Source organism: Hevea brasiliensis, chromosome 2 (genome assembly GCF_030052815.1).
Source record: "Hevea brasiliensis isolate MT/VB/25A 57/8 chromosome 2, ASM3005281v1, whole genome shotgun sequence".
NCBI lineage: Eukaryota > Viridiplantae > Streptophyta > Magnoliopsida > Malpighiales > Euphorbiaceae > Hevea > Hevea brasiliensis.
In genome coordinates, this window is record NC_079494.1 from 100,329,079 (window position 1) to 100,392,895 (window position 63,817).

Here is a 63,817-nt window from a genome sequence, read left to right on the forward strand (position 1 = left end):
TACTAGGTTTTAGGTGAGAGGTTGTTAACTGGATGAAAATATGGAAACTTGAACTGATGTATTTCAATTCATCTTATGTACACATGCTCTCTATCGTAGTACATGATTATGTCTCTTTTGGTCTATTGACCAAAAAAGTAGGTGGTAGATAGCATTCCAAGTTCTTTCTCATTTCCTTCTGAAAAATTCACTGACTGCATAAATCTTTGATCTCTATTCCTTTTCTGTTCAAGCACAAATGCTCAAGTGGTAGAAGTTTATGACTTCATCACAGATGGGCAATGCATGCCTCGCTTTTTTTGTTCGCCTTTTCACATCTGCTTCACTACTTACCTATCCCTACCCCTTTTTTTGCTTCACTTGGGAGAGTACTCGACAGGCTTTCCAAATAGCGTCGAACTTTCAGAGGGACATGTACATTCCAAGCATGCATTCCTTGTAAGATTGAAAAGTGAAGAGCCCTGCAATTGTTGTGCTTCAGCTCTACCAGTGGTACACATATGTTAGACTAGATTATAAACCCTTTTTTCAATCCCTTGTATAGTTCCAGATGAAAGGAAGTGGCTCAACTTGTTAAACTCAAGTTTTAAAGTTTGTGGTTGTGCAGATTTTCTGAAGCATCAGTCATACCAAAATTACTATAGTAAAATTGTATGAAATATTAATTTTATGACTTTTAATGTTAATCATTATTTGCAGCTTGTTTGGTATAAAATGAAATTCATAAAATTTTATGAAATTCATTTACAAATCCATAACTATCATGATCGGTTTGAAAAAAATTCCTTTGCAATTGAACCGAAAAAACTCGTTAGAGTCTGCTTTACATGCAGTAAAGCAATGCCAATTGGCCAGTGGAGTCTGGTTATCAAAGTCTTACCACCACCAACAATCGACGTGATATCACTTTATGAGAAAGGTAGGTTTCAAACCCCACACTTCTCCCTCCACTTAATTTTAAGAACATGCTGGTGGCCAACTCAACTACCATTGGTTAGATGCAGCTTCTGATCCTCAGGTAGTCGGTGCTGCGATCAGGGATGAATAAGACAAATTATGGAAATGTCATCGCTTTACCACATTTACGTGCACCTGTGTTGTAGTTAAGGCCCAGATGAGGGAAGCCAGAAGACCCAAATGAGAGAATCAAATATTGCAAGAAAATGACCCAAGAAAAATGAAATCAGAACATCAAAAATAAAATTTTCCCATTTACTTGCAAACAGTGAAACCCAAGCCTCAAATGACAGATGACACCTGATTACGAGGACATGTGGGTGCTGTTAATCGAGGCCAAGGAGATTGTGTGAGAGGAGATTGCGATGAAGAAGAGGGAGATGGAGAGCACAGAGAAAAAAGCCAGAAGCAAAGAGAGCGGCAGACCGATAAGATGGAAGCATAGAGAAAGAGCCAAAGAGACAGCGCAGCATGCAAGGAGAGCTGGAGGCTGGAGGCTGGCGACTGGAGAGGTTAGAAGGTGAGAAGGGTAACAATGTTTTATGTAGAAAAAGTCCTCAGTTCAGTTAATTTGAATTTTTTTCATTGAATTAGCTGAATCGAATCTGAAATTCTTCAAAAATGATAATCGAAACCAAACTTATCAATTAAACAACAAACTACAATATCAAATTATATCGATTCAATTCAATTTGATTTTTCTATAAAAATTGATTTCTACTCAGCCTTGATTATTACAACAGCCATAAGGATAGCACAAGAAACAGAGAACAGATCAAAGAGAACATAAATTTGCAGTTAGAACAGTAAATTAGAAACTAAAATTATAAAGAAAATTCATCAGCATCATAACAATACGAGTATGCCAAGAGAGTAGGAATCCATTGTTCCTCTAATTGCCTCCAAGCATGTGTTTTTACTTTTGAAATCAAATCCAAATCGACCGTCCCTTCCCCTCCCACCATTTTGCAGTAGTAATCAAGGTGGTTAATGGATCTTATGTTGCCGTAATTGGATTAACATAAGCTCAGCACATACATGAAACTTAATTAAATGTTAAAGCCATATAATTTACTTGGAAACAAAAGTTTCTACCATGTAAAGGCTGGTAACACGAATGATGGATATGCATCATATTTGGATGCAAGAGCCTGTACAGAAGATAAATCTGCTACTTCTCCAAAACTGCTGACTCCAAGTTCAGTAGCATGAATCCCTCCAGTTATAAATGCTGAATGAATTCCAGCTTCATTTGCACCTTTAATGTCATGGTGAAGCGAGTCCCCCACAGCAATAGAATCCAAAGCATCCGCACCAGCCATGGCCATGGCCGATTTGTAAATAATCTGTTGAGAAATTTGAAATTTTCAGGTTGAAGTAAAAGGAGAACAAAAACAGAAGTAACCAAGAGTAGAACTGCAAAGATGAAAATAATGATAAGAGTAATGGTCGGTAAATTATTCTAATGGTCATTGCACTTTGCACTAATTTTTATTGATCACAAAACTTCAAGGTCGCAATTTTGTCACTGTTTTATTGCAATTATGGTAGTTCCACCTGATCTCGGCAAGATTCCAGTAAGAATCTCATTGCAAATCTAACATGACATACAAATTTACATCTCATTGAAAACCAAAATTTATGTGTCTTATTGGGGCCAAAAGCAAAACCCAGCTGCTGAACTTTTCATGAAACGTCAATTTGTCCTCTGACCTTGAGTTTGAACCAATTTGCCCCTTTAATTTAAAAAACTGGGGCAATTTAACACAAATTTGCCTAGTCAGCACACCGGCATGCATGATTCATCGAATCACAAGTTATTGAATAGAAATTTGCAAACGGGGAATTGAAAAAAAAAAAAAAAAAAGCAACGGTAACAATGGGGCCAAAAGCGTACCTTGCCCCCTAAACTTAAGTTTGAGCCACTTTGCCCCTTTAATTTAAAAAATTGAACCAATTTAATAAAAATTGAATTTAGTGCGAGTGTGTGTAATTTAACTAAACTAATGTAAAGTTACTTATGTAAAGGTGCACATGCACCTATTTTGTTTAGATGAATGAATGAATCTTATGATATATAAATGTACTTATTTTATAAAGTTGCTTATGTAAACTATTTTGGTTTGCTTGCTTGTACTTGAATGTGGTTTAGTTTGCCAGCAAAATGTGAAAATGCAAGTCTGACAGCCAAGCATGGAAATGCAAGCTGAGATATTTGACAGCAAATTGAGGCAATGGAAATGATAAAATTAAGCTATTTGATAGCAATTAATATAGTAATAAAAATCATTTTGACAATAATTGACTAGGCAAATGTTTGTTAAATTGGTGCATTTTTTTAAATCAAAAGGACAAATAGGTTCAAATTCAAGTTCATAGGGCAAAATGACTTTTCGTGAAAAGTTCAAAAGGCAGGATATGCTTTTGGCCATTTGATGTGATGATGTGGATAACACATCAGATGAGCTAAAAGCATATCCTGCTTTTGAACTTTTCACAAAAAGTCAATTTGCCTCTTGAACTTGAGTTTGAACCTATTTGCTCCTTTAATTTAAAAATTGTACCCATTTAACAAACATCTGCCCAGTCAATTGCTGTCAAAATGATTTTTTTTATCATATTAATTGTTATCAAATAACTCAATTTCATCATTGCCCCAATTTGCTGTCAAATATCTCAGCTTGCAACTTAAATTGCAAACTTGCATTTCCAAATTTTGTCGTCAAATTGAATTTCTAGACTCGTTGTCAAACTAAATTACATTCAGGCACAAGCAAGCAAACCAAAATAGTTTATTTAAGTAACTTTACAAAATAAGTACATTTGCATATCATAAGATTCTTTTATTCGTCTAAACAAAATAGATGTATCTGCATCTTTATATAAGTAACTTTACATTAGTTAAGTTCAATTACACACATTAACACTAAAGTCGATTTTTGTTAAATTGGTGCAATTTTTTAAATTAAAGGGGCAAATTGGTTCAAACTCAAGTTCAGGAGACAAATTGACTTTCATTACGAGAATTTTGCGCTCCAAAATACTAGGCGGTAATAGATGCTTTTTTTTTTTTCTTTTAATTAAAGGGGCATATTGGTTCAAACTCAAGTTCAAGGGGCAAATTGACTATTCATGAAAAGTTCAAGGGCGAGATATGTTTGCAGCCGTCTTATCGGATAAACAATTATAGTCATGTTATGATAGATTAACATATTATATCATGTTATAATGCTAGAAACAAATGGAAGTTCCCTAATTGCAACAAAATTAAAATTGAGTGACCAAATTCTAACAAATTGAAGTTTTGTGATCGCAATAAAAATTAGTGCTAAGTTCACTTACCATTAAGAAAAGGAAAAAGAAAAAAAAAATTAAGGTTTCTCTCTTTGATACTTAGAAGCATGTGGTTGAATTTTTGACAAAATAATACCATAAGCATTACTCCGTTAGTACTCCAAGGACAAATACTCTAATATCATTAATTTTACTAATGTTGCGATGCACAACAAATAGAATTTGTTAATTCAATTTTATAAAATTTCACATTATTAGGGGGACTGAAGACTTCTTTTGGGGAAAAAAAATATAAATTACAAATTAACCCCTAAGTTATGCCGAAAACTACAGGTCAATACCCGCATTTTTTATAAAAATAATTTAGTCCTTCAAGTTTTATTCTGTCAACACATTAGTCCTTCTGTTCAAATGTCAAAAACTATAAATCAGTCCCTATATTTTTCATAAAAAACAATTTAATCCTTTAGGTTTTATTCTTTCAACACATTAGTCTTGTTCAAATCACACTCAAATTGTCGTTAGTCAGCACAAGATCTAAGCAATCAATGAAATCCTAAAATTTAATGCCATAAATTCCCATAGAAAAGGCAGGAAACGCAGGGGAATGCACCAAACAACATAAAGAACATCAATGTTATACATCAAACTGCATCAACATTTAATTGAGAAAATACTGCAAATCAATTCTAAGACTTTGGGATTATAGAAAACAATTGACAATAGAATGCGGAACAATCAATCCAAACATGTGTGAAACCCTAAAGCCATAACAAATCAAAGGAACAAAAGATTCTAGGTATAAAGTGGGAGGTTTGAGAGGGAACAAGATGGTATAAAGAAGCCCAGAAAGCAGAAATCTAAAACCAAAAATGATAGAATGCCAACTATTGCTCCCAGACCCACCTATACCTGGGGTGGCAACTTTAGACATTACCTGTGAACTTGACATGAAAATATAATGTTTGGATTAGGTTTACTTGTGTTTGTGTCGAAATTGTGTTAACTTGTTATGATAGGCCAATAATCATTTCAAATCACAGGTATTAACCCAATTTGACACATTCATGTGTTGACCCGCTAATCAGTTTTGAACCGCTAACTCATTTTGACCATTAACTCGCAAATTATTTTATTAGAAAATAATAAATTAGTTAATATAAACTCAATTATTTATTATATTAGATCTTCATTATAGTTAATTTTTGTTTTCTTTATTAAAATTTATTTAATTTATGAATTTATATAACAAGTTAAAAATTATATTGTTTTACAAGTATTTGTTCTTTCATATTGAAATATTTATTGTTTGTTTAATGTTAGATTGCATATTTTTATATAGTATTAACTTTATGTATAATTAAAATTAATATGTAAATTTCACGTAATATGTTAATTTAAAAAGATTATAAGTATTGAATCATGTCAAAACGTGTCAAATTAGTTATATTGACTTGTGCCAAATCATGTTTAAATAAGTCATGTCTTATTAATTTAACCCAACATAATTTAATATTAATTGTGTCATGTCATGTCATGTAACCCACATAACAAAAAGGTTGTGCTTGTGTTTAAATTTTTGGCATGATTTATTAATTGTATCATATTCGTGTCGACCATTAATTGTGTTTGTTTCGTATTCGTGTCAACACGAACACAACCCATCAACCAGAATTGCCACCCCTACCTAACTTCCACCGCCACAACTAATTGATCCCTGTAACCCGTTACTGCTCTTAGGTGCAAACCTAAGGTTTTCAACATCAATTAGGTCTTGGTCCTCAAAAACAGCCAGGGTCACTAGAAGTGTAGCTAGGGTGTAGATTCCATTTGAGTCCACTGAGTATACTACTCTCTCTGTTGTCAGTGAGCCGAGTATACTACTCTCTCTACTGTCATTGAAGTATTGGAGTCAAAGTCGAGATTCCAATTGGAGCTAGTGGCAAAGTGGCCTTACGGATTGGGATTGTGAGCATCATCTATGGAGGATCTATGGCAAGATTAGAGATTGAATATGAGGTTAGAATAAATGAGCAACGAGAGTGAAAAACTAAAAAGAAGAGAGAGAAAGTTAGGGTTTTTGAAGATGACAAGCATTTCTCAAATGAATTTAAATCATAACTGTGTTCTTCCAAATGCTTGGCTTCTCAATTCCATAAGCAACAACTTTGTAATGGCAACAAATAAAATAGGGGGTAATAGGGCGATTTTACTTTCTTTAAGAACGGAAGGAGGGAGAACAATTTAGCATTCTCACAAACCTTCAAATGCTACAAACACTAGAATGCAAGAGAGAGAGAGAGAGAGAGAGAGAGAGAGAGAGAGAGATGTTAATTGAGAGAGAAAAACTAAAGGCGGAGCGATTCCTTTTATACTTTTTGATAATCTGAGGTTTTCTTTTAAAAAAAAAAAATTCTAATATAGCACTAAGGTTATTTTTGACATTTCACATTCATTAATAGCAATTTGAGTGAGATTTTAATAGAAAGACTAATTTGTTGACAAAATAATATCTCAAAGACTAAATTGTTTTTCATAAAAAAGGGTAAATTTCACCCATCATCCTTGAACTTAGGGCACTATAACAATATCGTCCATAAATTTCAATTTGTACCATAAAACCCCTCGACTTTAATTTGGGGAACAATAAACACCACACCATCTCCCCCTCCTACATGTCACTACCCCCCCTCTCTATTTGTCCTTCCCTTTTACATCCCCTCCTCTCTCGGCTTCACTTGATGGCACCTTCCTCTTCCACTCCCCATCCCCTTCTTTCATCTCCTCCCTCCATTAACAAATCCCCTTCCAATCATAGCCATAAAATAAACCTCCCTCATTCAGTTCATGCAAATGATCATCCTTGGTCGCACTTTCTCTAGCAAGCTCCTAAGAATTTCAAATCACCATTAAAAATTTATTTTGCATACAAACATTGCATGTAATTTGATTCTAATTTTCACATGCACTATCTTAAAACACTGAAAATCAACCAAAGGAAACAAGAATTACAAAAAGAAGATTTGTGAAAAGCAATCCAACGAAAAAGATAAGAAAAGAAAAAATAGAGGAATCAAAATTAATCAGGTTTGAAACTACATTCCATTTGTGTAATTCCTCCTCATTTCATCATACAACATCTCTTTCTCTTACTTTTTTGTGGAGACTAGCAACTCCATGCCCCAATGTCACAGGCTCACAATAACCTGCATTGCCTTCCGACGCATAAACATTTTTCCCCCTTCAATCTCCAAATAGCCCCTGAACTTTCTCTTGCATGGACTGCCTTCGTCCCTCTCAACTTCTGTGTGTAAATTTATTTACACCTTAATCAAAACCGGATTCTGCTTTTGGAAAAATCTAGCAGAATTTATTTACAAAGAAAAATAAAACCTTGACTAGTTAATGAGTACATACCCTTGTTAAAAAAAAAAAGTTATAGTGGTAATGGGTTCTAGGGTTCTCAGAATATGGTCTAAACCAAAGCGAGCATAGTTGACAAAAGAGATGTTGATGGTATGGATATCAAATGGACTGGAAACAAAGCATTGGGTTAGTTAGTTGGGGGTGTGACAACGAGGCTTCATGGCTTGCAAGGAATGGATGAAAAGTCATAAGTTTCAAGGAATTGAAGATGGGAAATGCAAGACCAATGGTTGTTAGCCCCATAATTATTTATAGAAAAGCAAAGGAATGCAGCGGAAGAGCCAAGCCATTTGCATACAGAGAAAGAAAATGCTGTAAAATATTAACACAATCACCACTGAGTTTCAGACCAGGTGGGGGACTGGTTTTAGCTTTTAAGTTACCCAATTCCTATTTATTTATTTATAGAAAAGCAAAGGAATGCAGCAGAAGAGCCAAGCCATTTGCATACAGAAAGAAAGAAAATGCTGTAAAATATTAACACAATCACCACTGAGTTTCAGACCAGGTGGGGGACTGGTTTTAGCTTTTAAGTTACCCAATTCCTATTTATTCTTCCATTGGCTTCCACCTAGCTCCCCTAATTCCTCAACTTGAACAGTAAAATTCATTTTTGCTCTTGAATCCTTTTGATAGCTGAAGAAATCTCTGGAACTAATAGATCTCTCTTTTAATTAATCAGACTTGCTATGCTGTCAATTGCAAGAAAAAATGAGGAAGATGACAATGCCAATTATGCAGAAGACAACGACGAAGAGGACAAAGACGGCGACATGGAGAAAGGAGTGGTCAGACGAGAGACAGAGCAAGGGAGAGGAGAGAAGGGGATCATGGGAAAGAAGATTGATTTTTATTTGAGGGTATTTAAATCATTTAAATTGTCCTCTTTTTTACGATGACATGTCATTATTACAACTGTAAAACTGGTTATAATAGGTAAGAGGGGGTTTATTATTTACTAAATTAAAGTTGAGGGTTTTATATTACAAATTGAAATTGTGGGACAGTGCTGTTACAACATTATAAGTTCAGGGACCACAACTGAAATTTAATCCATTAAAAAAAAAAGCAGAGACTAACCTGTGGCTTTTGATATACCTAAGGACTAACTTGTAATTTATCGAAAACAATATTATTTCAATAGACTCGCACTGTCACATCAGTAAAATTAACAGCATTTGAGCATTTGTCCTTAAAATACTAACGAAGTAAAGTTTAAGGTACCATTTTGTCAAAAATTGCACAATGGACCACTAAGTATCAAAGCGTGAAACTCATGGTATTTTTTTGTACTTTTCCCTTAAAATAACTTATCCGTTATCCACTAATAACCACCTAACCTATTGCACCATGTGGGAAAGAAGTAATAACAATATATCCCACAACAAAAATATAATTTTATGTTTGCAACTTAGAGAAAAAGATATGCTATATATAATATAATAACCAAATAAATAGGGAGAAAAAAAAAAAGAAGGGAAAACTAAATAACAGCTTCACCTTATCTGGCTTGCCCATCCATTTAACTTCACCCCCAAGCTTCTCATATTTTGCAGCCAATGTACCTAACAAGATCAATGCAACTCATATCACAGGAAAGTTAACCACCAGAAATCTGGAATTGCAACAACAAATTGGTTCAGGTCTGAGTTCTTGTTTCAGTAAAGTGTAAATCAACAACAACATGAAAGCCAACAAGCAAAAGAAACACAAACTCGAATTTGTGTTTCCTTTAAGATAAGGATAACTGCTTAGAAAGCATAAAAGTTTTGCATGCACGTTCAACCACATGGATACAGGCTCAAGTCGCAAAAGCAACAACATACAAAAATGCTGACGAGCAAAACTATTGCAATAGAAGCATATGTGTCATAAAATTACAGAAGTAACAAAGTTTTTTTATATATATAAAAGAGGAAACTCCATTGCGATTGATGATAAAAATGTGTACAAGAAAGAGGATAACACATCCTCCAATCATCAAAGTAAAATTAGAGAAAACATGCTTGCTTATCCAGCTGAATATCAGCTAAAGCAACTCTACTAAAGACCTACCCCCTAAAACGCACAAAAAGAAGCCAAAACAATCCTATTGCAAAACCAACTACGAATACAAGGAATAATCCTCAAACATTCTTACATCCCCTCCACCCCACCCTCCCCCAACCCAATCCATAGACACCTAACTGAAGAAATATACCCTCCAGAGGGTGTTCACCATTTTGCCCTCCCAAAACTAGTTGCAAGAAGCACTCTTAATTATACATATTTATCTTAATACTCCCTCAAGTTAGACGATAGATTTGAAAAGCAACTTTTTTACTCCAGTAAAAGCATTTTCCAATTGATAATAACTTTATATGGTGCAACATAATTTGCTTTGTTGCAGCCATATGTTGCAAAAAGTGACAAGGAACTTCAATTTGCTTGATTTGCTCACAGAACTACATATAATTGCAACTATTTATGGGCATTTTACCGCAAAAACTCATCTCTTCTAATATCCCATATCATTAAAGATGCAAGCAGGTCTAATTGAGTGAGGTCCAGGCACTTTTGGAACTGTACCAAACATGTTAGGTTCTTGAAAACTACATTAAAATCGAAGCGGTTCTATATATATTGAAACTGCGCCACAACAAACCAAATTATTTTTTATTGTGTCTGATTCCATTTTTGGCATTCCTGCTTTCCTCATATTCCCTAACCTGAAAGATTCTTCACGTTGCTCCCCCAAAAAAAAATGCCAAATGAAGTATTACGAACAATAGGTTCCTAAAACAGTGTCATTAGTAGGTAGTATCAATTCATTAGTAGGCTGTTAGTTGTCAGTTTCTTAGGTCAGCATTCTGTTGCTAGTATCTATGAGAATATTAGCTGCACAAAACAGTCCGTGAGATGTAATTTCATATCAGTATTGCAATTTGAAGAATTCCAGAAAGTTCTCACAATCTCTCATATTTTCTCTCTCCTTATTTTCCCGCATTTTCCTTTTGTTGTATTTGATTCTCATCCTCCACAAACAACTTAGGCCTGAAATTCCAGTACCTAACATGAAGTTGTCAAAAACATTGCAGAGTTAAATTAAACTAAAATGAAAGCCAAAACCTTGATATTAAAATACTTTCCCAATCCTTTGACATTCTTGTCGACAACAGATGAGAGAGAAATAAATGGAGACTCTTAAAGGAACAAAGATAAGATTGTTGCAAAATGCTTTGAATCATTAATCAAGATTACTCTAATTTTCTTGAGTGGGGAGAAAGGAGGTGGAGAGAGGCGAAGTAGATCTACCATGTTGTGAGAGAGAGATGATAATTAAGTAGAACTATTTTGCTTTATTACTTGGTGATTGGAGTTTGAAGTTGCCTATTGATTTTCAACAGCAGCATATCCACCTTATAGGAAGTAGGGTCCAAGACCCCACTTTCCCTAAAAAATATTAAGAAAATAATATAGTTCAAAACCGCTTTGATTTTCAATGAGAGCCCATTGTTCAGTTATTTCATTTATAAAACACATATGCCCCTACACACATACAAAGATGTACTAATAAAGAAAGAAAATTTTAAAAGGTTTGATGTTTTTGAAAACTTTTGTCTCCATATATAATTATTGGTTAAACTGTTAAAGAGTGATTTACAAAGCATAATCTTGGAAATTTGTCTCCATAAAGAAATATGTATTTGATAGTTTTAGTAATTATGCGATTATGTGTTATCTTCAGGAAATGAACATTTTTTAGGGCCAATTATTCACATTTTTCTTTTTTTTTTAAAATCATATAAAGTATCATATATTAATATTTATTTATTAGTTTTTTTGGGAGGAAAGGCAGAACGAACTGCACCACTTTAAACTATTATATTATCTGTTTTTAATATTATTATGACTTTAATATATATTATATGGACCCCACTTTGAAAATTTTCTGGATCCGCCATTGATTTTCAAAATGAGTTTTCACAACTGACGCACAAGCATTTTAGCCTTGTATGGTTAAGTTCCAGGACTTCCAAAAGTTGTAAACTATCTGCCACCCCATATCATAAGAAACAACATCCAGATGTTATTGCCTTGCAGTTTGCATAAACCAACTAATATTCCCAACAGCAAGTAATATCTTAGTTACAGTCAAATAAATAAACTTTTCCACAAGGCTTCTACAGCTCTCAAGATCCACAAATACTAATTTTTCATCTCTCTTGATAATCGGATCCATTAGGGCATCAATTGATTGGCACCCAACATAACTATCTCAACAATAAGATCACTAACATATTCTCTTTATCAGATAAGTGTTTGAATTTGCTACTCAATGCCAAAAAAATTCAATATCAATGTTGGAAATCCCGCATTAAAAAGATATGAAGTAAAAGGGTAATATATAAATGGTTGAGTTGCAATATTAAATTGACTAGTCATTTTGATGCATAAAGCAACCTAATCATTTATACAAGCCCAAATTAAAAATGAATTAAATTATAATTTGACTGACACTCTCTCCTAATTTAACATGGTATCAGAGCTCAGACTGGATTGTGAGTTTCAGGCGCCCATAAAGTTGTTTAATTGAGTCCATATTGGGTTAAACTGTTAACTAATTGTCAAGTGATAACTTTGTGATTACACTTGAGAGGAGAGTGTTGGGAATCCCGCGTTGAAAAGATATGAAGTAAAAGGATAATATATAAGTGATTGAGTTACAATATTAAATTGACTAGTCATTTTGATGTATAAAGCAACCTAATCATTTATATAAGCCCAAATTAAAAATGAATTAAATTGTAATTTGACTGACACTCTCTCCGAATTTAACAATCAATAAGGTCAATAACATACTCCCATTATGAAAAAGAATATCACACTTTTACTTTGCCACTAAAAATACTATAAGTTTCCTAAGTCCCACTCCCTAATTTGAAAATGCTAGCTCATTTGTCTTCATATCACTAAACCATCAACATCATTGCGACGAAGCACATTGTGAATACTACGGAAGGTCAGATGTCCACAACCTTTGCATCTCAAGTAGACTATTTCCATAGTTTGAACCCATGATCTCCAGCTTACAAAAAATTGGGAGGAAAGAGTAGACAAATGTCTATAGACATGAACTAGAAAGCAAGACTAACTTTTGGCATGCTAAAAGAAATGGCCATATCTGCTGCCACTCTGTTACTAATTGCATATAAAAATTGTTTGTTTCAGATTGTTTGCACTGAAGACCATTTCACGGTCCATGACAGGTAGCCTTAACCTTCAATATGAGCTGCATTATTGATGGTTTAACCAAAGGCCATTTCAGTCCCTTTCCTCCAAATACAAACACACACACTCAATTTCCCATGCATTCTTATGCGGGCATACATGATACATGAACTTACAACATCAGACTGCGTTAGTTTCTAATCCTAAAACAGAACTAATATTCCGATTAATGTTCAAACTAATTTATGTTTAAAATATAGATTTTTTACTCGAAAATAAGGTGACAAAATCTTTACCAGGCATAACTCGCAAGGCTCTAGCTTCAACAGTCACAAAGTCTGGATTGGCTACTACCATAGGAATTCTTTTAGCAGCACAACGCTCCAATATTTTCTCAAGCTCTTCAAGAGTCATAGGACAAACAGCACCAGAAGGGTGCCCCAAGGCTTCAGTACCATGGGCCAAAACAAACTCAGCTTCTTCAACATTTTCCACAATTTGTAAATCAAGGCCCTAGTAGAAAAGGAAATAATAAGCAAGATTATTATTTATAAATTTCATTACTCCCTTAAAATAGTTTTTCACGTCTTCAAACATAATTTTTCAGTCCTAATAGGGTCAATGAAATTTTCAACAGGTTGTACTGAAATTTTCTATACTGAACACTCATACATTCCAAAATTCTGTTAAGACTTTAGGTAAAACCAAACCACAGTTTTGGCATGATTTGAATACAAAATAGCAGAATACAGGTTGCAGTATGATCTTATGATTGATGCTTCTTAGTTTCATGAATCATTTGATTAACTTTATTTGCTTATTTAACAATCTGAGCATCACAAAGCTTTCCCAACAGGGAATCCCACTGGATGTATATACCCCCAAGGATAAATAGTTGCAAGCCTCGCATCAATGCATAAACATACACTGTGAATCATAAATTCTCAGCATACAGTGATTTGCATGAACAAGTTTGTTAAAAGTAACATTCCACCAATTTTTACATTCTCATGATAGGTTTTCTATGTTTACGAAATATGAAAAGAGCAAGGAAGAAGGAAGAGATATAAAGAGAAAGAAGTGAGACCATATAGCCAAGTACATCCAAAAAGTATAACTAGAGGAAGAAAAAGCAAAACGAGAAAATAGTCAGAAAAGAACTAGCATAAAGGGTGTACCTTAAGTGATATAGCACCCCGGTCACTCCAGGTCATGTGAATGCAAGATTTTCCTAATGCTGCAAACCAGTCATCATCTCTCCTATTTATAATGAAATCCAGAAAACAAATTTGAGAGATAAATTATAACTATGGAAGTACATAAATAATTTAAGAAAAGGAATAAGAAACATTGTGAATTCCAACAAAATAAAGTCAAAGGAAGAAGAAAATGTTCTTGTAATAAATGACTGCTACCTTCTATTAATGGCACGAAAAAACACAGCCTTTTATATCTACCCTAGTGGCAGGACCCACACAATTAGTAATGGAAAAATGCTGCAATAACTTGAAAATGTTTTTATTGCACTACGTGAGTACAATCAAAAGAAAAATTAAACAAATTCGGTCACGAGAAGCAAGCCATGGCTTCAAATAAATTGCAAGTGGGATGACTAAAATTCCAAATGACATTCTGCTATCCACAAATAAGAAAAAGACAAACACTTGGTGGAGAAAATGGGAAAAGGCAAGTTATTGCAGGAGTTTATGAAAAGCACAGTCCATAACAGAGCTGAATGCAAGAAAATTGGACAAACCAATCCCAACCACTTTTTTCAGGTTGGATTTGGCTTCAATTATGTCAAAGCAATCAAAACACTGCATCCAAATTAAGGACAAAGAATCACAAAATAGAAATTTAAACACTCAAACCTAACAATTAGAGCGGTCATGAAGCATAATAATAATAATAATAATAATAAATAAATAAATAAATAAATAAGCACACTGATTATCTAATGATTAACCTGATTCACCCATTACTACAAAACTTCAATGTACTGTAGAGATTTAGAAAAGCCTAAGTATACACATCATTAAACCAAAGCAATGAAGCATATACTGCAAGTCTGCAACTAACTTTTTTTTCCTGCAAAAGAATGCAATATGTCATTCAACCCCAGTAGAATTAAATAAGCACATTCTAACTAGAGTTGTTTCATCTAATAGAAGAACCCATAAAAGGTTATCCATTATAGATGCTCATATGATAAGTGATTGATATGGATAACAATGGATGCTAACCTCTGCAAGTATTGATGTGTTAACTCCCCACTGGTGATGGCTCCCACAAAAAGAGAGGGATCAAATCCAAGACTCTTCATTTTTTCCATTGTGGTCGATGCACGTCGTGAAGAATTGCTTATAATCACCATTCTGGCACCAGTACTTGCAAGCTTTTTTACTGTCACCCAAACAGAGAATAGAAAGCAGTTCCTCTATCACTCACTGGAAAGGAAAAGGGTAACAAAATAAGCTCAGAAAAAACCTTTCCCAAACATCAAAAGCTAACTGATAAAAATATACACGTTGAAATTGCACCCGGATAAGGCTGCTTCCCATCATGAAGCACTCCAAATTGATCCAACAACCATGCCTGAAATCCAAAACCCAAATTTCCAAAAAAATTTCAACCACAATTAATGATAACCCAATATCGAATAACCTTAGAAAACTAGCAGTATGATCAATATAGCATGAACTAATCATCAAATAAGAGTCATTTTCAGCGGAATAATTTCCGAAAACTAAAATGAAAAAGAGCAGAGTTTGAAAGCGCTTGTATAGACCTTGAAACGATGAGTCTCGGCGAGATGTTGAAGGCCATTCAAGGTCTGCAAGAGCTGTGCCTCGCTGGATTTGATGGAGCTCTGAGGCATCATTTTCGCTTCCCTTTTGTTTGTCTTTAGAAATCAAAAACCTGTTCTTTTTCAAAGTGTCCGTAAATCTAAATATTATTGAAAATCGGAAGAATTTTAATATTTAACGTGCAAAAATTAAAAATTTTATATTATATTTTTAAGTTTATAATAATTCCATAATAACTTTAAAATTCTAAAAAATTTCCAGAAGATTCAATTTATTGTGTTATTTATAAAGTAATTTGATTTTTATAAGATAAAATAATTAAATTAAATTATTTTAAAAATAAATTTATTTATTTATATTATTATTATAAAATGATTTAATATAGGAATAATGTGATAATTAAATCGAGCAATTCAACGTGTCTATGGAAGAAAATCTTCTAAACCTGTGATTTTTCGAGTGAGGGAAAAGTTTCCTTTTGCAAAAATATTTACTTCTCTTAATGGTAAAGGAGGAAATTATTTCTTTTGTGGGGAATGTTTTCTTTTATTTTGAATTTATTTATTTTACAAAAAATATTTTTTAAAAATATTTTATGTACGAAAAATATTTTTTATATATTATTTTACTATTTCAACTTACTTTTTAAATTATTTAGTATTCTATTTGAATTTTTTTTAATCTTAGATTTTATTTATTTTGTAAAAAATAATTTATATATATATAATGTTTTTTATAAAAATACTTTTTAAAAAATATTTTTTTGTTATTTAATTATAATATTAAATGAAATTTACTTATTTATATTTGTATATATAAATATTTTCATATTTAATAAGATTATCAAAATTTAAAATATAAAAAATAATTTTTTCCTTAAAAAAAAGTTATTTTTTATTAAAAATATTTAGTTTTTCATATGTAATTTATTTTTTCTTTGAATTAAAAAATATTTTTCATTAATTTATTCTCTTGAGTGCTCTAAATATTATATAATATAAAAAATATTTTTAAAATAAAATTATAAAACAAAAAGAGCCTTAATATATTAATTAGAAGTATATATATGTATAAGCTAAAGCATAAAAATGACCTCATAAAAATAAGTTATTTGTCAAACAATATTTCCTATAAATATTGATTAATTTAAAATTTATTTTATTTTATTTAAAATTTAAATCTTCATTTTCCTTTTCTTTTAAAGAGAAAGAAATAAAATATAAATCATAAATTAAGAAATTATTTGACATCTTATTATTATTATTATTATTATTATTATTATTATTATTATTATTATTATTATTATTATTATTATTATTTAAGATTTTATTTTTGAGTATATTTATTATTATAATTATTATGGACAAACTATTTCTAATAAATGCAATTCTATTGTAAAAATATTATATTGGTACATTTTTATGAAAAAAAATTTAGAGAAAAATAATTGATAATTATTTTGCAATTGAAAATTAAATTTAATTTTAATAGGAATATAATTATTCAAAATTTTAATAAAAAATTTAATTATATTTAATATAATTAACTAAAAATTTTAACATTGACAAAATTTTATAGTGTGATTTTGAAATATAAAATTTTATAAAAATAAATACTAAATTATATATTAAAATAAAAAATAAAGAAGTAGTGTAATGCGTAAGAAAATGACTAGTTAAATATGAAATTTAAGTTAAATATGATATGTTTTAGTTATAAAAACTTTAAGAAAATCTAAATAATTTTTTAAATTATTATTTTAATAATATTTAAAATAATATTTTTTAAAAAATATATATTAAAATTAGAGTAAATTTTACTATTGTTCCCTAAATTTAAGTTATTAAAACCACACTGTAATTAAATTTTAATTTGTAATATAAAACTTGCTAACATTAACAGTAAACATAAAAATTATTCTAACTTATTTTATTTTAAATATATATATATATATATAAATTAAATATAATTATATGAGAATTCAATTAATTTATTTTTTAAAAATGATTTATTGTTAGTTGAATTTTATTATTATCTTTGTTACATATCGCGAAAAGAAATAAAAATAAAATAAAAATTGATGAAATCTCTCAATGGAGTATTCTTTACTCTTTATTGGGATACAACATTTTCCCTTTTCCACTGAAGAAAATTTTTTAATCTCAAGGCTAAATTGAACAAAGTACAATTTCTTTATTGCTATTCAGATGGTTCATTTGTTTGCTTTCCTTTCTCTCTTTGCTTGGCCACAAATTCTTTCAAGGCTTCCTTCCTCTTCTTGCTGGCCAGGACTTTCGCTTGCAAACCACTTAAACTAGGGTCCTTTTTCTCCTCCGGCGGCGGAGGTGGCGGCCTTCTAGCTGCATTAGCACTCCGGTCACCAATGTTCAAGCCCACCAATGCACCTGCCAAACCCAAGCTCACAGTCCTGCACCATCAACTAACCTAACCCCCATCAACTTCACTTTTCTAGCTTATGTGCATACATGTTCTTTTTAGAAAGCTATTATTCATATATCCATTGATGTTTTTATTCTTGTAAGTACATATTTGCTGAATATTAATACAAAGTATGTATTAATAATTATATTTAATAAGCTTTTCTAAACATGGAGCAATGAAAAATAAAATTATTTATAGTAAATTATTTTCAAGTCCCTATATTTTATTAAAATTAATTATTTAATCTTTTAAAAAAAATTAAAATTTTTCTGTATTTTACAAAATCAAACTCTTTAGTACTTCTGTTAGATTTTTGTCAAAAATAAAGTTAATCAACTTGTATTAGCTTTATTCAGAGGAACTAAATAGTATGGACAATTAAAATTATAGAGACTAAACAATATGAATATTTTAAAATTAAACAAATTGATTAACGTGTTATTTGGCAGAAGATTTAAAAGTTTGATTTTATAAAATACGGAGACATTTTAGTTTTATTTTAAAAAAATAATGACTAAAAAGTTAATTCAGACAAATTACAAGAAACTGATAGTAATTTACCAAATTATTTACATTCACTACAACGGCATTGTAAAACTGTTGCCTGGAAAGAATGTTTGATAGCTAAGTAACACCATAAATCAAGAAATAGGCCTACATTGGAGACATATACAAAGTTTTGATGTTCCAAATAAATTTCAAAAAGAGTTAATTAGCCATTGTACATAGAAACGTACAGGACACTAACCTGCGATGGATGAGATTGCAATCAGAGACTGCAAGCTTAGAGTCTCTATGAAACCCTAGAGATGGAAGATGGGCAGTTGTCTTCTTCTTAGAATTGGCTGAGAAAGGAGGGTTTGCTGTGGCTGGTGTTGTGGTTAGGGAATGGGCCATTACTGAACTGTTACTTCACTTGGGGTTTTGTTTGAATTCAGGAAAATGGGATGACATTTTTATCAAGTCATCAATTGTGAAGTGGTGCAATTATAAGTGGATAGTGTTTTGAGCTCTACATGGAAAGGAAAGAAGGAATCCATTGGTTGGCTCTAGATAAGGTTTTATTGTTGTGGACCAATAGTCTGGTTCTTCGGCTACTTTGCTAATTCTTGTGCCCATTTGAATCTGTATCATCGCGTGGATGTGAATGCTTCTCCAACCAAGTTTTTATTTGTTAAAATGAAATTTATTTTTTAAATATTACAAAATAAATTTTTTTACTATTACTTATAATTATAAATACCACCAAATTTTAGACGCCAAGGGAGATCACTTCCTCCATTTCCATCCCATTAAAGATCAGGATCGAATAGAAAGAATTTCCCATCGAGGGGCAGGGTGGGCGGATTTCCCTGTGATCATATATTTTTTTTTCTTTATACGATAGAAATTTATTTATTAAAAAGATTAATTATAAGCTTTTCAGAAATTTTAAACATAATTTAATAATATACATATATATTTTAAATTTATAATATTTAAATATATAAAAATAAATTATTTTTTAAAAAATAATAACTTTTTTTTTATTTAAGCATGTTACATTCGCGCCAGAAGTGATAAAACCCTTCCAACGAAAACTCTAAAAACTAGAATTAATTCCATGCTATTGATCTAACCATGTATTATTATTATTTTTATTAAAACAAATTACAGAAATTCAAGGAAGAGAACTCCGAGTCCGACCCTACAAAATATCAAAGTAGGAAAGATCGAAAAAAATTGATCAGACGCAAGGCAGACTAAGTCGGATACGCAAACTATTACCACCCTTAAATTCTAAAACACAATGCTAGACCAGGCCGCAATGGGTTTTACAAATAACCCAAATAATAATGCCCCGCTTAACCACGATAAAGGACCAACTCAGCAACCACAAGACCACAGAGAGAAAAGGGGCCAGCACAGAAAAAAAAAAAAGAAGCAAATGTTCCATAATGACAAGTCAAAACTGAAGTTGCATTTCATACCAAACTAAAACATCCAATATCTCGTTATCTAAAAAGTGATAGTTGACAGCGCAATAACAAAAAAAAAAAAAAAAAAAAAAAAAAAAACGAAATAGTAGGTTCCAAATAAAACTTGGGCATGCGTGCCAAGGTATATTTGAGCTCAAATGCTGATAATATCCTTCTACTCATCATCCTCATCATCATCAGCAGCAGAGTTAAGTGCCTGCAATCGTTCAATCAACTTAGCTTTCCTTTCCTCGTAAGTCAACTTCCTCAAATTGTACCTGTGAAACACAGACAATAAGATTTCAATCAAAAGATTGTACAACACCCATAATGGTTGATGGAAAATGACATGGATTAACTAACGCAGCAAGTCAAACTTGTGTCATATGGAAGTGCAGAAGACCAGCTAAACAAGATGCAAACAGTATATAACACGATTTTTGGTGGTTTTCCGCAAAGGTAGCATGACTGCACACCAAAACCATGGCAAACCTATAAAAGATGCATCTAAAGACGACTATGAGAACCGAACAATATGTAATAAATTTAGATGAGATGCCAAGAACCAAACACATCTTATGAAATATTTCCCAATGTCAGATCTGATCACATGGTAGTTGAATTGTGATGTTTATTTGATCTAATCAGACAAACAATAAACTCAGACAAATGTCCATGTTTATTGACTAAATATCAACAAACCTCTTGTGTTCCTTAGGTGGTTGCTTTTCTGATTTCTTGCAAGTGGGATCAGCACGAATTGCTGCATGAACCTTCTTGTACAACTCCTCCATGCCATCTGCCTCAATTCCCCTCTTGATGTATTCACTAAAATGAAGCTGGTATTTCTCTGGCTCATCCTCCATCAAAGTCTGCAGAAAGAACACAGCGCAAGTCAATTAAAACAAGAATGTCCAATTACAACAGCAAAAACTTCAATTGATGCTACTAATAGTCATAAGACACAAATTCAGCCCGCCAGATTTACCCTCATATATGCAGCAACATGACCACCATAGATATACTTGCGGTGAACTTCTGCATCAAGTTGTTTGTCATCCTTTGAAAATCCAGCAAACCTCTTATCACTGTGAGGAATATCCAAACCACCATCTAGAGCTCCCTGTCACCAATGACACAATATAAAAAATTCTCATTATCATACAAACACAAAAATTGACACAGAAGCATGACAACAACAAAACCAGACACTAAAGAAATAAATTTAAGCTCTATCACAGGTACTCAAAATAACATGATAGATAAAATCTATAACATGAAGTTATGCACAAAAGTATCCTTATCAGGACATATAGTTAAAAGATGGGAACTCTGAATGTAAGGGGTGAAAGATTAACAACTACAATATATCACATCCGATTTGAGTGAGAGTACTTTTTTACAAGAAGCTAGTAAGAAGTCGAAACCACAATATATTTTAGATACCTTGAGAGCACCAAATACACGGTTTCCAGTTGTGGTCCTGACCAGCCCAACATCAAGTAAAGCACGGAAAGGCCTCCTGCTCTCAGCTGGTTCAACTGAGAAGTCCTCCCCAGTAGCCTGGTAAAACAAGTTATCAAAACTTCATATAATAGAACAGATTCTTTTTTTTTTTGGTTGGGAAGAAGAAGGGGGGGGTGTGTCCAGCGGGCGGGCGGGCGGGCGGCCGGGAGGAGAAAAGGAAGGAGGGTGAAGGAATGTTTTAATTGAAAATATACCTCTGCGTTCCCCTCGTATTCCTCATCCATTTCAAGCATTTTCAAAGTACGACGGGCCAACAGAAGTCCAGTGCAGTAGGCTGCTCAGTTTATTAAATCAAATATAACACGAAACACCAAAATGTCAGAAAAACAGGATAGATACAAATGAAGGGAAGAGAAAATAGCACAAGAAATACCCAAAATAAGATACCTGCTGCATAGTTTGTCAGACCCACTTCCAGTCCATATCGAGGAAGCTCATGAGAATAGGCAGCAGCAAGAACCATATCTCCAGCAATACTAGCTGATATTATTTGTGCGACAATGTCCTTATTGGACTATAAACAGTGTTAAGGATCAAAACACAAAACACCATTTGTTAAGCAGTTAACACAAGGAAGCAACACCACTAGCTGTTATCAGAAAAAGGAAAGAAGATAAAGGGAAAGTAAACGAGCAACTTGACCAATAGACAAATAAAACGAGAAATGAGCATTATAATAATGAATGAAAAAAATCGAAGGGATACAAATCGCACAACAAATCGGTACTTTGGAGTGTTGTACTTATTCTTGTCCTGATTGATCAGGCGAATCCTGGCTCTATAGTCGGTCTTCCCTTCTGCCAGATGTTTCCAAGAAACAGAAAAACAAAAGGTGACTAAACAATTAAAGAGAGAAACAAGTTTATGAACATACAATACTAAGGCAATACCTCTTCTTCTCTTAAATTTGACCTGAAACCGCTTAAAGTAAGCCTTGGTTTTCTGAGCCTTGACAAAGGCCTGCAATAACAAACAAAGTTGTTCCAATAACTAAGTATACCAAATAGGAAAACACTACATTTAGGATATCATCATGTCTACAACTTAGTTTCTGTACAAATATGTTGAATATATCAAAACTGAAATGCAATTTATTATAAAAAAAAATCATATTTATCCCATGTCCTCAACACCCCAAACTGATAATTTTTTTTAAAGAAAAGTTTGTTTTTTTTTTTTTTCTAATTACACCTAAAATAATTTATTTCCCACCCAGATAATTATTAGAAATAAACTAAAAACTAACATACCCAAATCAAAAATTAAACTCATGTATAGGACCACGAAAGCTATCTTAGAAGCCATAATTTTCCCAAAAAAATACTTTCAATCAATGTAAAAAGGATTGAATAAAATGATATTCCATCAATGTAAAAGAAAAAAATAAACACCTATAAAAGGCCAAGCTATATATTAGTTCCGATGAAATACCGCAAATGAAAACAAAGCCAGACTTTTACGACAATTAAAGGGAAACAGAAAAAACCAAAACACATAAATCAATGCCGTCGCATTCAGTTAAACTTTTTTCCTTTTTGTTTTCGTTCTATTCTCATTTGACACATTTTCTCGGGAACCAGACAGATTTACGCATCACTGAAATGAAAAAACATATATACGTATATAGCAGATATCACATTTCAAGAGATGTATTAAGAGCAAGGGCTTTGAGTCTCACCATTGCTGATCCTCGATCTGCTAGGAAGGGAGTAGAGAGAAGAGGAAAGTCGACGGCTATGGCCTTAAGAGGAGCCAGTGCAACATAGCTGAAAATATAAACCCTAAAGTGACCTGGACTCAAAAGATCAACGGCTGAGATCAATTGCTGGGTGGCTGCTAGCTAGGGTTTAGTTAATGGATAACTGAAAACTATGAGTTATTTATTTTTTATATAATTAATAATTTATTTTTAAAAGTTTAATTCCGTTATTAGGCTAGCACAGTCGATAATTAATCGTTAATTTCATTTCTATTTAAAATAATTTAATATTTAAATTTTATTTTATTAATAAAATATTCTCTACATTTAAATTTTATTTTTAAATAATTATATATTTTATAAAAATATTAAATACTTTTTAAATTATAATTATTTAAATATAAAAGATTAAAAATATTAATTAGATAAAAATATGATTTTCAAATAGTAATATTAAATAAAAACAATATGTTTTATTCAATTCTTAATTTTTTTTATATTAGGATCTATAATTTTGTAAAAAAATTATTTTATTTTAATATTACATAATTATATATAAATTGCTTAAAGTGGCAATCTATTAACAATTAATAAATATTCATTAAATTAAATTTTATTCAAATTAATTATTTCAAAATTTAAATAAATTTATTAAAATGAGATGTAATTTAAAGTACAATTTTTTTAAAATATAGTCTTTTGAGAAAATTTATAAATTATAATTTTAAATGATTTATGTACGATTATAAATGGGTAAAATAAACTATACTAGGTCATGTAAAAGTAAATTTTTTTTATAATGTTTTTTTCAAATCATGTTAAAAATTTTTTATAATTATTTATAAAAAAATATTAATATAAATAAAATAACTTTTAATAAAATTATAGATCGTAATACCAAAAATTTAAGAATTTAATAAAACATATTATTTGTTATTAATTATTTTTTTGCTATTTAAAAAAATATCTTGTTATCTAATTAATTTTTTATTTTATATTTAAATAGTTATAATTATAAAAAATTTTAATATTTTTATAAAATATATAATTATTTAAATATAAAATAAATAATTATTTAAATATACAATTTAAAATTAGGGACTGCATTGTTAATAAATTAAAATTTCAAGAACTAAATTATAAAATCAAATTTAACTTATTATATAATATTTATTATACTTATTTATTGTATAGAGTAAATAATATATATATATATATATATATATATATATATATATATATTTTAAATGTAAAGTTTTAAGCTAGTGACTATTTTATTAATAAATTAAAAGCTCATGGATTTAACTATTTTCAAATTGAAAATATAATAAAGGGTGTTTTGATTATTTTATTAAAATTGAAAATAATTTGGATGATTAGAAAGGACCAATTTAGAAATTAAATTATTTAATTTTAATAATATAAAAATTAAATTATAGATTTTCTCAAACTTAAAAATTATATTGTAATTTAAATTTTAACTTTTTTAAATTAAATTTTACTGTTTGACTATAATTGTACTCAATCTTAAAGGATGAACTTTATTATCTAAAATTAAAACATAATAATGTAAACGTAATTAGATTCACAAAAGAATAGAAATTGATTAGAAGATAAAACTCTCCTCATGGATCCTTTAATTTAATTTAAAACATAAAATTAAACTTAATATAATAATTATGCCCAAGTCCCAATTAATTTAAGTTATTAAAAATGCTACTTAATGTATTTGATACAATGCTTTTTGTCTTAAGCATTGCCAAATTACACTAGGCATCAACGAAATGTATGATCACGTACTCCTCCAGCCATGGAAAGGAGAAATCGATCATAATCGATTAAAATCTATCCGTAATAGGAGACAGAGTTAGAAAATTGAATTAGTAGAATTAAAAAATTTTACTTTATTAATTTAAAAGAAAAAATTATATATAATAATAAATTATCTATTAAAAAGAAAAAATATATTATATGAAAATTTTCAATATATAATAATAATAGAGTAAAAAAATTATAATAATAATAAATTATTATTATAATTTTAAATTTATAATTGTATATTATAATATATTAAATTTTTAATCACAATTAAAATTTGAAATTTGTTAACCAATTATAAGAAAAAAAATTTAATATCAAAAAAATAAATTTTAATAATTGACATTTTATAATTATTTTAATACATCCAAAATATTAAAATTATAATTGCACATTAAAAGTAACGATCATATAGAAGATATTCATTAAGAGCGCTTTATTTCTCAGTGAATCAATCCAACACGAACAAGATTAATTTTAATTCATTAGGCGAAATATAAAAAAAAAAATTAAAAATAAAATTCATAAATATATTATATTGTTACAAAATGTATGGATTTGAACTTTTTAACATATGTTAATTCAAAATATAAAACTGACTCTAATTTATTTTTTTATTAAATTCAATGAAATTAATTTATTAAAAATATTTTATATATTACATATTTTAAATTTGTTTACAAAATTGAGTGGGGTTAATTGAATCCCCTCATCTTAAGCTTGCTTTGTCCATGGCTGTACGTACAATAGTTACATGGATATGCCAATGAAAGGAGTAGGAAAAAATTGAGTAATTACACAAGTAAAATAGAGGGGAAGAAAGAACTGACGTACATCTTGTAAGTTTGAAATCTCAAAGCAAAATAATTGCTACGTTCTTTTACAAAATTTCTCTTGGAAGAAGAGATGTATTCTGATTTCCCAACACCAGTGATATTATTACAACAATGAATTTGAAACTTACATTTTTCCTAATATACGAAAAAAAAAAAAGCAATCACAACCAATGCTCAAAACCCTTTTTCTCAAGCATAAATGGCAATCAAATTGCAGAAAGACTAGCCCATTTTCCAAGTTCATAAGGATCAGCATAGTAATACAACTTAATCCTATTTGATAAAGACAGCCCTGCTGCTAAAGGCGCAGCTCGTAAGTCATAATCGTCCTGTTCTGCTGGGTCATCTGCGAATGCTGCAACATCACCCAGAAGCTTGAAGGAAACTCTGCGCGTTTGAATCTGTCTGGGAAAGTCAAAGTACATTGAGGTTCCGGCCCTAGCCTCTGGCAGTCGATACTCACCAATAATTACCATGCTGTGTGGTTCCTGTAATTTATTTATGTGATTTTTCAGTTTAGTTCCAATTACTTGATCAAACAAACCACTGGCCAACAAACTGGCGTCGTCCATGTTTAATGAGAGAGTGAAAATGGGAAAGGAAAAGGTAACTATAGATGATTTACTAAGCTTAGCCTTTTATCGTCATTTTAATAAATGGTTTAACCCCAATTTTCCCCCCTCTTTTTTCATGAGGATTTTCAACTGCTTTCTTACAACAAGCACAGGAGCAAGAATCACTAAAGGAACGGCAAAATTTGCAATCATAGGCTCCTAAAAATCTGTGGATGAGCAGACAGATAATCCATATGTATGTGTTGTAGAAGTGAGAAGCGTTCCTCACAATTCCTTTCCCTCCCATGCAAGTCCTACTGGAGATATCTAGTTGCACTTCCAACATGGCATCAATTATTTGGTTGCAAATGCTTACTAAAATTTAAAGTTGGTCTGATGATGATACCTGAAGTGCAGAAACTTGAATATGCAACACCGGAGGAGAAATGTGTCTATCTTCTAAAAATGTTACAGACGTATCCCATGTATCTACATCTGAAGATGGAGAATGGGTAACACGAGGCTTTATTGCAGTGAAGGCATCAAAACGAAATCCAGCAAGCAAAGGAGAAGAAGGTGGCAAATATTGCTCCAAGAAAAGATCATTGTCCATTAGCCTCTCAGCCTCAGTTGGAATCTGAGAAGTAAAAAATATATAAGTGTTAGAAGAAGAAGATTATCAGTGGTAGCGTCCACATACCATGACCAGATGTGATAGCAATTTGATACCTTGAATCTAGTCAACGGTGGAGCCCTCTCCAGCCAACTATTAAAATTCATCTGGTCAGATTCCTGTGATGTAAGCCCCATCTCTTTTTTCACTGGACTTCCAACTACCAAAATTCTTCTAGCATGAAGACATGGGTCATTTTCAACTGAGCCACCAAAAGAAGAACGTCTATTCACTTGCGCAAAAGGGTTCTCATCCAAGGATAAAAGATTAAAGTCTCTCTCAAAATTAACAGAACTTGATCCAGGTCGTGGAAGACGTACTGTTATCCAAATGATTCGGCATCTAACAGGATTCCTAAAGGAAAATTTCACATGCCTAGGTACTTCATCATCTCCACCTGACTTTTCTGGCCCATAAATTTCCGACGAAGATGGAACCAATGATTGAACATCCCATTTTCCCATGCATGACCTTTCTTCCTTCTGTATTTTATTGCTGGCCCAGATTTGAACCTGTGAACAACAATAAGACGGAACTCATCAAAGGTGAAAATATTGTAAAAAAAATGCAGATGAAATAATTGCAACAAGGAGCTAACTACCACGGGTATGGTAATAGCATGTAAGACTGAATGGAGAATTGAAGTTGATAAAATAACAGTAACAAAAATACAGCAAACCCATGGTACACAGCTAACATAGAACCAAGCAAGCAGAACAAGGAAACAAAAGAACTAATATTTGAAAACTCAATAGTCTTATTCAATCCTCAAAAATAAGGTAACAACATGAGTTGATTAGGATGCTCCATATGAGAACCAATAATTATTACAGAATAGAAAACCTTGGACTGAATACAAGTAGGAAAACTATGTTTACTAAATAAATTATGATATACTAAAGCATTAATATTGCCAACAGAAAATATCTGAACAAAACTTCTTAATAAAAATGTACGTGAAAAATCAAAATTTATTATTTAATAGAAATGATTACTAAATATTCTTTCCCTTTTCTTCACCAACAGCACAGTACAAAACAAACTGCGAAAGGAGAAGAGGAAAGAGATAAGAAAGGTCAGTGTAAAAAAATGAGAAGCTTGATTATTCCCTCAAGCCATTAGGGTATATATACTGTTACATATACACAGAAAAAGGAAGAAAACATATATACAGGCACTATCATTGCATGAAATCACTCTCTTAATCTAAGGCATAATTACGACACAATCTAAGGCACATTTATAGCAAGATTCTCAACACTCCCCCTCAAGCTAGAGCATACATGTCGTATGCACCTAGCTTGTTACAAATGTAGTCAATCTGATATCCTCCGCAAGATTTAGTTAGGATGTTTGCCAACTGGTCATTTGAATTCACAAAGCTAGTAGCAATACATCCTGATTCAACCTTGTGTTTGATAAAGTGACAATCTACCTCTATATGCTTTGTCAGTGATATCAATACCATGTAAACATGATGTCAATACCATGCTTTTGTTGCAAAGACAGACACAAGTATCAGAATTTAATGTGGAACTGAGTTAAGAATTATTGACACTGTTAAAAAGCTTTAAATGCAAGCCGAAAAGCTCAAGAGAAACATTAATTTCTAATGATCTAATGATGACGAAATCTCTGAAACTAGTCTTTCCAGCTAGTGGTATACTGAAAAATCTATACCCCTATATGCATGTGAGAACATACAACATGATTTTATTGTTAAGGTTAGAGCCTCCTTAACTCTTTGATGCCCAAGACCAAAAATATATTTCCCTGTCCAGCAATTTGTTTCCAGCATAAAAATTATTCTCATCAATAAAATTAGCATCTAATCATTTTTGCAAAGGTTTATTTCTATTGTAATTTAATAATTTACAATACCACTCCAGCACTCCTTGCCAATTCATCAATGTTAATAAACTCTTTGTTTGTAACATTCTTAGCAAATTGTTAAATTGCAAATTTGCTCCAATGTATGCTTTCTTGAGATAAATTCTATCCAGGCCTAGGAAAGGAAATAGGACTCTTTCTATGCTCAAACATTTGAAAGGATTTCTTTTGATCTCAAGCTAAATCTTTGTGGTATAAAACAGTAACCTAGAACTCATTTAAATTCCAATAATATTTGTGCTATAAAAACAGTAACCTAGAACTGAGATTATATTTCAATTGAACATAAATCTGACTATATGTGCATAGTCCATGTATTAGGCTAAATATAGGGCCTCATTATGGGTAACAACTAACTCAACTCAACTCAACTCAACTCAACTAAGCCTTTATCCCAAAAATTTGAGGTCAGCTATATAGATTCGCTTTCTCCACTCTAAACGAACATCAACAAAAATCTTATAAATAAGAAATGATATAAGGAAATGAAAGGGCAGGTGCACGTACATTAGGAGCATCAGCCACTGAATAGCCACAAGGACTAACAAGAAAGATAACTCCACTGACATCAGAAAGGGAACTAAGAACAATAACAAATTCGACAGAATTGGTAGTTGAAGGAGCTTTCCAATATGACTGTCGTGACCCAAATTTCAGTGGAGAAAGTAATGAGAAGAATGGTGCTGAATCTGTTGCCGTTTCAACCTACAATCACAAATACATTATCAAGCACCAAGTAGAAGTTCCAGATTGTAAAAACTTATGCAGCATGAAATCTTATAGCAAAATACTCACATCTAGCCATGCATTGGTCACCGGACCAAGACTACCATTTGTAATATTTGTTCAGTTACTACAAAAGCTTACTAACTCAGCCAAATATATATATATATATATATATATATATATATAAATAACTATTTAGGCTAGACCGTAGGGGTGATCGGTTCGGGGTTTGCCTAGGAACAGTAACTGAATTGAAATTTCGGTACGGTTCTGATTCGGTTCTTCATTGTTTTGATTCAAGTTCAGTACAGTTCTCGGTTCTTCGGTTCCGATTGGGATCGGTACTATTCCGGTTCGGTTTTCGGTTATTAAAACAATTTTATATAATTATTTCCTTAAAAAGTCATATTTGAATTAGTATTTAAGTTTTGAATTGAATTATTAGTACATAATATATCATATAATGTATCTTTTAGCTATACCTAAATTATATAATCTTTAACTTTAAGGTGCATATATAATTTATGATTAAATATATTATATAATATAATAGCATAAGTATATCATATAATATACATTTTAACTATTTATTAATCATATAATATTTAACTTTAAGATATAAATATAATTAAAAATTAATATATATATATATATATATATATATATATATAAGATAATAGTATATTTATAACTAAGAATGATAAGTTAATTTAATGTATTTATAATCAAAATTATTAAGAAAATATAAAAAAATGAAATATAATATTATGTTGTATTTAGTTCATAATTATATATACATACATAAGTATATATAATTATATTGAAAATAAATAATACATATAAAAAAAACATAGAAAAACATATATACAAATTCGATTCTCAGTTCGGTTCCAGTTCTGTTTCGGTACAATTCCAGTTCGGTTCTTAGTAAAAAACCAGAACCGAACCAAAATATCAAAATAAATTCGATTCGGTACAGTTCTTGTTCGTTCGGTATGGCTCTTCGGTTCGGTTCGGTTCCCCCAAGAACCGTGCATAGCCCTACTAAACCGTGTAGAGAGGCAAAGGAAGGGGAAGAAAAATGAGTGGTGGCACAGGACATAAAGAAACACATTTAAACCAACTTTATATTTACGTTATTTTAATAAGCAAAAATCTCCCCTCTTACAATCTTTTTTATTCTGTGTATAAGTAAAATAAGGCATGTATGTGGGTGAGCGCGTGTGTGCACGCCAATTTTTTACTTGATGTATACAGAAAAGTTACTTATTGTGATCAAAGTGCACTAAATTAAATCCTTCATAAAATAGAATCTACTAGCTATTATTTTCATATTCAAATTCTAGATCATTATTTATATATAAGCAATTAAGAAAAACTCTTACTATCTTTCATTTTTGTTAAGAACAAAATTGATTCGAATAAAATAATAATAAATAATTAAGCATGATAATAAGATTTTAAAACAACAAATAACAAATAATAACAAACTAATCAAATAAACATGTACAAGGAAATAGACTTATATATTAGTTTTACCAAGTTAACTGAACATGTACAAGGAAATAGACTTATATATTAGTTTTACCAACTTAAATGAAAATGAAATTCAGCTTTTCATTTTCTTACACCAACAAAACTAGGTGAAAAATTCAAATGGAAAAACCAAGTGGGATGTTATTTCCCACCATATAGCTCCTAATGCAAAGACAAATTACAATAAAAATTATTGTTTCATGATACTTAGATTTTGTTTGTTTTCTCCATATGTGGATCACTTTCAAGAGCAGTTTTGGCCTCTTTACAGGATGGAAATGAGGCACCATAAAACTTTTGAAGCAAAGAAACGATGTTTGTTGTGTGTGTGCGTATGCGTGGGTTTTTATTTTTTTTTGGGGGGGGGGGGGTTGCGGGGCAGGGGGGGTGTTGTAGTGTGATGAGGGGTAGCCCCTCACATTACAAAGTGGGACTGCACCCTGAATGCTGAAATCTAGTGAATATGACATTGACACCACTTGCATATATTGGCAGGACCGCAGGAGAGACATTGCTTACACCTTTTGTCTTAAAACTATATTTTATATGTCACAATTCTGGAGACCTTGCACTCTTTAGCTCAATATCACAAAACCTGGGCTCATCAACTAGACCAAGCTAGGAGTTCAGATTGAAAAGAAGACACAATGCGATATCTTGCCTCTCATTCCATCTAAGGCGATCCTATCTGATGAAAAATCACAACTGGGTTGGGTGGAAAACATTATCAATTTAATAAACCAATTGAGCAATTGATAAATTGAATCTACAGAATATATAATAAAAGTAAAAAGATCTCTGTAAATGCATAAAGATGGATATCTAACACCAGTCAATATCACAGCAATATTGGGCAACTGATTTTGGCAGATCCATCCAAATTTACTCATAGTCCAATATATAATAGCAAGGTTGTAATACAACAGGAAAAAGATAAATATCAAGTTCATAGACGGTAAGACCATACCGAGTGCAAGAAGCTAGCCAATGGAAATTCTGCAAGTGATTCTCCCCCAGAAAGCAGTTTTTGTAGGGCCTTGGCAGCTCGCTGACTGTCAGAAGACGGGCTTTTTTCATGAACACCACCCCTTAAGGGAGATCCTATAACCTCGTCCAAAGCTTTGTGAGCAGCACTGTCAGCACGATCCCTTCTTCGTAGACTAATCAAGACTCTCAAATAATCCAAGATCAATGCATCAAGGACAATGTCGCGGCAGCATTGTTTACAAATAACACTATCCAGTGGCACTGAACGACTTGTAGAACTGTCAATTTGGCTGCCATGGCTTGACCCACCCTGACTTGCTAGACCATTATAATTTGTAGCATCCTTCGAGTTACTACTCATAAGCCAAAGAGCTCCTCTCCCAGCACAACAAACTTTACAAACTTTTCTTTCGCATTCAGAGCATATCAAGATGGATTGTGAAGCTCCCACAGAGGACGTGACAGAGGATGCATGTGTTGGTGCCATTGTTTCAGCATGCACCTCACATATGGGACCAGAACAGCTATCCCCAATTCCAGAAACATTCCAAAAATCTATTACGTTATCATCAATATTACCCAGACCAATAGCAGCATTAAGTTTGTCCTCAAGCGAAGCTTGTCCAAGTAAAGCAAGGGTGTTTGCAACCCTGCACAATCTGCCCATGTATGATTCATCAATCAAAGCATTTGGATTTATTGTAGCAGGGTCAATACCAATGGACAACAAAGCTCTATCCCTTTCAGCAGCAGAAAGATTCAGACGGAGCCTTTCAATTTCAAGTTTCATTGCTTCAACAAAGTCAAACTTTCTTGTCTGCAAAATTAAACTAAATTAGTTCAATGAATTTTCTACTCTATCATGATAATAAATGAAAATTTGTCCACAGTCCTAATTTAAGCACTTCAATATATAAATATGCAATATAAATAATCACTTATACAAGCCCGTAGTAAAACCTAATAAAAATGTAATTTGTCCAACACTCTGTCCAAATTTAACAATCTATTTGAAAGAATTTTTAATCTCTTGAAGCAAGATGACTGGTGCTTAGAAGGTCCAGGATTGCAGTTGGATCCCATTTGGACCTGCTATGCAGGTTGCTTAAGCAACATCTTCAGCCCCAGTTTGTGAAAGCAACTACTTGTTAAAAGCCGGCCTACAGATCAATGCATGACCATACTTGATGTTGAGGCCTAAATGTGCATCATGCAAAAATCTACAGTGTGGCCTCAGCGCAGAGAAACTAAATATTAATATTTTTCTGGTCTTGATTTTAAGGCAATCAGAGTTGCTGCTTAATTAATCAGAATTAAACAGTTAATATGGTTAAATACATAAGAACGGCATGGTTGACAATGACAGGTTGTGGCCTCTGTTAAGCATGTTGAGAATCACCGGCCCAGGAGCGTAGATCATCAAACAGGCAAGCTTCCATGTTGTATTGGGTCGAAAATTTGGTTCTACACCACCAAAATGGCTAAATTCATGCTTGACAATTATAGATTGTGGCCTCTGTTGAGAATCATGGGCCCAGAAAGCATAGTAGGCTAAGCCCCAGGGAGCCAGACCTGCCCACCTGACTTCCCACCTTTTCTAGCTTACAAGTCAACCTAAAATAACCACTAAACTCTCATTTGCAGGTTGTCCTTCTCAATCATTTGGATGGTTTTATATTCTTTTGTAATGAATTCCAAAAAATATCAAGAACAAGTTTTTTGTTTTGATTATTTTTGGTTAATGAAACAAGATTTCTCGGTTATCTCAGGTTATCTTAGGAATGTTTGACCAGGTTTTTCACCTCACTCTCTATCTCCTTTAAGTTATTGAGCTCTTCTTTCCCCGTTGTTCTTATTTTTGCTTCTCTTCACCACACTTTTTCAACAAGTTCACAGCGACCCTTACAAATTGACTTATAAACACAAGATGTCCAAAGTTTCTTGATCAAAATGTACCAAACAACTTGGTACTTGGTAGGCAGATTTCTCTAATCTTTCTTGCTTCAATTCATTTGCTTTTTTTCTTGTTAAGAAATCGCACATCAGTTCAAGTTGGAGTTGTTTTCAATTGTCATTGGACCTCAGCGGCTCAGCCATGCATTAGCTTAATGGAAAATGAAGCAGTGAACAAATGATCGTGTTTGCTATTTTTTCAATTTTCCATTTGGAAATAGAAAATCAGAAAACTAAGAAACAGAAAAGAAAACTAGAATGAAAATGGAAATTTTTTTTAACAACTAAACAAGCCCTAGATATCTCAGCACTGAAAGACATCAGAGTGAGACCAAAGAATTTTTTTTTTTTTTGGGGAAGAAAGGAAATGTTAAGAACTATGCAAACATAACCTTACAAGGATAAAGCAAGCACCAATATTGCAACACAGAGAAAGAAGCAACAACATACCATTCGTGGCCCTGCAAGGTTCTTGAGACAATTAATGTACTTCTGCGCGCTACTTGCATCATGTGATGAAGAAAACTTACAATCAGTTACAGCACCATGATATTCAGTGGCAGCTTCGTCCAAGAAATCAAGCATGTCACTTCCCTCTTGGACATTATTTTGTGCTAGTGGATGAGAAACAGGTTCTGAAACCCCATCATCTCCAGTCAAAAGATCAAGCCAGTTTGCAGAAGTAGTTTTTTTCATTGATGGCATCACAGTTTCATTAGTTGAAGAAGTGTTAGAAAATGGATTGTTGTCTGCACTAGACAAGAATGGATTAGTTTTAGTTTCTTTAAGACCCTTTTTAACAACTTCAGCTATTCTTGCACCAGAGCCTTCATTATTAAATACACCGCTCCATGGAAGAGAAACTCCAAGGATCTCTATCTGTGACAAAATGCAATAAAGCATCAGTATACAGAAACAATTAAAGCAAACCTAGAATGCCAGAAAAACTTAATTCACAGAATAAATAAACGAAATAAAGGATAGAAAAGGTAAATCAACAACAATTTGATTTATTAAGCATGACAGACAGAAACACAAAATTCCCGTTTTTCTTTATTTATAGGAAAGTATAATCCCTCAAACAAAAGATATTGCCTGACCATCCAAACCTCCTCAGCATTCAACAAGGGAAGAAAATCATGCAAGAATGAACACAAATCTTGAAGTAGCAAAAACTGCTTCTGCATAACATTTGCCTTATCCAAGACCTCATGCAGTTTGGGGGAGGGGGGAAAGAAAATGGGGCTGTGGACCCACTCATCAAGAAATAAATTTGTGGATCCCACAGCCATTTTCTCTCCCCCTACCTTTTCCCCCCTTTCCCTCCCAAACACAAAATCAATGACACTGCCAAAAAATTGCTCAAGAAAAAATTAATCACAAATTTCACAAGTAACTACAAAACAAAAAGGGCATTAGCAAGTTTAAAAGTAGAGATTCAGCCAATATGTCATTGAACATTCAAGAAGAGATCTTAAAATTCCTCTAAATGAGAGCCCAAACTTAGAACTATATTTGTGAATATTTCCATCATCTCCAAGTCTGCCAGCTCAACAAAAATTGTACTTGAATTGTCACCAGAAAAGCTCTAATTCAGATTCCATCTCCAGACTCACTGGCCACACACCTTGGCTAATACCATTAACAAATTGAAAAAATCAACCTGTTCAGAGAAACAAGAGACACTCTCCCCAAACACCAAACAAAAAGTTATGTTCACATTGTTCTAGCCTTTGCATCTCATCTAATCAGTAGCAACAACTAATACAGTAGAGGACAAGAGACTTAAGAGATAGTATGTGACAAAGCATTAAGCCTTCCTTACAAGGTCAATCTTCTATTACTCAAAACAAGAGAGGATTAATGTATCCAAGAGTCCAAAACTACAAATGGAAAGGTCCACCATTAGGTTCCTTAGGCTGGAGGCAATTATAGTACTAGCCACCTACCAAACACCATAAGTTACAAAAGATTGCAGGATATGTAAAACTGAAAAGCTTTTTGCCCATAATAAATACCTTTAAAATTTTAATTGAACTGAACCTGCATTCACAATAAGTAATGACTAACTTACCAACAATATCCCTGTCAAAATTAATCAAGCTATCATAAAGCACTTCACAGTTGGTTTAAACTTTCAATCACATATGTAAGAGCTCAATGTAACGGCTTTTTTTTTGGCTCAGCAGTTCTCACATGCACAGATTTCCTTGATAACAGTTTTCATAAAGCCAGTCCACTCATGGCAATGCATTAAAAAAAAAAAAACTAAACAAATTACTGTAAAATCTTTACCATAATCAACCATAAAATCAATATGGATATAACAATGAAAGATAAACAACATATAATGCATCAGGAACATCACTGTGAGAACTGATCTTTACCTCACCAAAAGTCATAGGACTTCTTCCAGAAACAGCAGGATAAAATGTAATTGCCACAACACGGGTAAGGAAATCTAATTCTCCCTCTAGTTCTTCAAACTCATACAATAATGGAAGGGTGGTTGTATCTTGAGCATGAAGACGTGCACCAGCTCCTGTGATAGCCATATCCTCTGCACTAATTGGTCCTGGCAAGGGTATTAAAAGGTTTGTCCCATTTACACACTGAGGTATTGAAGCACCCTGTAAACATTCAACAAGTCCAAAGTAAGACACAGAAGAGCAAAAGATTGTGTTTGAGCCAATGAATACATGCAAAACTCTGTTATTTTGGTAATCTGAGCATGAACTTGCATGAAAGCTTTTCCATTCTCCTTTGGCAGGCTAACAGCAAATATATGTTAAAATTAACATATAACTATGCCTAGTAAAATCACAAAGTTTGTTTTTATCCTCAATATTAGAATTGGAGCATAGTTGGATCAGGAAGACAGGAACAGGTGGGCCCAGAGTAAGTTTCTGTACAATACATGTTAAGCAGGAAATTAAAAAGGAAAACAAAATCATGAACTTTGATAGTTGTTTAGACCCAATTCTGTTGAGCATTCTCAATTTGCTTAGGATTTCTAGGAGCCTGAAATTGCTGATCATAAACCATGAACATTAGAAGTTGTTTAGCAGTTTCAAGCTTGGAGAAATACATATCAAATTCAGAACTCTTGGGAAAACAGGGATATTGCCAAGCAAGCAGCCATCACTTTGAAACCACCAGAACTTTGGCTATTCCACGTTTTTCACTTCCTTTGCTGTTTCCTTCTTTTTCTAATGCTCATCAACAGAAGTTTCTCCCAACCCGATCTCTTCTTCTTCCAAACAAGCTTCCATACAATTACTAATAGGGAGGGAGGGAGGTGTTATAGAAAGTCAATCCTATAATTATGTACATAATATTCTTTCTTAATTAGTTAGCATAATTATTGGGATATCTTCCCAATTAGAATACTTAATTATAGGATTCTTTATATATAAATACCTTGTATCTCATTTAAGAAAATACACAGAAAATATTCTCTTCAGGAGGGAAGGGTAAAGAAGAATGTAATTAAATTTCTAGATGACCCATTAACTTACCAATAAACCAAAGGTGGGGAAATGCATATTCTTCATGTATAATTAAGAGCATATCCTATCCACCATAAGAGTAGGCGATAGTAGAGTATAGACAATTTTTAAGGAGCAAAATGTAAGAAACAGACAATACCTCTACAACAAGTTTAAGCCCATCTAGGTAGCGTCCCGTCCTCACATCAACTGTTGACGGATAAGTTGAATCATCTACCCCATGAGATACTGTTAGAAGAAGTTGACAGACATGGCAAGGCTCACCAAGATAGATAAAAAGTTCAACCACATCTGGAGCTTGTGGGCAAACCTGTTAGACCAAAAAATGACTTATATTAACGTGATTTTTAAAAACTAAAATGACCAAAGAAAAGAAGCACTAGCTGATTTCAATATGAAAGATACAAAGACAGCTGAAAAAGCTTTTGTTGCAATTCATATCATTTTTCAATAAAATGTAAGGATGAAAAAAGAAAAAGAAAAGAGAGAACATTCTAATACCCATATGAGATCTTTTTTTTTGAAGCTCAAAGGACTGGACCCACTTGGAAACATGTTGGCAACCGGCTTAAGAAAGAAACCACACGGTCGAGATGGTACCTGTAATGGTCAATGCAATATAACATAAACTGAATCATCTTTAATTTGGATATAAGTTGGTGCTTGAAATGAAAATTGTTTTATGCATAATTAAATATTTTGAAATAGAATGAGATGTCCCCTCCCTCAAAATAAATACCCTTGTGTACCAAAGCTAGTCATTCTGTGAGCAGTAGAGTTACTTCTCTTATCAATAAACATGGTTTGGTCAAGCCAAAAATTCAAGAAAATTATTTGATAGGCAACAATATCACAGGCTAAATTATAATCAGCTTTAAAAAAAAAATAAGCCTCATAAAGAGCTAGCAACAAAATGAAAATTTTGGTGCAAGTTGCTCGGTAACCTGAACCCAAAAGCCAAATCCAATAATTAGGAATCACTTCCAAACATACCACAATTCCATAGGGTAGATGACTAAAAACTAAACGATAGGTCAAATCCAATAATTTGGACTTGGAGTCACTAATACAACCACATTTCACTATGCTTGATGACTAATAATTAGAAGAGGCTTTAGAGCACCTTAAAATAATGACAGGTTTACTTGCAACTACTACAGAAAGCATCACAAAAAATTGCCAGTAGCATGTGTTGTAGGCTACTTTCTATTTCGGACACTCATCCCTTTAGATGCACTTTTTCTTTTAAATTTCCTAATGATGCAGAGGACCATTATGTTCAAGATGAATCTCATCACTTAATCTGGATCACTAAAACTTAAAAGAAAAAGGATCAACCATAAAGTCAGACTCAGAAGGGTTAAAGCTTAAAACTCAACCAAGTAATGTCCGCATTCTCTCTTGCGTCAACAGTCGTATTTTCTTTCTCTCTTTCTTTTTATTAAAAAATTAAAAAAAAAAAATTAACTAAGAGAAAAAAGAAAAAGCAGCTGAATAAGGTTTTATGATCCAAACAAAAAAGATACAAATGGAAAATAACTATGAATGCAAAAGAGCTCCATAATCCTTGTTTATATCCGCTAAAAATACTCAACTTAACTCAACTCAACTAAGCCTTTATCCAAAAAATTTGGGATTGGCTATATGGATTCGTTTTCTCCACTCTAAACGATTTTGGGTTAAATTCTCAGAAATGTCTAATGCTTCTAGATCATGTTGTACTACTCTCCTCAAAGTCAATTTAGGTCTACCCCTTTTTTTCTTTCTATCCTTTAACCTAATGTGCGCTACTTGTCTAACTGGAGCCTCCGTATGTCTACGCTTCACATGACCAAACCACCTCAATCTCCCTTCTCTCAACTTATCCTCAATTGGCACTACTCCTACATTTTCTCTAATACTCTCATTACAGACTTTATCTAGTTTAGTATGGCCACTCATCCACCTTAACATTCTCATCTCTGCAACTCTTATCTTAGACGCATACGACTCCTTTAGTGCCCAACACTCACCACCATATAACATAGCTGGTCGAGTGGCTGTACGGTTAAATTTTCCTTTCAACTTATTAGGAATCTTGCGATCACATAAAACTCCCGTGGCACGTCTACACTTCAACCATCCGGCTTTAATCCTATGACTAGCATCCTCCTCACATCCTCCATCTACTTGAAGGACTGAGCCGAGATATTTAAAGCGATTACTTTGGGACAGTACCACTCCATCCAAACTAACACTTTCTCTATCACCAGTTTGGCCTTCACTGAACTTGCAATGCATGTATTCTGTCTTCGTTCTACTTAACTTAAAGCCCTTTGACTCTAGAGTACTTCTCCAAAGCTCTAACTTTCTATTTACTCCTTCTCGCGTCTCATCTATCAGAACAATATCATCCGCAAGCATCATGCACCAAGGAATACTCTCTTGTATATGTTTCGTCAATTCATCTAAAACTAATGTAACAAAATAAGGGCTTATAGCTAATCCTTGGTGTAATCCAATTGAGATCAGAAAATCTCTTATGTCCCCTCCCACTGTGCGCACAATAGTAGTTGCTCCTTCATACATATCTTTCAACACTTGTATGTACCTAATAGATACCCTCTTTTGTTCTAACACATTCCATAAGACATCTCTTGGAACACTATCATAAGCCTTCTCCAAATCAATAAAAACCATGTGTAGATCTTTCTTCACATCTCTATATTTCTCCATCAAGCTTCTAATGAGAAAGATCGCTTCCATAGTTGAACGACCGGGCATGAAGCCAAATTGATTGAGAGAGATAGAAGTATCATGACGTAGTCGATGCTCCACAACCCTCCCCCACAACTTCATAGTATGGCTCATGAGTTTAATTCTCCTATAGTTTGAGCAACTCTGTATGTCTGCTTTATTTTTAAAAATAGGTACTAAAATACTCCTCTTCCATTCATCGGGCATTTTCTTTGAGTTTAGAATCTTATTAAATAATTTAGTTAACCATGCCACTCCCATATCTCCCAAACACTTCCACACTTCAATTGGTATTCCATCGGATCCACAGGCTTCACCCACTTTCTTTTCTTAAGTGCTTCCTTTACTTCTAAAGTTATAATCCTTCTAGTATAATTCACATTCTTTTCTATTGTTCTGTAGTCTACATTCATGCTATTACCATTTTGACTATTATTAAAAAGATCATTAAAATAATTTCTCCATCTTTCATTAATGTCATCATCTTTCACCAATACTTTTCCTTATTTATCCTTAATGCACCTAACTTGATTGAGATCTTGACATTTCCTCTCTCCTCCTTGCTAATATATAAATATCTTTCTCCCCTTCTTTAGTTCCAAGTTTCTCATATAACTTTTCAAAAGCCTGTACTCTTGCTTGACTAACTATCTTTTTTGCCTCTTTCTTTGCTATCTTATATATGCCTCATTATTATCACATTAGGTAATTTGTTATACCATTCCCTTTTTCTTTTCACTGCCTTTTGTACTTTCTCATTCCACCACCATCTCTCTTTTGAGGGTGGTCCATATCCTTTACACTCTCCAAGTACTTTTCTAGCTACTTCTCTAATCTTTGATACCATCTATATCCACATATCATTGGCCTCCATATCCATCTTCCATGCTTCGGACTCGATAAGCTCATTTTTGAACTTCACTTGCTTTACTCCTTTGAACTCCCACCACTTTGTTCGAGCTACAATATTTCTTCTGACCTTACTTGAATTGTTCCTAAACTTGACATTCAAGACCACTAACCGATATTGACTTGTTAAAGCCTCTCCTAGAATGACCTTGCAATCCTTGCATAGAGCTCTATTTGTCTTCCTAGTTAAGAGGAAGTCGATTTGGCTTCTATGTTACCCACTTTTGAAAGTCACTAAATGTGACTCTCTTTTTATAAAGTAGGTATTTGCTAATATTAGGTCGTATACCATAGCAAAATCCAAGATGCTTTTTCCTTCCTCATTTCGACTGCCAAAACCAAAATCAAAACCTCTATGAACATTCTCATAACATTGCCTATCACTTCCTACATGTCCATTCAAATCTCCACCAATGAAAACATTCTCTTCATTCGGTATGCTTTGCATTAAATCATCCATATCTTCCCAAAACCTTTGTTTACTCTCACTATCTAGCCCTATTTGTGGGGCATAGGCACTAACTACATTTATTGTTTCTCCTTCTAATACTAGCTTTACTAATATAATTCTATCTCCAACTCTTTTCACAGCTATTACAGCGTCTTTCAATATCCTGTCTATGATTATGCCCACTCCGTTCTTGTTTTTCTCTTTTCCGATAAACCACAGTTTGTACCCTGAATTACCCACTTCCTTGCTTTTCTCTCCTACCCATTTAGTCTCCTGAATGCAAGCAATATTCACCCTTCTCCTTCCCAAGGTATCCACAAGCTCCATTAATTTTCCTGTAAATGATCCAACATTCCAAGTACCAACCCTGATCCTCCTCCTATCCTGCTCCTTCCTAATTGGTCTCCTTCTATGATATCTTCTATTGTTTTCTATGTCTATCTTGTATTCTATTCCATTATCTGTTCTACTATCTGTTCTATGGACTAACTTCTTTACCCACACCTGTCCATGATGTGGGAACTCTTGCTCACTTAACACCACACCCGGGCGCCGGCATGGCGCATCGCTTTCGGTGAACGCCCTACACCCTTGCATATTTCTCACTACACCCTTGCATATTTCTCACTACACCCGGGCTCCGATGCAGCTCGTCGTAAGTAGAGGACGCCCTAACGTTTATGAATCCATATCATAAGGTGTAACGAAATTTTTACGCTGGTTGTCACCTACCGCAACTCTCCTCCTTTATCCGGGCTTGGAACCGGCTAAGCGCTAACTTCTTAGGCGGAGTTTTTATATCCGCTAAAAATATCCCTTCAAAAATCCATGAAGCAAAACATCATAACAAAGCTAAGGAAACTATCAAGTACTACAGAAGTTGCAGTTAAATATGGTCTTCAAACTCTAGCATTATACTCCAGCCAAATACACTAAACAAGTAAAAACATGCCACATCCCCAGAGAACCCTTCTTTCTTCTTCCTAACAAACATACTATTTACAAATATTTCAAAAGAGCCATTTCCTATCAAACCAGCCTAAATAAAAACTTAACCATAAAGGAAAATAATTTGAGTTAGGACTGTAAAAACGAAAGGTTGCTAAAACTAAGATGAGCCTAAACAATCCAAATTCCAAACTCATATATCTTTCTGTCAAAACCACTGAAGAAAAGAAAGAATCAAAGAATATTAAGCAACAAGAGAGAACTAGTAGTCTTTCATTACTATCCTATGTTTTTAGGAGAATCCTCCACTTTAGTTATACAATTTCAATAATCTGGACAATGTTGCCCATCATCCTGCTTCAAAATAAACAAGTTAACACCTCAAAAAGAGCTAGAGCTTCTCGCTCTCATATTTTTCTATCTCCAGCATAACTTCAAACTTAATTTATATATATATATAAACCAAAAATAAGATAAGAACATACATTTAGAGGTTTAACTGGAATTGATGGAAGATGCTTGAACAGTCTTATTCCAAGAAAGATTTCCAACTGCTTCTGACGAGAGCTATCCACAACTGCATTTTTATATCTTCTTTGTAAAGTAATTTTCATATTCTGAGCTGCAGAAAACTGTTTAAACTTTCCTGCTTCTTCATTGAATATGCTAAGAATTTGGCTATGCATAGCTTTAGAACCAGTATATAGTGTTGCATGGATATCACCAGCAAGAAGAAAAAGATCAGCTAGCTGAGATACAGGAGACAGAATTGTTGATCTCTTGAACTCCTCAAATGTCATATCAAATCTTTTCCAAGGTTTATCTGGGCAAGGATGATTCCATGTTGTGGTCCTGGTGTTATGATCAATGTAGTATGTCTTACCAGTTACAGCATCAGATCTTTTCTCCCAGCCTGGTGGCAATGGAGCACTATATCCACCATAGTTATCAACTGACTGATAACCATATACCATATCACTATCAAGTGATACGGCCAACCTCCTGCATTGTTCCACAAAAACTTGGAGGGCACCAAAGTAACTAGCAGCATTGGTTCTATCCAGAGAATCTGCACAATTAAAACGTATAACTCCATTTTGATGTGACCGTAAGCAGAAGGCACCAGCAAAATCATCATTATAGATGATTTCACCTCTGCAATCCTTAAGTCGTTGTCGTGAAGGTAAATAGTCCCCTTCAGATATGCCTATAGTAACAGTGGGTGCTTTAAGAAATTTCCACAGTCCTTCAATTGTTTGCTGTTCACCTTTTAGTTTTACACTGCCATGCCAATCATAATTTACTAGATGTAATCGAGTATAAGGAAGTTTTCCAGTTGATCTGATATAGTTTAGAGATTCCTCAAAATGCTGAACTAGGAGAGATTCTGACTTTCCTTCTCCATTCCTGAGAAGGTTGATGCACACAATGGGAACAAAGGCTTTCTTCTTCTGACCTTCCTCAAAAGTTGCATCTAAACTTCGAGCATCATATCGTTTACTCAATCTCTGATAATACTGTGAGCTTCCTTTATAAGGATCCCGATCTGAAACATAAATTTCTGCTTCTGCAGCTGTAATCTTTAGTTCTGCACCCCACCAGATTGGAATTGTGCCCCTTCGCCAAATGTAGGTGTTGAAAGGAACACTCTGCCCAGTCTTTTTGGGGACCCATACGAGTTGCTCACATTCCACTTCATTTCCTGTTTATGTGCATTCTTCACAAATTCAGCAAAACTAACTTAAAAACCACAAATAAATAACATGAGATAAAAGCAATAAAATGCAACAAATGCAATATCAATTACATAGAAATGAAACAAAAATGCAAACCAAAATAAAACAAAACAAATATATGGAATAAAAAAGTTATCCATGCATGACAACCGGACCAAAGTAATTACAATGCCTTATAAACAATACGAATGCATCTGCAAAAAAGGCACTTTTACATGATAGCATATTTCTACAAAAATAAAAGCCATAGCCTGATGCACTCACTACATACCTACAGGCTGTGAAAATTCAAAACTTCAGAAAAAGGCCATGTCTAGTTGAGCATTAAGAAGGAAAAAAAAAAGGCAGAAGAAAACACATCCACTATAATTCCTCACCATTGTACGTAATAAGATGGGTATGTCCAATTAGAAAAACAAAATCTGATTCATAGAGTATATTACCTGTGCTAAAACATGAATTTAACCCCCTAGCCAAGTATCGGGTGCCAGGATGGAGCCTACTACGACGAGCTGTAAGAGCAACAAGCCCTTCTAACTGACCCAAGCTTCCAAAACTTCGACATTCTGCAAAGCCCTATACATTAATATCAAGCAAACAGAATCAAAATGTAAAACTTATATGTTAACCACTTTATTTATCTCCTGTTAAGATAAATAAGACTGCAGTACAAGTAAATCCGGGTGAGCATAGGTTAGGCAAAAATAAATGCAAATAAAGAGAATAGAAAGTAAAGCATGCAGATAGTCTCACAGTCAAGCGATGAGGAAGAAGTAGCTAAAACTGGACTAAATATAACAGAAAATCAACTAAAGCTTGATACATGGGTAAATAAAATAAAAAAGTCATAAGATTCCAAAGAGCATGTATTCAACAAATTAAAATTTTAGCAGGTAAAACATAACAGGGAAAGCAGAAAGCAGCATTATATGGCTGTGAGGTGTCAGAGGCTCAAACAAAAATCAGAAACTAAGTTAAAAAAGTAGATAATTTGTTCACACCCAGAACCAGAAAACCAACAATCCCAAACTTCATCTTGAACGTCATTTATATACACCCAAATAATTTTTAAAAGTTATGCAATCATAGTAATCAGTAGCATGGATAAGCTGATGGATATTTATATAATATTCTACAAAAGGATAAGTTCAAATTAGAATTTTCTCAAAAAAACTCAAAAAGTAATGATAAATCGGAAATACAATGATGCAACACAAATACTGTATAGGCTAGATTCCCAATTCAAGATGATCTTCTGACCAGATTTTAAGATGTGATCACATAATGGATCAGAGCGATTCTAAGTTGCCTTGTAGTAAGCTGGAAGTTGCAGACGCATCCAAACTGGACAGTCTAAGGATATTTAAGCTTCAAATCAGAACAGATAACTTTATTTATACTGTTCAAATCTGTGTGGGAGAGAGATGGCTAAAAGTGCTATCAATTCCAAGTTGATGTTCAATTATTGTTATCAAATTTGGTTGACCAGACAACCAGCATAACCGACCTGCTCTGGCTGGAGTTAGTTCAGCTTTCTAAGTTTGCTGAGTTGCCTTTGACTACAAAAACATAAGGACTAATACAAAATAAAACCTTTGACAAGTTGTTTGATGAACCAATCTAAAGCAAAAGTAAACCTCAAACATCGAAACCTACGTCTGTATTTATATTATATTTGACAGTTAGTTAAAAACTCTATTGTCACTCTCTCCTACGATAAGACTTTATCATTTGTTAACCCTAGTTCTAAAAAGAAGTAGCTTGTGTAATTTTAGAGTCTATAATCCAAGGTGTCATAGTTAGGATTTTTATTTTGTTAGTGGCAAGCAAAACACAATTTTGGCTTTTCACCTTTATTTATCGTATTTTAAGAACCACACCAGCCTGAATAAACCTGTATATATCACATTTAACCATAAGAATTATTGACAAGAAAAATCATAAAAGAAATAATATAAGAATTGTGGCAACAGGACAAAACCAAAACATCAGTAGTTGGTTGGTTCCAATAGTCTGCATGTTAACTCTAGGTCAATAATTTGCAAATTGTTGATTCCTATCATAGATTATCATCTGAAATACTCAAATATAGGCAGAATAACCCACAACCACAAGCGATCATGAAACGAAGGATTACAGATTATTACTCACAGATTAGCAGTTGAAAAATGGGAAAGTTCCAGTGCCACATTTCATTACTAATTTCTTCATAGATAGCATTTCTTACCATTGTTGAATATATTGTTAGCGATGTGCTCTAACAAATTAAGCTTTTAGAGAAAGCAGTTGTTTTAACATGACATAATAATATACGATTACTTTCCAAGTCCCAAAACATCAGTTGAACTCTCCAGTGGAGGGTTGAGAGTTAAGACCCACAGGTGACAAGTGCAGATCACAATGTTAGCTTACAACTTAACAGTTTAAGCTATTAGAGCAAAAGATTGTTCAACAGCCCCAGGAGTCAGGACAAAGATTTGAGTTTGACTGTATTGTTTAGGCTTGCACCTAAAACTAACAAAGCCAACTCATTAGCAAAACCATTACATTCCTTCATTTAATAATTTCTTGTCACCTCATCAATATCTCATGCATGTATGCATGCTGTAGCATACAGCTCTGCAATAAATATACACACATGCAACTACATAACTGAAAAAATCAAACAACAAAAAACAGACATTTGGAAAGAAGTCAAGTTAAAAGCATTGTGCACAGAATCTGAGTTGTGAAGCAAAACCTGCAGAAGAGTGACACAGTGCAGTGGAAGCCCAATGTCTTTGAAAGATGTTGAAAACCATCCATTCCAAACAAATTCATCATCAGGATTTTCCAAGAGCATGTGGCTTGGAAAAGGTCGAGTGATGTCTCTTGTCTCACAGAAATAGTGCTTCCCATCAATGTCAAGCTCAGTTAAATCTTGAATATTCTTTATTTCTCCTTTACCCTGCTGCTGAGGATTCTGAAGAGATATTTTGATCCATTGACTCTCTGTCACAGTATATACACAACCTCCACCAGGCAAATTTGGAATGCTGGCAGTTAACTTTGTAGCTACAAGAAGCAACCCAAAGCTTCCTAGGGCAGCATAACCTAAAATTGCCCTTGCATAAGTTGTACTCCTACACAGCCACCGGGATCCATTTGTAATGTAATCTAAGGCTTCATCTTCAGATTTGAAGATATCAAAGCCCAGCTTCCCACTGTAGCAAAGTGCTCCGGTTGTTGGATCAATATATATCACCTGAGTGTCAGTCCTAGATGACAAGCTGGCAATAATACACACCTCACCAGAATCCAAAGTCACAACAACAACAGATGTGTGTCTTGAACCACCAACTGAATGCAATCAAGCAGAAAAGCAGTGCATGAACAGAATAGCACAAAATATGAGCATTTTCATTCTTGTTTCAGAAGTAATTATCAAATAAAGATATGAACTCTTGGGCATTGTTTATCGAAGTGAAAAACAAGAAGTGAATCATGATAAACCTACAAGAACAATAAATAAAAAATGAAAATAAAAAAGAAACCAATATGAAATGAATTATGAGGTTCTAAGCAATGTCAATATTTTGGCCAACTGCACTTTAAAGCAAGCGCCTTAACCAGAACCCAACAGAATTTTCCTCTATTTCTTTTTTCAGAACGTTAATTTTCATCAAGATAGTAATTAAGCACAATTCATAAAATCATCCAGATACATAGTCAGAATCTAGCCAAATGACTAATCACACAAGTATCCTATCTACAAACCATGAGAAACCACTATTATAAATTCATTTAGTTCACAAAATTCTTAAAAACTGAAATTATAACAACTATTCTCCAAGGAGCCCCTACTTACCAGTAAAACACAAGTAACCAATCTTCTTTACACAAATAGTATAACTGCTTACTACTGAGACAAGCTTGAGCAAAGGGATGATGAACTCACATCAATCTACTTAGATTTTTAATATGGCATACGGAATTGCTAATAACACAATCCACATAAATTTTCATTATCAGCTGAAACCATCAAAATTCAATTTGATCCAATTGTGAATATGAGGTATCACTTGTCAGCCCATTGACACAATTATAGAATTCAATATTCTTCAAAGGCTTCAAAATTTCTTCCTCAAAACTGTGAAAATAATCCAGTTTCTTCCTCAACAGCCTCAAAACGGAAAACCAAAGGACTGACTATTACTTTTTCCACCAGCAAACCAACAGAGGTTCTTTTCTCACATATAGTTGAGACACTCAGGTTGTTTTTGATATCGATCATCAAATATCTTATTTCTCTTGACATAATGGCCCACACCAAATAAATATTGTGAAAACCATTTAAAGGTTCTTTTGGACTGATGGATGATCAACAAAACAATCAATTGCATAAATGGCTCAAGGTTTACTTAAGGGAAGAGGAGTAATTTAAAGAGAATCTGTGAATTAAAAAAAAAAAAAAAGTGAATCTGTGAATCATGGGACAAATAGTACGCTGCTTGTCCGCTAAGAAAGCCTCAAGTGATGTAAGCAACAACAGCTCCACTTGCACAATGAGATAAACACTTCCATCAACACCAAGGGGAAAGTTTTTGCCAGTTTATGTGGGTGAGTGGCCCACAAATCATGAAATACCAGTCACATCCCTTAGGAAATCCCAAGTCAAAAGCATGGCTCTTCATGCAGATCTTCACTCCCTATGTTGATTCATTCTTCTAGCCACCAAGTTAGAACCTCTAAAACATCCCATAAACTTTAAGAACTAAATCTCCAATGTGGGTCACAACTCACAACTACTGACATATATTCAAGCTACAAGGAGGCACAACACTTTGGCATAGCTGCTAAAGTTACTTAACATTCCTTGGAGTGTGCCAGAACCTAACCTTGAAACAGTAAGCTTATAAAATCTCTTAGAATGTTAATCTTCAAGGAGTTCTAAAGTCTATGACATCTCTTTAAAATGCTGCACATAAAGTTCTCTCAAGTCTCAAACCATTCTAAAAAATGTGGCTACCTAATTTGGGAGCCCAGTATCACATCCTAAAGATATAATCCATGATCTATGTCCTGATATGAGGAAAAATTACTTGTGATGGGTTTCGTGATATACTAACCCCAACCCCTTTACATGCCAACTTTAGGGTGGTTCTTCTATCAACAAAAATCAAAAGTGAGAAATCCATGAATGATGATAACAACTGCATTAATTTGACAATGAAAAACAAGGTACATAAGCTGTTTAAGGCTTTTCCCGAGCTATTTCTCATAGATAATTTTACACTAGCGGTTAGCCAATTTTCAATATATATTCATCAAATACGTAGTATGATACTCACCAGGTGATTCCATGCGCACTCAATAAATTTGACTAATAGTTACCGACTGCCTCAGATTTTAGCACCTGTGATGGAATGAGCAAATAATCCAATGAAACGGAGCTGAGAAAAGCAGAAATACTCATTGACTGAAATAGTAATAAATAATAATGAACAAGCAGCAGAAAACTTCCTATAGCAAATATATTCTCTTACAAAATAAATAATTGAAACTGAAATGTTGAAGAAAAGAAGAGTGGGTCTCTGTCTATTGTAAAACTAGCAATATTCTTACTCTACAACTTGGTTCAAAAAACTGAATATAATGCCACAAAAGTGGGAGAGTTCCAAAATAAGTTAACCTCATCCACTTAAAAAAACATAGTTTTATTTAAAAATATCCTACCACCAAGGAGTTTAGAAATATTTACCCAAACTCATGTAAGTGCTAAAAGTGCAGCGAAGTGAAGAATTAAAATTAAAATTGTTCTCTCTCCATATTTCCAGGAATCATAGACAAGATTTGAATTAAGATCCAAAACACCAAAATGGCCCTTTCCCAACAAGAATCCGTATGGCTTTCAATCTTAGAAAGGGCTATCCTTCCTCTCCACACCCAATCAAAAGCAAAACAAAACCAAACACACTTCCAGAAAGCAACTTCCTGCCCTCTACATTAAAGATCTTAAGCTAGATTCAACAAACAAAAATAAATAAAATACTAAAATCGAAGAAACGAAGCCCCTATTTCGTTCAAATCTATCATGGAATTCATTTGCAAATGAAAAGAATTCCATGATGGACAAATGAATGAATTCCTTTGTTTGCTATAATGTATATTAAATATAGAATTCATTTCAAATGAAGTTAATTATGTTTGGCATAAATGTAGAATTCAATTCAATATTCTTTTTTTTTTTCAAAACTATCCTTTTACATCTACCACCACTATCACTCTAACATTAACACTACCACCACCACCCTATCACAACCACTCTGCCGCTGCCGCCACTTCACCACTGCAGCCACCACTTTACTAGACTGTTACCACACCAAAGATGAGATGAACAAGAATCCTAATTTACTAGACTTCACTCAATGAACTGAGATTTGCTGTACGTTCCATTATAAACCATAAGAAAAGAATAACATTGAAAAATTGCATGATGTGTTTTAATCAACATATATAAGAATGAAGGCTTTCTTGCCACTGACAAATGATCCATCAGGAATCACCTTAAGCACATTGAATCTAAGAGTCTTTGATAGTGGCCTGCATTTGTCAAAAATTTGAACCAAAAAAGGGGACAATGACCAATGAAAGAGACCAAAAATTGTAAAAGTACACCAGTTAAAATAAATCACATGGAGATACTGAAACTAACCTGCATTGCCCAATAATAACATGATCGCCTTCTTTCACAGGCAAACACGGAGATATGTGCGCCAGAATATTTGAATGTCTCTTCTCATATCTATGAAAAAGAAGAGGGCAAAATGATACAATTGCTACAAAAGCAAACTACTGTCATAAATAATTTTGGATAGACACATCCATCCCGTAATTTTTTGTACCTCAATTGTACACTCACTGAATAAAGCTATATTATTAATAAATTTAAAAGTGCCTTGATTTGATCATGCAAATAATAATCTGATCACAGTGCATAACTTGACTAAATGACAACTCAACCAATGCTTGCTAAATCTCTACGCCTCACCTGGAGCTGTACAGAAATTCGAATGCAGAACCTTTTGTATTACCTAAAGCCAAATAATTTCATGGGAAGCCAAATTAAGTATCATACAGAAAATTATGCAACGCACATATACTAATGAAGTTAAATCAGGCATTAGAAATTCCAAGTATAGAGCACAATGAAAAATCACAACTACTGATGGCAAAAAACAGCTGAAAATGAACCAATAGAGGTAGGATTTAGTCCAATGGATTCAAGAACAAACTACCAAATCATACCACAAAGTCATGATTTAAACTGAAATTTTATTAAATATAATGCGTTTTACAAATAATTCCCATGAAACAGTAAGTATATTTAAAGTGTTTTTAGAGACCTACTTCTAACAACAGTTATGGCAAATAATACAGAACAAGAAACCGGATTTATTTTCTGCAAGGTGCCATTCTTGGTTAGACCAGGGCCATGCAGTTCAAACTAGAAAAATTAAGCAAAATGTAAGCAAGCAATAATTTAAGGCACATTTGTTCAACCTGATACTTTTTTTTCATGAAAAGCAAACAGAGAAAGTATGTGTAAAACAAACTGGAAAATCAAATTCCACCCAACATTTGTTCAGAGGAAAATTGAAATTTCTAATCTACAGAGGAAAACAGAAGTTATCGATTGATATGAATTGCATATGATACTCATACCACAAATTAAAAAGAAAAAAAACTGATCCAGTAGACATATGTTGAAAAATTACAACATTGACTTAGCTAGTCAAAATATATATAAGCCCAAATTAAATGAATTAAATTATAATTTGACATACCAAAGCCGGACTGAGTTGTGAATTTTAACTGCCATAAGGCTATATAATTAAGCGCCAACCGTGTGATTGCACTTAAGGGAGAAATATTAAGAATTATAGATCCCGCATCAGAAAAATATAAACAAAAAGCTAGTCATTCTGATGTGTAATTGATTATATGAGCTAAAATTAAATGAATTAAATTATAATTTGACCAGCACTCCCTCCCAATTTAACAACATATCATACATGTGAAGGAACAAAGTTTAATAGCATCTATAGTGAAAGAAACTCAATTCTAGCAAAACATGAATCAGACAAGGAACATCTAATCCATTAACAAAAAGCACTGGTTTCCAAATTTCTCAATCCATTAAGAATCAGATTCTTCTCATTTCTTGAGGAAACTATGTAACAAACATCTCATAAACAAAAAGCACACACAAACAGATCCTAGATGCATCAGATCTATGGAGAACACAAAGAAATCATGTAACAAATAATGCCATGGAAGGAAGCATAGAAGGCGAACTTACAGAGAGCTCAGAAGCAGGATCCAATAGAAGCAGACGGTAAATGAAATCAGGATGAGAAAATTACCAAATTGGTTGATTAAGGAATTTGAAATTAAATTGAGAAACGGAGAGATTGAAGATTTCAGAGAAAGCAGAGAGACATTCAAATGCGAAAGAGAAAGAAAAGTTGAGTTTATGTGTTCAAATGGTAAAACACGAACAAAGAAGACGAAGACGAAGAAGAAGAAGATAGAAACGAAGATATTGTACGAAACTATGAAAAATATATTTTTGGTTTATATATAATAGAAATAGAATGTATGCATGTTAGTAATTATGTCATCGAACGACCCGCTAGAATACAATGAAATTACGACATCTGTTGTTCCTTACCAATCACAGCTTAATTTCACTATTAAACCTAAGCAATATCACTCCAGCCAAGTTTGAGCCCACTCCCCAATCTCTTATAAAAATTAAAAAAAAAAAGCAACAAACATTTTAAAACTATTAATTTTAATTATAACATTTTAAAAATAGTTTAAACAATAAATTAAAAAAATGAGCTTTTAAAATATTTTAAATTATTTAGGTGATATCTTAACCCAGTGGTATATAATAATAAGATATTTAAAATTTAATTTATAATATAAAACTCTTTAATATTTTTTTCTAATATTCAATAGATAGTTTATAAGTTATTTATAAGGGTTTATTAATATATATATATATATTTCATGAATTAATAATTTTGAGTAAAATTAAAGTATTAATTTATGTAATTTAAATTATTGAGATTGTGAATAAATATATAATATAATTAAAATTTTTTTAATAAGTGTCAAATTTATAAAAAGAAATTATAGTTTTTAATCTAATAAATATCATGGCAGCAAAATAAACTAGAAATTAGCTAGTGAATGTTACTAGAAGTTTTATGTTACTTAAATTAAAAATGATGAGGTTTTATTTACAAATTTAAATTTGTGTATTTTATTGTTACTATCTTTTAACTTAAGGTACCATTTATGACTCCGTATATTTCATGGAATATATTTTTGTAAAATATATTTTTTTATATTTTTTAATATTTAAGACACTTAATAAAATAGATCAATAAAAAATAATTTCATACCTGTAACACCCCAAAATTTTAATTTTTATGAGCATTTTGGTATTTTAATTTTATTTAAATTTCAGGAATTTTTTTGAGATTTTTCGGATTTTAAAAATCGGATTCGATTTTCCGAAAATATAAACTTTGATGATTTTTAAAAATTAATTTAAAGACCACGTGGCAAAACTAAAAATATATTTGGAGTCTACGTATTTTTCTGAGTTTTATGGAATTTTTTCGAAAGTTTTAGACCTCGTTTTCGATCCCGAGGCAGAGTAAAAATTTAAAATTGTGTATTCTGAATCGAACCGGCCGAATCGAACCGGACCGGATCGGACCGGTCGAATCGGACCGGCCTTTTCCTTCTTCCCTTTTTCTTCCCCGCGCGCGTCGTTCCCTCTCCCTTTTCTCTCTCTTTTCTCTCTCCTCCCCTCCCCTGCCGCCGCCTCCGCCTCCCAGTGCCGGCCGCCGCCTAAACAATGGAACGCGCGAACGCCTCCTCGCGCGCGTTTCGCTTCCGGCCAAATCCGGCCGATCCGGCCACCAATTGGACTGGGTCTTGTGTCTAAAATCATCTACTCGACGAGAGCTTTCCATAGACACCAAGAACGCCGAAATCCATCGAGCGGTTTGTCCGATTTTTGCTCGGGAAGATTTTAGCCCATTTCGACTTTTGGGCTAGATTTCTCGAAAACCGTGAATCCCACGAGAAAACCGAGGCTACCAGCACGCTCCATTCGTCGAGAGCTTCGCAACGACATAAATTTCGAATTTTTCCGACACCGTTTTTCGGTGGGTCCCACGGAACTTCGCAGTGTTTTTCCGAGCATTAAATGAGCTTAGAAAATTCTGAAAAATTTATGTACTAACCCCCGTGTTATGGGCTTCGTGTAGGTATCCTCGATTCGCGGAAATTCGACAGTTGACCGGGTCTGCGAAAGTCCGGCCAGACAGACCCGTTTCCGGAAAGGTCTCCGAATTGGACCGAGGTTTTGGCTAGCCCCCCATTGTCAGACGTCCCGAGCGCGTTCCCGAAGTCGGAATCGGCAAAGGTAAACCCGAACCTTGCTTTTTCGTAATTTTCTAGTGCTTAAATAGGATTAAAAATCCATAAAATATTCGTGGTAGCTTAGAAAATTATGATTCTTTTTGCAATAGCTTAGTAATATTACTAAGGACCGCGGGGCAGAGTTTTATAATTTTTAGAGCTTGTTTGGGCAGTTTTTGCAAAAATGATCAATAATAAGGACTAAATTGAAATTTTGGGTATTGTGATGGATGACTGATTTGATGGGCCCAGGAGGGGCTGTGTGATATGATTGAACTGTGGATATATGGATTGTGAATATAGAAGTGTGTTTTGAGCCATTTTGCAGGTTGGGTAGGTCTTAGGTATAGGGGAGACTCACTGATTTTCTACGACTTAGGACGTATTGGTCTTTTTCTTTGTTTGTATTGAGTCAAATTTATTAAATGATTGTAATAAAAATTGTCAGGTGAGCTGGGACAGCCTTCTTCCTCCGCCCAACCGCCACAGTGATTATCGTCAAGTCTGTGAGTAGAATATTAATTTTAATTGTAATTTCGATATTATTATATGTTCAAGCATGCCCATGCATCACTTATATGCATATATTTATGTAGTTAAACTCTAGGCACGATTTATGTTGCATTCATAACTGTTGATGTGCCATGGATGTTGTTGTGGTAATTTGGAGCGGTGGCGTGCGTGTGATGTGGTGTGGACTATGGATAGGACGGGGTAGTCACGGCTTGAGTAATTCGCTGGGACCCTCGATTTGGTTTTTAAGTGGAAGTCCGAGCTTGAGTAATTCGCTGGCACCAGGTTGGATTTAAGAGGGTTGTATAGGGGATCAGCTCTCATATGTTATGATTGATACTACAGGGTGTGTGAGTGCTCCAAATTACCTTTTTGATGTTATGATGTGAAAATATTGTTGATGTTGCATTTCACTCCACAGGTTGCATTAGTACTAGATAGTTATAGAGATTATGGTTAAAATTGATATTTTACTCTCTGAGTCGAACGCTCACTCCTGTTCAAAAATTTTTACAGGCCACAGGAGGATATTTTATTCTGGGTTAACCTGCTTTTCTACTTCGCAGGTTGTTTATCAATATTTGTGTAATTTTATTTACTCCTAGAATTTCCGCATGTGTTAGCAGTAATTATTTGAATTTGGTCTGTAATATTATTATCATGTTGGACCTGTAAACTTAATATTCTATGTCTGTTTTGATGGATTGGATGAGGGAGCTGAGCTCCCATTTATTATTATGTTGATGAGTATGTGGAGGGTGAGCTGAGCTCCCCAATTGACTATATATTGTGTTTATAGGTCGGGTGAGTCGAAAACTCCCCGTTGGAAAGTCCATTTTATGGCCGGACTCTGTCCGTTTGTTTTCTTGAAATTGGGCCCAAATGGGCCTTAGAGTTGGGTTAATGAACAGTTAGGCTTACTACGGGCCTCGGGGGCTTTAGGCTGGCCCAGGTCCTAGTGCCGGTCCGGCCCATAGGTTGGGTCGTGACAATACCATAAAGTCATTTTTTCATTTGTTACAAAAAATATTTTCTTAATAAAAAAGAAAACTAAGCCTTTTTAAGGACATGGCTTCTTTAAAAAAAAAAAAAAAAAGAAAATCATTTTCATATAAATATTTTTTATATATAAATTATTTTTCGTAAAATAAATGGACTCGTAATTTATCCCAATTTTCTCTTTATTAATTTGACATTTATAAGTGAAAATTTTAATTCTACTACTATTTATTTATTTATAGCCCCAACGATTTAAACTGTGTAAATTAACACTCCAATTATCCAAATCATGTTTACTCGAAATTATCAATCTACAAAAATATACCTTTTTAATGTAACACCCCAAAATTTTAAATTTTATGAGCATTTTTGGTATTTTAATTTTATTTAAATTATAGAAATTTTTTTGAGATTTTTCGGATTTTAAAAATCGGGTTCGATTTTCCGAAAATATAAACTTTGATAATTTTTAAAAATTAATTTAAAGACCATGTGGTAAAACTAAAAATATATTTGGAGTCTACGTATTTTTCTGAGTTTTTTGAAATTTTTTTCGAAATTTTTAGACCTCGTTTTCGGTCTCGAGGCAGAATAAAAATTCAAAATTTTGTATCTTGAATCGGACCGGCCTTTTCCTTTTTCTTCTTTCCTTCCCCGCGCGCGTCGACCTCTCTTCCTTCTCTCTCTCTTTTCTCTCTCCTCCTGCCCCTGGCCCACCTCCCCTGCCACCCCACCGGCGCGCCACCCACCTCCCGGCCACACGCCCCAAACGGCCGGAAAATGCGCGCGAACTCCCTCCCTCGCGCGCGCGGCGTTTCGACTTCTCCGGCCAAAATCCGGCCGATCCGGCAACCAATCGAACCGGGTCGTGTCTAAAATCATCTACTCGACGAGAGCTTTCCATAGACACCAAGAACACCGAAATCCATCGAGCGGTTTGTCCGATTTTTGCTCGGGAAGATTTTAGCCCATTTCGACTTTTGGGCTAGATTTCTCGAAAACCGTGAATCCCACGAGAAAACCGAGGGTACCAGCACGCTCCACTCGTCGAGAGCTTTGCGGCGATATAAATTTCAAAATTTTCCGACACCGTTTTTCAGTGGGTCCCACGGAACTTCGCAGTGTTTTTCCGAGCATTAAATGAGCTTAGAAAATTCTGAAAAATTTATGTACTAACCCCCGTGTTATGGGCTTCGTGTACGTATCCTCAATTCGCGGAAATTCGGCGATTAATCGGTCCGTGAATTTCCGCCGCATGCACTGCTAGGAAAAGTCTCCGAATTGGATCGAGGTTTTGGCTATCCCCCCATTGTCAGACGTCCCGAGCGCTTTCCAGAAGTCGGAATCGGCAAAGGTAAACCCGAACATTGTTTTTACGTAATTTTCTAGTGCTTAAATAGGATTAAAAATCCGTAAAATATTCGTGGTAGCTTAGAAAATTATGATTCTTTTTGCAATAGCTTAATAATATTGCTAAGGACCGCGGGGCAAAGTTTTAGAATTTTTAGAGCTGATTTGGGCAGTTTTTGCAAAAATGGTCAATTATAGGGACTAAATTGAAATTTTACATATTGTGATGGATGATTGCTTTGATGGGCCCAGGAGGGGCTGTGTGATGTGATTGAGTTGTGGACATATGGATTGTGAGTATAGAAGTGTGTTTTGAGCCCTTTTGCAGGTTGGGTAGGTTCTAGGTATAGGGGAGATTCTGCTGGATTTTCGGCACGACTTAGGACGTAATTGGTCTTTTCTTGATTTGTATTGAGTCATTTGTATTAAATAAATGTAATGTAATTGTCAGGTGAGCCGGGACAGCCTTCTTCCTCCGCCCAGCCGCCACAGTGACCGTTGTTAAGTCTATGAGTAAAATATTAATTTTAATTGTAATTTCACTATTATTATATGTTCAAGCATGCCCATGCATCACTTATATGCATATATTTATGTAGTTAAACTCTAGGCACAAATTATGTTGCATTGATAATTGTTAAAGTGCCATGATGTTGTTGTGGTAATTTGGAGCAGTGTGCGTGCATTGGTGTGCGTGTGATGTGGTGTGGACTATGGACAGGACAGGTAGTCACGGCTTGAGTTCTTCGCTGGGACCCGATCCTTCGGGGGGTAGTCACGGCTTGAGTTCTTCGCTGGGACCCCCGATTTGGTTTATTAAGCGAAAGTCCGGCTTGAGTTCTTCACTAGCACCAGGTTGGATTTAAGAGAGCTGTATAGGGGATCAGCTCCCATATATTATGATTGATGCTACAGGGTGCGTGAGTGCTCCAAATTTACCTTTTTGATGTTATGATATGAAAATGTTGTTGATGTTGCATTTCACTCTACATGGTGCATTAGTTTTAGATAGTTATAGAGATTATGGTTAAAATTGATATTTTACTCTCTGAGTCGAACGCTCACTCCTGTTCAAAAAATTTTCCAGGCTACAGGAGGATATTTTTGAGGTTAACCTGCTTTCTCCCTCGCAGGTCGATTACTAATGTTTGTATAAACTTGTTAAATCTTAGAATTTCCGCATGTGTTAGAAATGTTTATTTCATTGTGGTATCTAAACTAAATTAGTCTTTTTGACCTGTACAATTAATATTCTATCCAAGTTAGATGGATTGGATGAGGGAGCTGAGCTCCCATTTATTTTTATGCTGATGAGTATGTGGAGGGTGAGCTGAGCTCCCCAATTGAGTATTTATTGTGTTTACAGGTCGGGTGAGTCAAAAACTCCCCGTTGGAAAGTCCATTTTATGGCCGGACTCTGTCCGTTTGATTTCTTGAATTTGGGCCCAAATGGGCCTTAGAGTTGGGTTAATGAACAGTTAGGCTTACTACGGGCCTCGGGGGCTTTAGGCTGGCCCAGATCCTAGTGCCGGTCCGGCCCATAGGTTGGGTCGTTACATTTAAAATCTAATAATTGTCATAGAAACATAAATTATCTAGAAACTAGCTATTGATTATTACAATAGTTTTTATATTACTTAAATTAAATATCAAAAAATTTTATATTATAAATTGAACTTTAGATAGCTTAGATATCTATTTGAATAATTTTAAGGACCGCAAAGTCGGTAATAAGTTTAAAGGGTATTTATCTTAATTTATAATATGAGTAAACCAGCTTATAAGTTATAAAAATAAATTTACATATATATTTATAACATTTTTTGAGCTTATAAATTAAAAAAAGAATAAATTTGAGATAACTAATTTTTCATTTTTATATTTATAAGCTAGTTTAATGAAATATTTTATTATATTATTCTCTTTTAATTTTTAAAATTTCAACACACTTTTCATTTAATATTATTTTTAGTCATTTTAATAATAAATATGATTATAAGTTATTTTTTATCTAGTATATCAACTACTTATCATTTTAACTAAGCACATAACTATTTTAAATTTTAAGTGTTTATAAGCTGATTGTAAATGAGCTTATAAACTCATTTTTTCATAAAAAAAATAATATTAATTAATTTTCAATATTAAAAACTACCCTTAACTTTTTTTTTAATTTTGCTTTATTATTCATTTTATTTTTATTTTTTAAAATCTTATGCATTTTAATAAAATTAAATACTTGGTCATTGTATTTTACTTTCATTAAACTGTTTTGTTTATTCGTCAAATTTTTTATTAGTTAATGCATATCAAATTACTATTTAGTTTCTCTATTTTACTGGAAACTAATTAGTTAGAGCATATTTGATCTAACTATTAAATGCAGTTGATAGTTGTTACTGTTAGCTGATAACTAATAGCTGCTAATTGATGATAGCTGATTTATATTAAATGTTTAATAAAACTATATTTAGTTATTACCGTTGATATACAAAATGACTAATGAGGGTATATATCATATAATTTATTTATTATTAAAATAAATATAAAATTGTAAAATTATTATATTATATTATTTATTTTATTATTAAATAAATATATAATTATTAATTTAACATATTATATCATTTATTATATTATTAAAATAAAAATATAATTATTGATTTATTATATCATATTATTTATTTTATTATTGAAATAAGAAAATAATTAAATTTCAAAAAAAAAATTAAATAATTTTAAAAAATGCAATTGTAAAATAATAAAATAAATTTATTATTGATAAAAAAGATCTTACAATTTTAAGTTTTTAGAAAAAAAGCATATTTGTTCATAATAAATAAGTATTTTATATCTTATGTTATTAACAGAAAAATATTTTAACAAAATTACAATATATCAATTAAGGTATTAAGATTGTAAATAAAAAAAAAGTAAACAACATTAATAATATTAATTTTTGAGTTATAAGAAAAAGGATAATACGGTATAAATAAAAATTATAATCAAATTAACTATCAGCTAATGATAAACAAATTTAAAAATAGAGCTAATACAAACTTCAGTTAATGAGTATCATATTAGTTACTTATTAGCTATCAGCTCTATTTTTTTAAGGTTGTCAAACACTTTAGTTCACATATTTGGATGTCTATCAGCTATCAGTTGCACCCAAAGGTAAACCATATACTTCTTTAATCCCTATACTTTGAAAAATATTACTATTTAGTCTTCTATTTTAGTAAAATTAATTATTTAGTCATTATATTTAAGAACACAATATTTTAAAAATATATATTTCTGTATAAAAATAAAAATTTTGTCAAGTGGAGATTAAATTTGAATTTCCCTTTTTTTAATTGTTTAAGTATTTTTATTTAATTTCCTAAGCATCAATTTTGTGTTTTCTTTATTAAAAAATAATTTTTCTAAATTATCGCATTAATTATTTTGAGATTTAGGGGAATTAAATAATTTTTTTATGCATATAACTTGTATCAATTTATATAAAAGAAAAAAAATGAGAAAATAGTGGGAAAAGTATGAGTGTAGAGGGGAAGAAGTATGATGAGAGAGAAATAAGGAGGGTAAGACATAAATAAGGGAAAGAGAGTCGGAAAATAACATAAGAGATTAAATAATTAACTAAATTAAATTACATATATTAATTAATGTATTTTTTAAAATAAATAAATAAACTAATTAATTTTACTTAAATAAAAGACTAAAATTAATTTAACTAGTATAAAATCTTTCGATTAATAGAAAATTTAACAAAAGAACTAAATACTTTAAAGTAAAATGTTCAATTTAGTCCTCGTACTTATTGGAGAAGTTTAATTTACTTTATTTTCAATTTTTTGTCTAAATTAATTTAGAAGTTTCAATTTAAACTCAATTTAACTCAAATTAAAATTTGTAGGTTAAATTTCTTGGTTTAAATAAAAAATTAAAAAGTTTAATTTCTTAAGTTTGGTACTAATTTTTTTTTTATTTAAGTCCAAAAATTAAGAAGCTTAATTTCTTAATTTTCTTATTTTTTTGGCTAAATTAAGCTTAAATTGAAATTTTTACGTTAAATTTTACAAAAAATTAAAAATATATTAAATTAAACTTTTTCAATAAATACAGGGGTATAATTAAACTTTAAGCCAATAGTTTATACTCAACTCAACTCAACTCAACTAAGCCTTTATCCCAAAAATTTTGATCGGTCATATGAATTCTCTTTCTCCACTGTAAATGATTTTGGGTTGAATCATCGAAAATGTGTAATGCTTCTAAGTCATGTTGTACTACTTTCCTCCAAATCAGTTTAGGTCTACCCCTTTTTTTCTTTCTATCCTCTAACCTAATGTCCTTTACTTGTCTAATTGGAGCCTCCGTATGTCTACACTTCACATGGCCAAACCACCTCAATTTCCCTTCTCTCAACTTATCTTTAATTGGCACCACTCCTATATTTTCTCTAATACTCTTATTACGGACTTTATCTAGTCTAGTATGGCTACTCATCTACCTTAATGTTCTCATCTCTGCAACTCTTATCTTAGATACATACGACTCATTTGGTGCCTAATACTCACTATCATATAACATGGCCAGTCGTATGGTTGTATAGTAAAATTTTCCTTTCAACTTATTAGGAATCTTGCGATCACATAAAACTCCGTGGGACGTCTCCACTTCAACCATTCTGCTTTAATCCTATGACTAACATCCTCCTCACATTCCCCATCTACTTGAAGGACTGAGCTGAGATATTTAAAGTGATTACTTTGGGACAGTACCACTCCATCCAAACTAACTCATTCCCTATTACCAGTTTGTCATTCATTGAACTTGTAATGCATGTATTCTGTCTTCATTCTACTTAACTTAAAACCCTTTGACTCTAGAGTACTTATCCAAAGTTTTAGCTTTCTATTGACTCATTCTTGTGTCTCATATATCAGAACTATATCATCCGCAAACATCATGCACCAAGGGATACTCTCTTGTATATGTTTCGTCAATTCATCTAAAACTAATGTAAAAAGGTAAGAGCTTACAGCTGAACTTTTGTATAATCCCACTGAGATAGGAAATTGCCTTGTGTCCCCTCCCACTGTGCGCACAATAGTAGTTGTTCCTTCATACATATCTTTCAATACTTGTATGTACTTAATAGATATCCTCTTTTGTTATAACATTCTCTATAAGACATCTCTTGGAATACTATCATAAGTTTTCACCAAATCAATAAAAATTATGTGTAAATCTCTCTTCACATCTCTACATTTCTCCATCAAGCTTCTAATGAAAAAGATCGCTTTCATAGTTGAACGACCGGGCATGAAGCCAAATTGATTGGGAGAGATAGAAATGAAAGAAAAATACAATGACTAAATAATGTATTTTTTTTTAAATATATAGACCAATTAGATAGTTCCATCAAAACATATGGACTAAATTATAATTTTCCTTTATTTTTTCAAAAAATTAAATTTATTAAATATTTGAATAAAAAAGAGAATATTATTTAAATATTTTGATATAATTTAAATAAAATTTAATTATATTATAAATAGAATATTGTGAGTATTATTTTATTTTTTAGCGTTTTTATCTTGCTTTTTCTGTTTCTCATTTATTTCCTTTTATTTTTTTTTCATATAATTATACTTATTATTTACATAAAATAATATTATTTAAATATTTTCATATAATTTAAATAAAATTTAATTAAATTATTAATTGAACAATGCAAGTATATTTTACTTTTTGGCTTTTTTTTTTATCTTTTTTTTATTTTTTTATTTTTCATATAATTAATCTTATTTAACATTTACATAAAAAAGATAATATTATTTAAAAATTTTACCATTCACCATTTGATCTTGCTTTT

At 32.8% G+C, this 63,817-nt stretch overlaps 4 protein-coding genes and 1 long non-coding RNA gene across 12 annotated transcripts; 1 reads left to right on the forward strand and 4 right to left on the reverse strand.

Moving 5' to 3' along the window:
- Nucleotides 1-1,748: 1,748 nt before the first annotated feature.
- On the reverse strand, nt 1,749-15,858 carry LOC110633864 (uncharacterized). 2 transcript variants are annotated; one of them, XM_021782665.2, is made up of 7 exons: nt 15,677-15,858; nt 15,429-15,483; nt 15,132-15,291; nt 14,067-14,148; nt 13,185-13,401; nt 9,178-9,242; nt 1,749-2,303 (listed from the first exon to the last, which is right to left on the reverse strand). In XM_021782665.2, exons 1-7 carry the CDS (start codon nt 15,767-15,769, stop codon nt 2,049-2,051), a joined length of 927 nt encoding a protein of 308 aa, XP_021638357.1. In that variant the 5' UTR covers nt 15,770-15,858; the 3' UTR covers nt 1,749-2,048. The 2 variants fall into 2 exon arrangements, with proteins under 2 accessions (XP_021638357.1, XP_021638356.1); XM_021782664.2 differs by having other exon boundaries at nt 15,414-15,483; nt 15,677-15,857.
- A 1,914-nt stretch (nt 15,859-17,772) lies between these two features.
- Nucleotides 17,773-19,154, reverse strand: LOC110633804 (uncharacterized). The gene is made up of 2 exons (XM_021782573.2): nt 18,886-19,154; nt 17,773-18,123 (listed from the first exon to the last, which is right to left on the reverse strand). Exons 1-2 carry the CDS (start codon nt 19,032-19,034, stop codon nt 17,895-17,897), a joined length of 378 nt encoding a protein of 125 aa, XP_021638265.2. The 5' UTR covers nt 19,035-19,154; the 3' UTR covers nt 17,773-17,894.
- A 926-nt stretch (nt 19,155-20,080) lies between these two features.
- LOC110633861 (60S ribosomal protein L5) lies at nt 20,081-23,460 on the reverse strand. Its single transcript, XM_058136415.1, has 9 exons — nt 23,301-23,460; nt 22,513-22,582; nt 22,328-22,419; nt 22,010-22,136; nt 21,817-21,896; nt 21,542-21,658; nt 21,084-21,218; nt 20,798-20,967; nt 20,081-20,373 (listed from the first exon to the last, which is right to left on the reverse strand). Exons 1-9 carry the CDS (start codon nt 23,301-23,303, stop codon nt 20,271-20,273), a joined length of 897 nt encoding a protein of 298 aa, XP_057992398.1. The 5' UTR covers nt 23,304-23,460; the 3' UTR covers nt 20,081-20,270.
- A 2,501-nt stretch (nt 23,461-25,961) lies between these two features.
- On the reverse strand, nt 25,962-53,170 carry LOC110633829 (probable phosphoinositide phosphatase SAC9). 7 transcript variants are annotated; one of them, XM_058136417.1, is made up of 17 exons: nt 52,925-53,169; nt 51,614-51,656; nt 51,278-51,367; nt 51,129-51,165; nt 49,914-49,978; nt 47,324-47,922; nt 45,027-45,159; nt 43,333-44,549; nt 38,305-38,403; nt 37,943-38,113; nt 36,682-36,924; nt 34,745-35,173; nt 32,322-33,158; nt 29,600-29,797; nt 27,259-27,714; nt 26,936-27,166; nt 25,962-26,463 (listed from the first exon to the last, which is right to left on the reverse strand). In XM_058136417.1, exons 5-17 carry the CDS (start codon nt 49,924-49,926, stop codon nt 26,182-26,184), a joined length of 4,908 nt encoding a protein of 1,635 aa, XP_057992400.1. In that variant the 5' UTR covers nt 49,927-49,978; nt 51,129-51,165; nt 51,278-51,367; nt 51,614-51,656; nt 52,925-53,169; the 3' UTR covers nt 25,962-26,181. The 7 variants fall into 7 exon arrangements, with proteins under 7 accessions (XP_057992400.1, XP_057992413.1, XP_057992416.1 ...); XM_058136430.1 differs by having other exon boundaries at nt 51,129-51,181; XM_058136433.1 differs by lacking the exon at nt 51,614-51,656.
- Nucleotides 53,171-55,509: 2,339 nt separating this feature from the next.
- Nucleotides 55,510-56,361, forward strand: LOC131170588 (uncharacterized). The gene is made up of 2 exons (XR_009141380.1): nt 55,510-55,574; nt 56,098-56,361. It is a non-coding gene; the product is annotated as an uncharacterized LOC131170588 (long non-coding RNA).
- The last annotated feature ends 7,456 nt before the right edge of the window (nt 56,362-63,817 follow it).

What these genes read in the sequence shown, in the direction of transcription:
- LOC110633861 (XM_058136415.1), bottom strand. An exon ending in ACCGATTTGTTGTGCGATTT is followed by an intron (nt 22,137 to 22,327) that starts GTATCCCTTCGA and finishes CACTGTTTATAG; the next exon opens with TCCAATAAGGACATTGTCGC. An exon ending in TCTGACAAACTATGCAGCAG is followed by an intron (nt 21,897 to 22,009) that starts GTATCTTATTTT and finishes TAAACTGAGCAG; the next exon opens with CCTACTGCACTGGACTTCTG.
- LOC110633864 (XM_021782664.2), bottom strand. Translation starts at nt 15,769, where the DNA reads ATGATGCCTCAGAGCTCCATCAAATCCAGCGAGGCACAGCTCTTGCAG. An exon ending in CCGAGACTCATCGTTTCAAG is followed by an intron (nt 15,484 to 15,676) that starts GTCTATACAAGC and finishes TTTGGATTTCAG; the next exon opens with GCATGGTTGTTGGATCAATT. An exon ending in AGCCTTGCGAGTTATGCCTG is followed by an intron (nt 9,243 to 13,184) that starts GTAAAGATTTTG and finishes TGATCTTGTTAG; the next exon opens with GTACATTGGCTGCAAAATAT.
- LOC110633804 (XM_021782573.2), bottom strand. Translation starts at nt 19,034, where the DNA reads ATGGCCCATTCCCTAACCACAACACCAGCCACAGCAAACCCTCCTTTC. An exon ending in TGCAATCTCATCCATCGCAG is followed by an intron (nt 18,124 to 18,885) that starts GTTAGTGTCCTG and finishes TTGATGGTGCAG; the next exon opens with GACTGTGAGCTTGGGTTTGG.
- LOC110633829 (XM_058136426.1), bottom strand. An exon ending in ACCTTGCAGGGCCACGAATG is followed by an intron (nt 33,159 to 34,744) that starts GTATGTTGTTGC and finishes TTAATTTTGCAG; the next exon opens with ACAAGAAAGTTTGACTTTGT. An exon ending in TTCAAGTTTCTGCACTTCAG is followed by an intron (nt 26,464 to 26,935) that starts GTATCATCATCA and finishes AATAAATTACAG; the next exon opens with GAACCACACAGCATGGTAAT.